Below are 72,089 nucleotides of genomic sequence, written 5' to 3'. Positions count from 1 at the left end.
CTCCTGTTTTTTGAGGAGTTTGATGCTGAGATTCAATTTGTTATATATTAAAAATTTCGAAACTCTGACTTTGAATTGGTTGAGCTATTTTTTCAATGTCACTTGGTCTAAAATGGGGCATTTTACTTTCGTTTGTAAGGTTGCGCAATTCTATAGGGACAGTGCCGTTTTTTAGTACCAAAAGGGATGAAACAATTTCTAAGGGATAGGGTATCAATATTTCGGTGTTGTCAGGGATATTAGTTTGATTGTTTTTTATAATAATAGACAAGGGTGAAATTTCTAGTTTTTGAATGTTAAAGTCGTCACGATAAGCAATTGGTATTTCTGTGTGGTCATTAAATAATTTTTTATTTAAAATAACTATTTTAAGGTTTAATTTCCGAAGGTCTCTAATACCTATAATACCATCGAAGTAGTCGTGGAAATTATATAAAATCAAGTCAAGTTTAGTATCAAGGTTAAATTCTGTTATTAGGGGTATATTGGCTTTAAATTGGGTTTTTGCGTCTCCAGTGCATGTGGTAAGGGTATGTTTTGAGGTGTATATATGATCGGGAAAGTATTTTTCGGCGAGAATGGGCTTATCAAGGATCTGTGACTGCCTGTGTCAACTAATAATTTTGCTGGTGGATTTTTGATTTGAATGTATGGTAAAGAGTTAATTTGAAAGGTATTAAGATTTAGGGCGGATTGTTTAGTATGCTGTTTTCTTGAAAATTTTCCTCCTGATTGATGGGATCGTGTGATTGTTCATCTTGATAGAATTCAATTGGATATCTTTCAGTGTACTCTGTACTTTCCTGATGATATAGGGACTCCGACACCCAGGAAGATGATCCTGGGTGTCGAAATAATAGTTTTGGTAATATTCGGGGGTTTCACTATTTATATTGGATAGGTCCATTGGACAAGGTGCTCTGTTTTGAAACTGTTGGGGTGTTTTGAATTGTTGAGATCTATAATTTCTTGATTGGAGCGAGGGCATTCGGCTCGTAGTGGACATGGGTATTGGAGGTCCAGTTGGCTTATTCGAATTTTCTTTTGAAAACACATTTTTTTGTTTTCCGAAAACCTGTTTTTTTGTGGGAAATTGATGCTGAGCTGGCCGACTTTAAATATTTACTGGGCGACTAGGAAAAGGTCATTATCGTTTCTTTGAGATTAAATTGGCGTTGGTTGATTGTATTTTTGGGGAGTTACAGCAAGGTTATTCGGGTATGTCATAGGTTGGTGGTAGTTAAAATTGTATTGGTAATCTGTTTGTAATTGCGGGGGGAAATTATTAGAGGTTAGAGTTGGTTGCCTTTATTGGGGCATTGATTTTTGTGGGTCCGGCTGTTGAAAAATGGGTCTGGGTGGGCATGAATTAACGAGCTTTGATTTTTTGTTCAAGTATAGAGTGGTTTGAAACGATTGAATTTGCATCTTCGAGGTTTTGTGGATTTCTAAACATTAAAATAGTTCTTAGGTCCATGGGCGAGTTAGACATTAAAACGCTTACGGATATGATTTCTGTTTGTTCGATAAGAGCATTCTTAGTTTCTTGACCAATTGTTTGGTCACTTGATATCTTAAGGCAAACACGGGTTTTTAAAATTTTAAGTATTTCTATAAAATCTATAATATTTTCGTTTCTGTTGCGTACTAGAAAATTGAGTTGTTGTGCAAGTATTTGTCTGTTTAGTCGATCTCTAAATTTTTGTCTTAGGGCAATTTTGATTTGAGGCCAGGTTGTTATATACGGTCTACAAAGCAAAAAGTATTGTTGAAATATCTATTATAGAACTTATCTACGCTAGTAATAGAGAACTCTAAATGTTCACTTTTTCCTGAAAAACATTTAATTGTACGTGCAATTTCTTTAGCTGCTGTGATAGTTGCCATATTATCTAATTCAGGCATTCGAGATAATGAGATATTTGCAATAGTATGAGCTAAATTATCGATATCAGTGTGTGACATCAAAACAACAATTAATATTAATTGTGAAATAATTTGGAAATATTAAAATAAAATGCTTAAATAGCAAAACTAAAATTAAAAAGGGGTCCTACACAATTTTACGAAAATGTAAGTAGGTAAATGGTAAAAATAAAGAATGAGATTCCTAAATTAAACGAAAATACTTTGTTATTTCACACAATTAAGAAAAATAAAAATTTTCACAATAATTATTAAAATAAGAAAGGAATGAAGGATCACTTACGATTATGCTGTGACAGTGACTTCTTCTAGGTTCTTTACTCAGTAAACTAACGATTTTTGGATTTTGTGGTTTCGGGAATCTCGCACACGGTTTCCAAACATACAGATGTCCAAAAGATCTTCTGAGTTACGACCGACTGAGCCAGTTATGTGTTTTGTATTGAAAATACACTTTTTAAAAAAAAACTAATTTTATTAAATATGACAACCAAAAAATAACTACGATCAAAACGAGAATTAATTATGGAGTGTTTTTCTATTTCTAATATCGATTAATCGTAAGCTAATTAGTATAACAAAATAATATAAACTAAGCATAACAATAATATAAAATAAGCACTTTCCTCAGAACCTTGAGGTCGATGTCCGGGTTGTACTGGAACTGGGTCACATAACTCGCGCGACCTGAAAATAAATTTATTTTAGTTCCATGGCTATCTTAGTTCTTAAATATTTATACTCTTTGCCGTTAACTTATACAGAGAATTTGTATATTCAACTATACTCTATTTCAGAAGTGTATAGAGCAATAAACTGGGGAATTCCGTTCTGTTTGGCTACATTTCGTGGTAGTTCATAGGCGCAGGTACTTATAATATTTATGAATTTAATTTTCACGGATTAAATGCCTTTATTTTAAAAGAGATTAAATACTAAATAAATACTTTTAATCCTTTTGTATAGGTACCTATCTTTTAACGCTTTGTAACATGCAAAAATGGGGTCAGGTAATATATACAGACTATAAATACTTTTAAATAATATTTTAAACGTTAGTAGTCACTGCTACGCTGTAGTGTAATCACAATATTATTATCCCAATATTAAAAAAATGGAGGTATTCAGTCCAACGAAAAGATGTACTAAAAATTCTCCACTATCGCTGAGTGAAAAAGTTATTATTTTAAATGTACATGATTGCATAAAACACGATTACCCTAGTTTTACTGTGCAAGAAATTGTTGAAAAATGTTCTCGAATGAGTGGAATTGGAATGTCCACCATTTTCAAATTGTTGCGGAAAAGAAAAGTAGCAGGTCAAGTGGAATCTCCCAAGCAAAAGCCAGGACGACCTACAAAAGTCCTTGATGAAAATGCTAAATGTATAATTCGAAGAAAAGTTCACTCTTTTTATTTTAAAAAGGAAATACCCACCCTAGACAAAATTTTAATGGGGTATTAAAGTACCTTCGGGAAAAGGAAAAAGACTTATAATCACACATATTGGAAGCGAAGAGGGATTTTTAAAAGAAGGTCTGCTAACCTTTGAGTCGACTCGCATAGGAGATTACCATGAAGACATGAACTCAGGCGTTTTCGAGGACTATTTTGGTGAAATGATAAAATTTCTTCCGGCTAATTCGGTGGTGGTTATGGATAACGCAAGCTATCATTCACGGCAAATAGAGAAGACGCCAACTTCAAGTTGGAGAAAGCAAATTATCGATTGGCTGACTGCAAAAGGTATTGCGTTTGAAGCAAATTTGATAAAAAAAGAACTGCTGGCAATAGCAAACTTACACAAAACTCGTTTCATGAAATACGCCGTGGAAGATATAGCCGAAAAATATAATATAACTGTACTGCGCTTACCGCCATATCATTGCGAACTAAATCCTATAGAACTGATATGGGCGCAGGTAAAAGGATTTGTAGCAAGACAAAACACGACTTTTAAAATGAAAGATGTTAAGCTACTGTTTGATCAAGCCATTACGGAAGCGACACCAGAGAATTGGCGAAAAGCAGTCCAGCATGTAATTAAGCAAGAGGACAAAATGTGGGATCTTGACAACCTCATCGATCAGACAGTCGATCCTTTAATTATAATGTCAAGAGGTAATGACAGTTCGTCAGATGACGAAGAAGACTACAATCTATTATAATTTAAAATTGTTATACACTGTTCAAAAAGTGCCAGATCCAAGAGTGACATTTTCAACTGTTTTACTCTACATATTATGTTCAATAAATTTGTGAAAAAAATATATTATTCCATTTAAACAAAAGTAACTTTCTAAAATAAAATAGCATTTAAGTACATTAATTATAAGGTAAAAAACAAGTCCCAGTTGCACGCTTGGCGAACCGTTTTCAATGTTTATCAGTGGGTAACAATAGGCAAAACTCATAAATTGACCCAAAACCGGGTGGCACTACCTGCAATCAACGAAAAGAAAGAATTTTACATTGAAACTAATACCCAACTAAGGTAGTGGCATAAAATATTGGTGGATCACCAGGTACCACTTTTGCATACCTAATGAGGCTTTATTGCTCTACACACTTCTGAAATAGAGTATAGATGGCTCCAATCCATAATGAAAACTTTTAAGATAAATGGATTGATCGCAAGAGTCCTTTTGTAGCATGGTCTCTCATGGGGTTGAATTAAAAATAAAGTTTAAAGCGTCCAAAAACATTAGAACTAAGAAAGAAAAACCTAAATCGATTATTATGTTGATCATTTGAGCAAGATAAATCAGGTGTTTATCCAGTGGCGTTGTAGGTCTGTATTTAAATAGATAATAATAATAATAATAATAAAAATATCTTATTTTAGTGTTACATCCTGAATCCATATTTATTAAAATTAGAAATTAAGTATCTGAAGTAAGGAGAATTCAATATAATTTAACAGATTTAAAATAAATATATTAATTATATATCCAGAAGAAATCTACTCTATCGAAACTTAAAAGGATATGATCAACACCTGATGCAAAGAGAGAATATTGGCATTACTCTGAATTAGGGGCAGATGATAAAATAGAATATAGCTGATAGAATTCGCCAATCAAGCAGAACTTTACCAGTGGGTTTACACATTTTTTTTTTTATTTTGCAATTTGAGCATGGAACAGTGTATTAACTGGGTAACTATAAAGCATGAACAGTTTAATAATTAAGTAGTAAATAAGTTATATTAATTAGGAAAAATACATTTTAAAGAAAATCAAGAAATATATAATATTTTATTATATATTTTTTATTTTATTATATAATAATATTTTACCTACATAATAATAACCTGGTTTCTTAAATGTTCCAGAAAACGAGGAAACTGGGAGTGATAAAATTACCTTATATCTTTAGTTGTATTAATAAAGGAAAAGTAAAGTAAAATAATGCAATAATGATAGCGTTTTACCAAATTTTTATTGAACATTTTCGTAAATATTTGTCTAGTTTACTTCTTATTCTTAGGTTACTGATTTGATTTTTCTCAGAAATGGTTATTTTATTTGATTTTATTGGAAATCTTTTCAATCGTGCGCAAAACCTTAATAGTAAATGGAGGGAAATGTTTTATTGGTTGAAAAATCATGAAGATATTAAATGCTAATCATGACAGTACCAAGAATTTGTCTTAACCAAGTGCGCCTTAACCAATAAAGCGGACCAGAGGGAATATGAAATACTATCTTACTGGTGCACCCTTGTAATGATTTGCTATCGATGAACCAGGTATTTTTCTTACTAGCAACTACGAAAATCGATATGTTCTTGTTGCACTAAAGCGAGTAATCTGATGAAAATGTTATTCCAAACCAAGAAGCAACCGTTAATTAAAGTTTACTGAAGCGCTTTTCTAAAACTGGACATATAGATTTAATGTCCTCAGAGAAATACATTTAAATCAATGCCGAAACTTTGAGTCACAAGTATACCAACAGTATTCCCAGTTACTGAGCTTAAATGTTTTTCACAACCTATCAAAACTCGATGGAATGTCGATAACGATTCGAATTGGTATATCGATCTTCTTACCAGGTCTACTGGAAAAAGCCTGGCGAAAATTGTCTTCGTGACAAAAGGTTTGGTGTGAAATAGTCATCTGTTAATAGACAAACAAATATTTATTTTAGAAAAACTAAAGATAGAATCCTGTGGATCTATACTGGACGTCGATAAACTTCCCGGCAATAATGCTTATTGATGTAATGCAGAGATCTTATGTAAAGATCTAATGAGGTAAATGATCTGTATTTGAGAAGGGAAGCTGTTCTTAGTACTTCAGCCTTTCATTGTACCCTGAGCCAGTCCTCAGTATTTATACATTTTGAAATAATTTCATTACAATATATATACTATAAATTATTACAATAATATTAACTAATTGCGATTTTTAACTCAATATTTGAGATAAGTTAAACTAAAGTTAAATTACAAATAGTATCTTCAAAATTAGATGTCTTAATTAATATTGCTATATCTTAATTTTTTCGATAATAGGTAGTCTTTCGACTGAACTATTGAAAGAAGAGTTTCTATGAATTAATATGGTAAAATTGTATACAAAATAGTTAGCAAAATTCTTTAAAGAGATTGTTATTGAATGCGTCATGATGATCTGAAACAAATTTCTGGGCAGTGTTGTAATGCATACATAGGGTGTCCCACATTCAACGTCACAGGCTGTCACTTTTTTATTTTTAAATAAAATATTTTTAAGAAAATGTGTTATAGGCCCACTACCCAAAATTACTTAAAAAAACTACCCCTGACAAATTCATCCTCTGAAAACTACCCCAACTTTTTTTTTTCAAATGGCACCGTCATTATTTTTTCTAATATTAGAAATGCTTGTAAAATTATTCATTCAATTTCATAAAAATATCATGTGTTACCATCAAGTTATCAAGTTTCTAAGTAAGTTAGTTAGTTAGTAAGTTTCTAAGTTATCAAGTATCAATGTTATCAAGTTTCTTTTGAAATTCAATTTATTCATTGATGAGGAAATGTATATTCAATATGAGGAAATCTATTGTCTAAATAATTTGTAATAATTTGGGCATTATGGGGTGGAGCGCCATTTCGTTGTCAAATCATTAAATTGCGCTCTAAAAGAGGAAAGTCTTCTAAGTTCACACAGTGAATTTTGAAGAAATTTTAAATACCGCTCTGAAATTAATGTATCTTTATAAAAGTACAGTCCAATAAAATGTCCATTAAATACACTGGCCCACACGTTTATGCCAATTATAGTTTGAAAACGAGTTTCCATTATTTTCCATTGGTATTGTCGAAGAACTTGCTCAATGGTACTTTTTGCAATATTACATTCTCTTGCGATAGTGCGATTGGAACCATGTGAATTTACTGCAACATAAGTCAACACAGATATCATATTTTCCTCATTTCTTGCTGATGATGGGAATGTTTTAAATTTGGAAATGATCCAGTGCGCATTTTTCCTCGACTTTTTAAAACGTTTTATATGAGGATGTAGGACGATTAGGAAAACATTCTTGAAAATCCATTTCTGCTTGAGGATAAGTTTTTTACCCTCTCCGTAAATAAGAAGCATATCGACATAAATCATTATACAAGGCAATGGCAAACCTAATAGCAGAAACTAAGACACTAAAATGTGTATGACCGATACAAAAAGCCAACAAAACTGGATATTAAAAATAACTAAAGTGCTGAATAATTGACTAATAAATGAGATAAAACTGTGGACTGTATAAAAAGAGAAATTTTGATATTATTCACCATTGAGCGGGGAAACAAAGGGGTCTTAACGACTTACCCGTAAGGATCTAGTTGCTGGATCTTCGTTCACTTTATAGTTCTCATGAATTTGAGGCGCCTCTGTTTACACTAATTTTGAGTTTGTAGAAATAAGGTTTTTGCAGTACCCGAAAAGATGGTGATACTTTCAACGAACAAAACGAGAGAAATATTGCCGCTTATTGAAATCCAAAATTCTTCGCGCATAGCGCATGTCGCATAGGCCATCTTTTTTTACTTCATTCATGTCAGCCAATGCATGCATTTAGCCATAAAAAACTTTTTTATAGCATAAAAATACTTATTACCTAAATATTTTATACTGAAGGCCAAGTTAAATTATTTCCTTACAGATTCAAAAATACGCTATGCCACTAGTAATTTTTAAGTAGTGTTTGAAGCATTATTGGCAAATACTCTTCTTCATCCTCAAACAAGTTTAAATTGTTTGAATTACTTAAATCAAATTCTAATAACCTAAAGACTTTATAAAGACCAAAATTTGTTAATAAAGGCATGAGTAAACTAATAAGAAAGTCAATAAAATATATTATTTGCCTTACGAAATAATAGTAGTGCCATTTGAAAAAAAATTGAGGTGGTAATTAGGGGATGAATTTGTCGGAGATAGTTTTTTAAAGTAATTTTGAGTAGTGGTCCTATAACTATTAAAAATATATTTTTTTAAATTTTTATTTAAAAATAAAAAAGCTACAGCCTGTGACGTTGATTGTGGGACATCCTATATAATATGCTTGAGTATACTTGGGTAACGAATCTATGATAAAGAGAGATTAGCAATTACAACATTAAAATATACCTAAATATAATACTTTAAAGGGGTTTTTACCTGAAAATATTTGTTGGAAAATTTGTGACTAAAGTTTATTTTTTGGTATGAATATATCTCTCTGGGAATGCCATATTGGCATATCTAGGTCTTAAAACCTATTTCAAAATTGTGGAAACTAGTCTACCGAAAAAAGCCCGGCAAAAGTTGTTTGCGGTGATAAACTTCGTTTACCTTTGGACATTATTACTGGGAGACCCAACAAGGCTAAAACCATTCAGGAGTACGTCGAGCATATACAAGAGCGTTTGCAAATGGTCTATGAACAAGCACGGGATAAGCTTTACCTAGAAAGTGAATGAAATGACATCATGACATCATAAAGGTGAATTTTACCGATTTTAATCCTGGGGACAGAGTCTGGTTATATAGTCCTTGGGGGATGAAGGGCAAATCAGCAAAGCTTCAGAAAAAATGAGAAGGTTCATTTTACGTGGTCACCAGAATCAACGAAGTGCTGTATCAGATTCAGCGACATATGACAACGAAATGAAATTTGAAAACATCGTCTGACCAGTTGGACGATGACGTCCCCAGTCTGATCCCTGGAAGTGTTGATTTAAATTGATTGAAACTTGAGAAGGAAAAGCAGTGATGTAAAAATGTAACAACCCTAATTATTCTCATATTTTTTGTACTGATTTGCTTTTATTTTGTAGTTAAAGATGATTGGTTTACTTTACTTAGGCTTCTTTTTCGTTTAGTTTTATATTTTCACCTATAGAACGGTCCAAATAGAACCTCAAATAAGATGAACTATTAAATAATAAGTAAATCGAATGTTTAATTAAGGGGATTCGATAGTACAAGAGAAAGTAAGATGGCATAGAAATTATCATCAGGATGCGGAAATTTTAAATCTTTTTCGGTTAAATACAATATCAAGTTTAAGAAGCTTCGAGATTAGGAGGAAGAGTATAGTTTTAAGATGTTTATGAAGAAATAGAATTAAGACGTTTAAACCTAAGATGTACACATTACAACGAGATGATGATCAGAGAAATATAAGGTACTGTTTGACCATGCAAGCGAAATTTTACGATTTAAAGACCACAGCCTTTGACAAAATAATATTAACCGATAAGGAGACATTTTCTACCAATGAGACAGTATCATCTCATAATATTAGATATTGGAGTAACGATAATCCTTACTAGGTAATTAGTTGCAAAAATCAATATTCTGAGAAAGTATATATGTGGCGTGGTATTTTAAAATCCCGTATTATTGATAATTTACTAATACTTTAAATGAGATTTTTGGTTTTATTGCAAACTGCTGCTGCACTTGTAAGAAGATTGCCCAATGAAAATTTTTAAGATAAATGGATTGGGTACAATAGTCCTTTTGTAGCATGACCCTCTAGGTCTTCACACTCCTGGATTTCTTTCTGTGGGATGCTATCAAAAATAAAGCTTATTAGACCCGTCCAAAAACATTAGAAGAATTAAAAACTCGAATATAATAAGCATGTGAACAAATGTCTAGACAAGAATTACGAAAAGTTTCTTAAGATATAGGAAATTTTATGAAAAGTTCATTAGAAATTATACTGGTTTGGTCAAAGAGGTTGACTTTTAGTTTTTTTTTATCCAGTGGTGTCGTAAGTATTTAGTTAAAAAAATATTAAGAATAAAAATGTGTTATTTTAATACAAATATTGCATTAATTAACATTTATCAAAATTAAGATTTATGTATCTTTGATAAGGAGGATTCGATATAAATTAACAGATTTGAAATAAAGACTAAAGGTTGTTTTTTCTTTAACTGAAAAATAACAAATCCCATTAAAACGTACCTACATATATGTGTCATCGTATTTCTTACCCCCAGCAAAATGCGCCTTATGTCCATACAGCCTCCTACCAAAAATGAAAAAGATCACTTGACTAACAAGCAAAATATTGGTTTGTACTTGTTAAGTGTTTGTGCTTGCTTGTACTTATTAGATGTTTGGCTTGTATATACTTTTATCTCTCGCCTTTTTGCTCACATACTTTTCTCGGTAGTACAAAGTTTTTTGCAAGACCCAACCAGCTTTGCGTATCGTAAAGTAAAATTTTCTCTTTGCCCAAGTCTGCAGTAAGCTTGGGATATGAGAGTTGAAGTGTGCACTTTTCTTTGTCACATGTCCAGCAGTGAAATAACTAATCTAATTAGCTCAAGCAAGCTTGTTGCTCAAGCCAATTAGCTCAAGCAACAGCATATCTTGTTACTCATACTCAAATTCCCGAACCAACGCTTCTAAAATATATTTTGTGTATCTGGATACTGAACCCTATCAATAAAGCAACTTACTAATTAGGCAACATTAATCTTAAACTGTTAAAAGTCTTCACCAGATAATTTCTTTTAGATTTCAACTGGGCTTGGATTTCTTGTTGCAATTAAACCTCCCCGTGTCGCAATTCTAAAGTACGCACCAGTATATTGTAGTTAAGTCGTTTTTTTTGATGACAACATTCCTAGCATTTCTGTAGCTTCTCCTCTAATGTATGTCTTAAAACTGGCTACCTTTTTTTATTATTCCAGCGGTTTCTGCACTTTCTCTAATCCTATCAGTTTTTTGTTTAGTTCTTCTTATCTCATATTCGGCTCCTCTAACTTATTCAACAGCAGTGCCGTTAATTTCTCGGTCCTTACTCCATCCTAACTTGACTTCATAGATGACTGATTAAGGGCATCTACTAAATTGATAGAGACCAATATTTTTAAAGCACACTGATAGTGAAACCAAACAAGTACATAAAATCTAAAATATATGTAATTCCTTTTAAATTTTGCAAATAATGCCATATAGTGGGGACCACAGATATCAATTTGACGTAGTAATTATGACTAAGTTTATAAAATTCTGTTGTACTAACCCCAAATAATTAATTGTCCTATAGCGGCTTGGGAAGGGCGGAAAGGCTTTTTTGCTCAACTCATCGAAACGCATAACTCTTGACAAAAAGATTGGCATTTTCATTTGTGGAGAAAAATTTTCCCCCCTTCCCAACCTGCTACGTAATAGCCATTCCACTTCAAGAATGAACTTCTACTTCCAAATTAATTATCCTGACCTAATTTGACATTTTAGTAAAATATATTAAAATACCTGTCTATGGCGACACCAAATTTACTTTTTCTTCAGAGCAGTATGAGAAGAAGATTACATTGATGGTTGACTAAAAATATCTTTAGAATCTATTGTGGCTCATGAGTATGAACTTTTTCGCAGTTGTCTATTATTTACAATATTTAAGTAATTACTTAACTATGGAATGAATTTATCGCTTAAATATAATATTTCTTAAATTAGAAATGTTAGTAAAGAGAATTTTTGAAAAATACTATTTATAAAACTTTTTCAATAGCCTTCAACTTTACTGTTTACTCCCTCAGATCTTGCCTTTACAAAATCCCGGACTACAGAAAATTACGGTTTAAAAGTTCCGTTATGACGCCTAGTCACATCCCATCATGTACCTGTAAACGTCCAATTGCAGTTCAATGTTAACCCGGAGGTAGTCTATGGCGTTTGTCGAAGAAGTTGGTCTACCAATGGGGATTGGCTTATTGGAAAAAGGACTTGTTTGAGAAAAACGTATCTTATGGGTATTTCTACTATGACTGGGATGCTGAAATTATAGTTTGTGTTATAAAACAAAATTTGGTATTTCTGTGCGTATTTTGGAAAAAAAATCCAAATTTATTATTTTTTAACGAAAAATTTCGAAAAACTAAAAATGCCAGAACTCGTAAGAAAATAAAAAAAAGGTCTAAGTATATCATTTCTCTTATAAAACTAAGCATTTTCACAGAAACATTTTTTATTCAAATTGTGGTTTAGCCTCTAAAGCAGTTTAATTTTTTACTTACTTTTATTTGCTTATAATGACACGGATCTAGTCCAAAAAGTATACAGGTCTTATAAAAACCCACAGATGTAAATAGCTCCGCACTTGAGGCTAAACCACAATTTGAATAAAAAATGTTTCTGCGAAAATGCTTAGTTTTATAAGAGAAATGATATATTTGGACCTTTTTTTAATTTTCTTACGAGTTCTGGCATTTTTTGTTTTTCAGAATTCTTCGTTAAAAAATAATAAATTTGGATTTTTTTTTCCAAAATACGCACAGAAGTACCAAATTTTGTTTTTGACATTCCCCCACTATTTTACTGTACCCACAGTAGCTTTTATCCCCAGTCAATCCAGTAAAGATTAATGACGTCCCTAACGCATTTATGACGTCATTCAGTACTGAATCAGTAAACTGAAACAAATATCGGAACGACGTCCAGTAAATTCAGTACTGACAGTTGATAACGGTACATACCCAGGGTGTCAAAGTAAAAGTTTATTTTTAATTATTTTTGAATAGAATTTATAGTTTTAAAATATTTACGTATATATAATGTAAGTTGTCTGACTGACCACGAACAAATCCCTGCTCCATTGTAATTAGTCAACAAGCAAAAAACGTCAATAATAAAAGTTAAAAGTCAAAATGTCAACAAACAAAACCACCCTGTCAAAATAACGCCCGGGCACTAGGCTGTTGCTGGCTGGCTAGCGAGCGCTCTATAATACACCGTCGCGTCGCGTCGGCGTCTGTGACGTAGCGCGTAATTGGGACGGAATCTCGGGAGGTATAAAAAACCCCAGACTAGCAGCCTTATAACTTTGCAAATACTTACCCTAACAACTTGAAATAAACGTCATTGTTCTTATAAACTTCTGTTGTATTTATTTTTGGGAAAATATATATATATTTTTTTTAAATTTTCCAAGCCCATTGGTTTACGCAACCTGAATGGTCTATTTTTTCCTTAGTGTGTTATTATAAAAAAATATTTTCGCAGTTGTGTCTTGTTCGGCTACACTTTAAAGTCTTAAATTAAAAATGGATAAAATAAGTGCTAAAAAACATCCATGTGGAAATAAATGTAAATATTTTAATTGTGGTAATTCACGCAGAAATTCTACCGTTAGGATGTTTAGGTTTCCAGTGAAACTTAAGGACATTTGCAATCAATGGATATTAAATTCGGGTAAATAAAAGTACAAGTTCGCTTCTTGTGCTATTAATATTTAAACAAATATCTTTTCTAATTCCTAAAAAACAATTGTTTACTTCTATTCTAAAATATCAAAAAATATCCTTAAATAAAACTTCTGTAAAATATCTTTCAATGTGCGCGTGCCCTTTTTTAAAAAATCAAAAACTTTAAAGGAAAAATTTACCTATTTGTTGCTATATTTATGACCAATACTGCAATCAATTTGCAGTTTACTTTTTATATTTTGTAAAAAAGCAGAAGCCCAAATCAAGGCTGAAAATTTAGAATTATTTAAATTCTTTCTTGATTTTTATCACAGCTAAACTCATTGTAAAAACGTATTTAAATAGTTTTCACTATTGTTTTATTTGCCCGTCTATGCTTTATTAACTATTTAGATTTTTTAAAATATTTTAGGAAACGCTAAGTTGGCTGGAGTTCCAGTTGAAAGCTTACGTGGTAAATACATTTGTAGAAACCATTCCAACAATGAGGACTTCCGGACAGAAAACCAAAAATATCTTAAATGTAATGCAGTTCCTCAAAACTATACTCCTTTCTTTAACAGCCCTTTTGCTTCAGATAGCGAGAAAACTTTAAAGGTGCAGACTCCAAAAAGAAAATATACTGCAGGTGAAAACAATTCAGCTTTTAAGACTAGCCCACTTATCTCTTCTCAACAAGAAAGATCTCAAATTTAAACATGACAATACATCCGATAAATTTATTAAGAACTTAGTAGAACTACCGGATACTATTACGACACCAAGAAAATTAAAACTAAAAAAAAAGTAAAATTTTTAACAAATAAAAATAAAACTTAAAAAAAAATATCTAGATTGCACAAAAAAATTCAAAAATCTAAACTAGCTACCTTTACACCTTTGCCGTTTTTGTCTTTTATGTCCGGTAGCAAAAATATTAGTTAATATGCAATTAAGGGGTAAAAGACCTGTAGTTTGGAGTCAAAAGGAAAAAGAATTCTCCATTTCTTTTTATTATAAGTCTCCATCAGCTTATTATTTTTTAAGGAAAAAAGGCGTTGTGCTTCCGGCTGTATCTACAATTCGTAAATGGATTGCACAAAATAACTTTAAAACTGGAATTGACGATAAAATTTTAAATTTTTTAAAGCATAAATCTGCTGCGATGACAAAAAATTTAAAAAAATGTTTAGTCGCATTCGATGAAATAAGCCTTAAAGAAAACTTGGAATTTAATAGAAAAGTCGACTTAATAGAAGGATTTCAAGACTTGGGACCTCTCGGCCGAACTGGCAAAAAAGCCAACCATGCCCTTGTCTTCTCCGTTAAAAGTATATATTCATCTTGGAAATTCCCATTGGCCTACTTTTTTTCACATAATTACGTTTCGAAAGAAGATTTAAAAATTATAATAGAATACACCTTTTAAACACCCTTTATTCAGTTGAGTTTTCACCTCTTGCTATAGTTTGCGATCAGGGCATCAATAATAGGGGCGCTATGAAATTATTAGGCGTTACTAAAGATACACCTTACTTTTATTGTGAAGGCAGAAAAATATTTTCAATTTACGATGTACCTCATCTTTTTAAGAGTATTCGGAATAATATGCTATCAGGAACATTTGAATTATTTAATAAAAAAATTAGTTTTGATATAATTAAGAAAACTTATGAAATTGATAGAGAGTCTTAATCCGCTAGAGTTCTGCCAAAACTGACTGACAAGCATATTAATCCAAATAAATTTGAAAAGATGTCCTGCAAATTAGCGTTACAAATTTTTTTAAACACAATGGCTGCAGCCGTTAAAACGTGTGTGGAAAAAGGTTTTGTTGAACGGCAAGTAGGCACTAATACTGCAGAATTCATAGAAAATATGAATAATTTGTTTGATGCTTTAAATAGGAAACAATTATATTCTAAAAATCCTTTTAACTGCGGTATTAGTTCTGAAAACGGATCAGTGATAAATGCCTTAGAGAAAGGGAAAAATATTTTCAGGTTTTTAATAAAAGAAAGTGATGTTTTTAATGAGAAAAAAGGTATTAGCAAAGTAGTTAGAAAAAGGCCACCTTGTTTTAATGGAATGATTCAATCTATTAGTGCATTTAAATCTTTATATGAGGATCAACAGAAAGAAAATAATCAATTTTTACTGACTAATAGATTAAATCATGATTTTTTAGAAAACTTTTTTTATATGGCGCGACAGCGTGGTGGTTGGAATCTCAATCCCACAGCTAGATCTTTTCGGCTGTTTTTTAGAATTAAAAGTACAACAGACTTACTTATGCCGTCGAACATTTCAAATTCAAAATAAATACAGATAAGCAGTTTATATTGCCCGATCCGGCTAAACAAACCATAACAACAATATCCACTAATAGTCTAGGTGACAACAATGAAAATTCCGAAAATGACGTTAAAATTAAAACTTCAGGATATTTGCCGGATATTTAGTTAGAAAAGTTCTAGAAAATTTTAATTGCCCCGATTGTGCCACTTTACTGAAGTGAAATGAATGTTTAACCGAATCCTCTCAGATATTTTTATTAAATAAAAATTACGATGGACACAAAATAACATATTTAGTTACCCAAAGCAAAGATGTCACTCTGGTTGTCGAAAAATCTATGCGGATTTTTCGAAATGAATTTAATAAAATACAACACCACGAGTTTGTAGGTACTAAAATAAAGAACAAAATTATATCGAAAAATTTAGGATGGTTATGACCTAATCAGCATAAATGCTACGCGCACAAAATTTTTTTGTTAACAAAACTTGTTTATACTAACTTGTATAAATTTTGTAAGTGGTCTCGGAAAAATGTGAAAAATGTTCAGCAAAAAATTAAAAATTTAAAACATAACTAAATTATATGCTTGATAACAATGACAACTATTTTCAAATTATTAAATAATACTAGTATGTATCTTCTAATTTACTAATAATTTATGGTTTTAGCGGTTCTATATGAATATACGTGTTACAGGTTAAAACTGGTTAATAGGTGACACCAAATTACATGCCTTTGCTGGGGAAATTTAATATAGGTAATAATTTTTCTATGGCAACAAATATATCTATCCTATAGTATTTAGTTTTATTCTTTATTTTAAATATATATATTGTTATAAAAATATAAATACGTAAATTATTTTTATAGTTTTTGTATTGTTTTGATTGTTATTTTCTAGTTAAGATTCACCATGTTATGTTTATTATTTAGAATCAAATTATACCTAATAAGTCTTTGATTTCAAAAACTTTCCGCAAAATAGTACTATTTAAGTTATAACTAAATTGGAACTGGTTAATATTTCTAGTGAAACTTTTAAACTCGCATTTTTTTATAGATATTGAGACATTATCTATATATAGATATTATTTAGTTTTTAAGTTATTTAAGCTCATAATATACACTGTACCTACAACAAAAGCATTTTTGTCTGTTTTAATGACCAGAAAATTGAAATATATATTATACTTATCTATATACCCCTGTGTATTATTTAAATAAAAGAATCTAGACAGTTTTTACTTTTTTATATTTATTATACTATGGTGAGTAAATCTACATAAGCCCGATAATTTTATTAAGTAGATGTACCTAACTAAATCACTTTTTTCTATGGAAAAGCCGCGATAAGACTACTTTTTTCCTAGAAATAGAAATTCTATTGGAAATTAAAAGGTGCACGTGTTAAAAGTTTAGCATATTATAAAAATATTTTACTGTTTCTTCTACTTGAACAATATAACTTGCATGTCCATTAAACTTATTCCCTTTAATTAGGAAATTGTGTTTATTTTTTGAGCATTTGAAACTACTTAAAAAAAACTTACTATATATCTATTTTATTTCGAATTTAAAAGGATTCGCACTGTATCTACAGTTATCATATTCTATATTTGTAATCAAAAAGCTTACACAATTGATTTTTTTAGAATTTGCATATTAATACAAGCGCTTTATATATATTAAAGATTTAGTTTTAAGTTTGGCAACATAGCGATGTCTTTACAGCAAAAATAAGCAAAATATTAAGCGTTTCGACTGGTGCGCCCGCCGCCTGGCGCAGAAATTATTGAAGGGCCGAATTCGGCTATGCGAATATTTATCTGGTGTGGAGCTATTTACATCTGTAAGTTGGTCTACCGATGGGGATTAGCTTATTGGAAAAAGGACTTGTTTGAGAAAGTTATGTTTCCTATCACGTTAATAACGTTTTAAAAAACTTTTATTTTGACAAGCCGCGATACAGTGTACTCTAAGCAAGAACGAAGATTACCTTAACTTAATAATTACAAGTGATTATATAGACTAAATAAAGCAAATAAAGCATGAAATACAATATAACTGACTAAGCATATACATAAGCAAAATATTATATATAGGGTGGCATAATTGTGTACATAATTAGAAAAACGAATCTTATGGGTATTTCTACTATAACTGGGATGCTGAAATTATAGTTTGTGTTATAAAACAAAATTTTGTACTTCTGTGCGTATTTTGGAAAAAAAAAATCCAAATTTATTATTTTTTAACGAAAAATTCCGAAAAATTAAAAATGCCAGAACTCGTAAGAAAATTAAAAAAAGGTCCAAATATATCATTTCTCGTATAAAACTAAGTATTTTCGCAGAAACATTTTTTATTCAAATTGTGGTTTAGCCTCTAAAGCAGTTTAATTTTTTACTTACTTTTATTTGCTTATAATGACACGGATCTAGCCCAAACAGTATACAGGTCTTATAAAAACCATTATATCTTAAATATTTCAAGTCAGTTAAAGATTTAAAATTGAGTTCTTGTCAGCGACAGGAAATTGATCAATTTTTTTACTAATTTTTGACTTTGAGACAGTACCGCTTCCTTCGGTGAGGCCAAAAAAAAAACTGATTTATCATTCTCAATCTATTGAGAAATGACATGCCAAATTTCATCGTTTCGCTAACCACACGATATGATTTTTTATATAATCGCGTTGTATTCAACATAGTCTGTTATGTCAAAATTTATTAATTATATCTTAAATAAACCCTAAATATATTTCAAATCAAAGTAAATTTTGAATGATTTTTATATCTAAAAATATCTGCTCGCTGATACCAAAATTCCTCATTCCCCTCCTAAAAATTAACGAGGAACTATTTCGTGTATTTGTCTCGCATTTTTGTGTATACTTCACTAGTACTCAAACTCAGTAACTAGTCCCGTAACGGTATTTTCGATAGCCTTGCCAAAGTTATCGAAAATACCGGCCGGAAACGGGAGTGACGGGCAGTTCAAGTGTATATAGAAGAAGGGAATCAAAAGTCTGGTATGTTCATTTTTATTATCCTTTTCTCTCATAAATTTATTGCTCTCATACCTACATGTTGGTCCTTCAATATTCTTTCTAACAATACTGAGCTACCCACATATCACTAATCTCATATTTTCAAAATTGAATAAAAAAAAATTAAAATCTCGTACTCATTCATTTCCAGACACTCTTATAATCGCCATATCAGTTCCCTTATAGTTTCACCTGCTCATCATCGGTAATATTAGTTTATTTATATGCAATATTAACTCGTCGCCGATTTGACCAAAAATAGGTTTTCCGTTGTATCCAAATTTATTTTGTTTATGTATATTTTTTTTACATACATAGCAAAGTTGTATTTTTTACTGCAGAAATAAATTCTTGGCGCATTCTCACGTTATTTTTTCTAGAATTCTTTAATCTTTTGCTTTTAAGAGTCCGAATCTTATATGTAAATGGTTACTTAAATATTAAAATTCTCATTATTACACACAAGCATATTTACCTACATTCTTATACGCATACATGCACACATTTTCTATTTCTCTTAAAAATGGGTGATCAAAAGAAGTTAATATTATAATACATTGCTCAGCGCGATATTGAAATAACAAAATTACAGAATTGCATAAAGTAGCGCAAGCAGCTCTAAGAGATCCTTCTCAGCACTCCATTTTTAAGTGTAGGTACAGGCTGATTAATGTTATAAATGAAAATTCACATTAACATAAATGTATTAATTTCCGGACAGGAAAATTCTGAATTGGATAATCAAAAAGAAATTTAAGTGAATTTTGATAAAACTAATTTTGAAATTCAAGCTAAATTTTCTGCACATTTTTTAGAAAATAATGGTACTTAAATTCAAATTTAATCAAAATCTAATAACGCCAAACTTTCTAAAATTTCTGTACCTGTATTTGATAGAGATTTGAAAACATGGCAGACCCTTATTGATATGTACGACTCTTTGATTTACAATAATGACTCGATAGAGTCATTATTGTACATTATTGTTAGTGATAACTAATATTGAAAAATGTAATTATTTGGTTAGTTATTTAAAAGACGCTTCTCTCTCTCGTTAAATGTATACCATTAACAAGCCAAAATTATATAGTTGCCTATAATGCATTAAAAGCTAGGTATAATAATAAGCCTTTGATTCCTCATACTCACTGGCTCTTTATTCAATCAACTGTTCGAATTTCTCAGCTAGATACCTCGGCTCCTTCACCATTATTATTGGATACTTTTTAAAAAAATATAGTGTGGAATTAGTCAAAAATTAAAACTTACATCACAACCTTTAAATACTTCTCAGTTTTTTAAATAAACAATCTTCAGCATTAGACACTGATTTTTACTCTAATAGCTCTATTGAAAAGTCGGAGTATGAGAAATCAGTATAAAACAAAACCTACTTCTAGTTTTGTCGTTAATTCTCAACAAAATCATGGGAATAGTGTAATAAATAAGGAAATGTCCTGTCAGTTATGTCTTGAGGATCATCTCATATATAAGTGTCTCGTATATAAAAAGATGTTGCACTATTTTTTTGGGCCCGAAACACACGTCCTGGCACTGCAGTTCGCTTGCAGTGTGTCAAATTTGCTCTAAGAAACATCACACACTCTTACATATGGATACTCCTCCAGTTATTAATAGTAACTTTGGATCTCAAACAAATGTTCCTTTTCCCTCAAGTAATACGTCAAATATCAATTGTAAGTTAGCCACTACAGCCTCACTAGTCTCAAATATTTCTAGCACAGTAATATTAGCCACTGCTATTATAGAAGTCCGCGCTGTAATGGGTACATATAAACTTGTTCGAGCTCTTCTAGATAGTGTCTCTCAAAGTAATTTTATAACCTTGAAATGTTTAAAAAAATTAGGACTATTAAGGCATTCTCTTTCTCTAGATATAAACGGTATCGGCCAAACTCACTCACGGGCTACAGATGACGTCTCATGTACTTTTAGTCCAGTAGGAAAACTCACCCCCTCTTATACACTCGATTTTGTTATTTTGCCAAAATATGTAATACTCATCCTACTGTCTATCTCCCTCAAGATTATTCTACCAATTTTGCTCATTTTTCTCTCGTTGACTCAAGATTCTATGAATCGCGATCTATACAAGCTCTTAGGTGCTGATATTTTTGGATATTTATTAAGCGGAAATTCTCTTTCTATGTCACTCGATAAAAATGTAGCACTAAATATATTTTGATTGGATTGTTATGAGTAAAGTTTTAACCCTCCCCCCCCCTGCGCTCAAAATATCGCTCCCTTTAGAAATAATTATTTAACCTCTGTCAATAATCATATGTATCCCACTGATTTCGAAAAATATTGTTAACTTCTATCTATCTATTACATATTAACTCTTAGGTCTTCTGGTTTAACCATCCCGATCTTCTCTCGCATTTACCTTCCTGTTCCAGGCTATTCGATCCTCTTTCATTTAACTCAAGTGATGAATCTACTCTAAAATTCTTAGGACACATAGAATTTTAACTTTGATTGTTTTACATTCATAATTGCTCAAAGGGATACAGCTTGCACTAAGAGACACTTACTATCAGAACTTGCAAGAATATTTGATCCTCTGGGATGTTTGTCTCCAGCGACAATATCTCTAAAGATTTTAATTCAAAGGCTTTGGAGTAGCGGGTCGTAAATAGAGTTGCTCATATCCAAGAATTAATTTTTTCCCCTAAATGGCATCATGTTATTTTAGAGAATGGATAGCCCTGCTGACCGAACTTGTACGGGTCTTTTTCCTTTGGATTTACTTACTAATAACTTATGGCGGGCCTTTTAACTTACTCAACCTCATTCTAATGGGCCAACAAGCAATTTTGAACTTTTCGAACCCTCCGAAGTATGTCGCATTCAATGTTTATCGGCATTTGAGACTAATTTCTTCTAAACTTCTTTCTTCTTTGCAAGAAAAAAGAAGATTTCTTATTTTTCTTATGATTAATAAATGTTTTTCTCTGACAAAGATTCAAAACACTGTTTGTTACTTAAAGAGGTTTATTGATAAGTGTACAATGTTTTCAATTTTTGAATTGAAAGAAACCTTGCTCGTCCTGATAAAGTTTATTCGAACATGAATGTTTTTGAGTTGAAATACACGCTCTTAAATCTATTACATTTTTATCAAAGGTATTTCGCAAGCTCACCCCATTCCTCGATAAAAGAGATATTTTTCATGTTGGCGGCCGTATTAAAAATAGCCAAATTAATGTTGATAAGAAACAGCCAATTCTTTTGCCTTCCAATAATCGTTTAACGGATTTAGTTATAGAATATATACTCTCTTTAACTCTAGAATAAAATTATGTTACACTCTGGCTTACAAACTTATAAACAATATATTCTCTTCCAAAAAAATGCCAGAAAAAATTTAATGGCATTTTAATCCACCCTATGCTCCAAAACGCAAGAGCGATACTTAGAGGTGTCAGGTGTCAGGTATGGAATATGGAATGGATTTGGTTTTCATTTTTTACTTTCCGGTGTGTGCCTCTCGTCAAAGATGCACTCATTCAACATCCAATACCCCCCTAATGTTCTTCTATTTATCATTGTTCTATGCTTGCATCGAACGGCCAAGGCTGGGTGGCGTTTAAATTTCGCTATTTATGGAAATGCGGGAATGCGAGGAATCACCCAATGCCAATGTGGTCAATCATAATATAATTGTATCAATCGTGCGTTTGCTCTTGTCTTTATTTACGAATTTTTTAAGTAATTTGCGTTTTTTAGTTAGTAATTTCCAATTTGAATATTATCTAATTAGTTTTTGTTGTAATTGTTGTGTTTTTGGTGTTACTTTGTTGATTGTTGTGTTTATTGTTTTTTAAAAACTAAGAATTAATTGACTTTGTTACATACCTACCCAGTGCAAACTATCACTTAATTTAGCACCATCGGCGGTTAATACAGGTAAGAAACGAATTTGTTATTATTTTTTTGTTAATTTATATCCGTTTTACACAAGTTACAGAACATAAATTAAAGTAACCTTTTTGTCTATCCATTATAGTAAAATGTAAAAGGTTGTCACAAAATAATATATAATTTAAGACGTATCCACATATTGATTTATTATTTATTGAGAAAAAAACAGGTTTCTGTTTATTTGTTTGAAATTTTGACTAATAGCAGTTTTTCTACCGTAAAAAAGTGTGTGCTAAATCATTTCAATATGCATTATATAGAGAGTGAGCATTGTGAATTTTTATTTTTTTGCGTTTTTTGTGCATTTAAATAATTACTTTGTTTTTTAAACAGTTTTTTCCAATAATAAAAAATTTCAAATAAAATTAAAAAGTTTATTCATTGCATATGTATGTATTAAAAAATATATAAAAAAAACATTTTAACATGACTCTTATATTTGCTATTATGCATTTACAACCATTTTTTGGTTACAGCGCAACAAAATGAATGAACGTCCTAGTCAAAAAACATTAGACATTTTTGGAAAAAAAAAGCAAGAGTTTCTGAAACTAATGATGATGCACAGTCCACGCCTATGAATCCTGAACCAAGCTTTGCCAGTTCCAGTCGTAGTGATAATGTGCAGGCGCCCAGTAATCCTCAAAGTCACGCACATGAAAGTGAAACAACAGTGTTGAACGTTAATACCGAACGTGAATCTGAAACTTCAGGAACTGTTGATATAGGAAAATACATTAATAAAACTGACATATCAGAATTTGAGAAACATAACGCTTTAACAAATGCTTTTGTGTCTGGAAAAAAATTTAAGTATCCCTTTTCAGTTCACAAAAAATACAATAAGAAAGTAAAATGTTATCTTTCTCACAATCATTTTCTCTCCCACGCATAGTTAAGTTTTTCCATTAGTTTAAATGGTATTCTATGCAAATACTGCATTCTATTTGCCAAATTTGATGGAGTCCATAAGGCAACTCCTCTCCAAAAATTTGTCACAGTTTCTTTGCAAAAATATTCGAAGCTTTTTGGAAAAGATGGTCATGGTGATTTGCTAAATCACAAAAATTTAAAATATCACGCAGAAGGTGTTATTTTGGCAGATAATTTCAATCAAACGTACAATAATCCAGCACAACAAGTAATAAATATCTTAGATCATAAACGTATTGAGCAGATCAACGAGAATAGACAAAAACTAAGAGTGATATTAGGTACCATTGAACTATTAGGAAGACAAAATATACCTTTCAGAGGACATGCCATAAAGTCAGACATAACAGATGTGTCAGAGATAAATGAGGGCAATTTTAGGGAAATTTTGCGCTATCGAATAAATTCATGTGGTGACGATTTAATACTTAAGAATCATTTTGAGTCAGCATCTGCTAGAAAAAAATATATAAGCAATACCACTCAAAACGAACTCATAAAATGCTATGGAGATGAAATTGTAAGTTCCATCGTGGAAAAATTTAACAAATCCAATTTTTATAGTATAATGTTTGATGAAACAACGGATTTATCCAAAATATCTCAGATGTCACTGATAGTAAGGTATTTGGATGAAGACCAACGCCCTAGAGAAGATTTTCTTGGTTTTTTGGATTGTCATGAAGAAAATTATGACAATTACACTAAGGAACCTCTTCTCACGGGATAAATTTTGGGACAAACGGTTTTATCCTTTATAAAAAAAATTGGACTAATTCTGGATAATTGTGTCGGTATTAGCACAGACACTTGTAGTCTTGTGCTGTCTGAGCAAAAGGGGGCAGTATCAGAACTATAAAAGTCTTTAAAAAACTCGTTTAAGTGTCCTTGTTATAGCCACAGTTTAAATTTATCGATTTCAAAATCAAGTAATGTACAAGATATAAGAAATTGTGTAGGCATTATAAAAGAAGTTATTAACTTTTTTAAAGCGTCTCCAAAAAGACATGAAGTTCTTGAATTTGTTAACAATAACGAGTTAATAAATCTTTGAGGAACTAGATGGGCTGAACGCCATGAATCAGTTTTAAGATTTCAACTGTTTTGAAAAAGTAGTTAATTCATTAGATCTTATTTCAGAGTGGAATGATAAAGAAATTTCATCCAAAGCCGGTACTTTGCTTGATTCCCTGTTAACAAGTAGATTTATAATATCATTACATTGTTTATCATATTTTGTTAGGTTTAACAATCGGATTAAGTAAACTGTTACAAAGCAAAGTCATTGATAAAAGTCGGGCAAAGGCTTTAGTAAATAATGTAATCGCGATTTTAGGTGGAAGAAGAGAAAACGCAGAGTTGTGTTTTTCAAGTATCTACAAACAAGTAGAAATATTGCATGAAAAGTTGCAATTATCTATAACGTTGCCCAGACTTAATTCCAGGCAAACTAATCGTTCGAATATTCCCTTTTCAAATCCCCAAGATGATTTTAAACGGAGTATATTTATACCCTTATTAGACATTGTAATAAATAATTTACAATTTCGATTTGGTAAAATGTTATTTAATGTACTTAAATTTAATTATTTAATTCCGGCCACGTTTTTATCTAGTTTAGAAAACGAAAATAATGTTCTTGGACCTTTTAAAATAAATTTAGCAGATTATTTGTGTAAATTTCAGAGCGACAGTAAAGAATTAATATATTTACTCATAAATTCAGAACTAGACTTACGGATTAAAAAATTGAAAAATAAAGAAAACTTACCCGACTCTGCATTTTCAGCATTAGATGCATGTGATAAAAACGTGTTTCCAAATATTTATAATGCGTTATATTTAAAATGTGTTTTACCAGTATCAGTTGCAACAGCAGAGCGCAGTTTTTCAACCCTTAAAATGCTTAAGACTTGGCTTCGTGCTTCAATGGGTCAAGAAAGACTAGTTGGCTTGGCGTTAATGCACATACATAGAGATTTAAAAAAAAAAAAAAACGAAAAAAATTTTAATCGCTTCATTAAAATGAAAAAGAGACACTTAGATTTTATTATTTAATGTTATATTATGTTATTAGTTTTGTTCTTTCTTCTGTCGTTCTTGTTTTTTGTTTGTTAGTTAATTTTTTTTATGCTGTTCGTTTGTACCATTTCAGGAATAGATTATGTTTAAAAATAAATATTAACAGATTCTTTAAGAGTTTTAATATTTGTAATTATTAATTTATACACTATTCATAAACTGGTAAGTAAAAATTGCACAATGGCAATCTATTTTTTATTTTTTATATTTTATGTATTTTTTTAGGTTATTTAAGGCTAAATTTTGGGCGTGGTCCCCAAAAATTTCGCCGAGCTTTCTCTCGCCGAACTCTCTCTTTCGACGAGCTCTTTCTTGTTCCCAATATTTATTTTTTAATCCCCCCTCCCTCCCAGCAAAAAAAAATTATCAACGCCCTTGGTCAAAGTTAACTGATTTGAAGGAAACCACAACTTAGCCTGATCCAATATTGTCCCAAGCAATCCAGCTGGGTCCTGCGTTCCCCTAAAAGATACTCCAAATGTAGCATCTTCAAACTCCATGTTTGAGTGAAAGTCGAGCGACGCGTTATTTAGCGTATTAAATTTATTGGCGAGGATTGGCCAAGTTGTTTCTGAAATAACGCTGTCGACTACACAGTTCCATTTAGATTTTAGAGTATTTATGATTATATTTTAGTACCACATAATATCTCAAGATCTTAAGGTAGTTAAAGAATGGTTTAATTCCAACCGACTTATACGACATAGGCGCACGGACTATTTAGTGCCGCATCTGCGAGACATCAAAAATTCTAATAGATCTCTGAACTGAATTAATTTTTTTAATTTTAATCACAACCAAAATATTTTCACACTTTTTTATCTCCCGTTTAAATTGGTTACAAACGCCATAAGAAAAGTATAAGTAGTAGGTTATTTCATTCTCATTACATCATAAAATCCCTTTTGATCCATACCAAGATTCCTTATTCTCGTTAAGAATATCTAGAATGGATAAGTTTTAACTCATGGAGTGTGGTGTTTATGAGGAATTAGGGCTTCTCTCCCCTATCTATGAATATTTAACAGAAAATACAAATCCATAGCGTGTAATTTACCTGTATTTTGGTATAATATAGTATGGGCGACCCTTGGCCATATTATCCTAGGCAAGATATTATTGATATTATCGGATAAAACAAAATTAAAGTTGGAATTATGTTGCGATGATTATTGCAAATATTTTAATTAAACATAAAAAATTCATTATTGATATTGACTTATATGACCAAATTTCATGTAGAAATATGATTATATAATGGTAGAGATTAAGGAAGAATATCCAAATGATACGTCTGTTTATATACTCGCACCGTTGGGAATTAAAAAAATTAAAAAATAATTTTCGTTTCCAAGACAATCTTATTTCTGTATCGTTTATTGGCACTGTTTAACCACAGTTAGTGAATATAAATTTACGTGTTTCTCACGTAAAACCATTTGTACATAAAGTTATCCGATGCTACAAATGCTTTCGTGGAGGTCGTGTAAGAAGCAGTTGTAAGATAAAACAAAAATATAAGAAATATAGCTCTATTCATCAAAAACATAAGGTGCCAAAAGTTTAGGCATTTTAACCTCGTCCGCCTCTGGTAAAATAAACTAGGTAAATTTTTAGAAACTTTTTAAGAACTCCGTTCTAAGAGGCCTTAGTAGTGTTGATCACTTAAAATGTTTAATAAATTATACCAAGTACTTCGAGAGTCATTCAAGAAAAACCTATTTCCAGCGGCGTCTTTAAGGTACCGTATCTCTCTAGGGAGGGCTTATAGGAAATTTTTTTATACAAAAAAATACGATTTTATTTTCTTATTTACTATCTGAATCCGAGAGATTTTCCACATTTTCCGGGACACTCTATATAACAACAAGTCTCAAGGTGAAAATAAAACATTTTGAGTAAAATAAACATCGCATATCGATTTGTCCGACATAGATAATGGTTATAGCTTAATGATTATTTTTGTTAGAATTAAAGCAGGTCAAACAGGATTATAAAACTATCAGGTTTGATTAATTTATTATTTATAGATATCGCGGTGCGTTTGTATGTTATGAACTTTTAAAATTTGTTTGTGTTATTTGTTCTCGGTATTTATCCTGAACCTTAATATAAGTATGAATAAACAGTTTAGAGTTGTTTATTACTTCAATATAAATGAATGTTTCTCTAGAAAGCTACCCTTATTGACAAGTTACTTGAGAATTGGTATTTTTGGAAGTAAAAATGTTTCCATCAAAAAAATCTCGCATAATTCCTATAAAGCCCTCACGAGAACTAAAACCGAAATCAATCTCCGAAAAGACTATTTTCAATTCTTTAAAATATTTTATGACTACGTTGCAATTTTTAGGAATTTTACCACAATCAAATACCAACAAAAGCATCACCGAAATGCATTTTGAATGGATAAGTTGGAGGATTTTGTACACATTAATTTTGATTACATGTTTAATCTTTGCTGTTGGTTGCTGTTTTATGCATTGGGTAATGCATGGAAGTACTATATTACAAATAGGTAAAAATAATATATTTATATAGAGATTGTGACAATGTAGATAGTTTTTAACAATTTATCCTGACCTTAAAGTACAATAAATTCGTTAAACGAAACCTCTTGTTTTTTCAGTAAAAAATGAAACTATGAAATGTAAAACATAAAATACCTAATTGACAGGTAATTTTAGTGTCTCTTAAATGATGTTAGCATATTGATACAAGATTAACTTAAATATAATAATTAAAACGTACGCGTTATATGACTGAAAAACTATCTAAATGTTATACGCACCACAAATTAGTTTAATGTATAAAAATCATAAAAATAACTGTCAAAAAATTAATCTATTAAAGTGCGAAAATAAGGGATGATCTGTGTTGAAGGTTTTAGTTGGTAATGAAGTTAGTTTGTAGAATTGTAAATTATAGTTTTTTCTCTGAATAAAGTGTATGAAGTTTTTTTTTGTTAGTCAACGTAAAGCTTTTTTAATATTATCTGGCTAAAATAATCTGACAACTAAGCAAATTTGGGGAGGCTAAGTTACTAATAAATATTTTTAGAGCAAATTTTTCATTATAGAAAATTTTATTTTTATTTTTTACTTTTATTAGCACCAGAAGCGTTTAATTTTGAAAATAGACTCTATTACATGCCAAATGGTAAATGACCCTCACTCTTGTGAATGAAAAAACTGATGAGTAATTTTAAGACAAAAAAATCAATTAAACACTTATCGATTACAGTAATAAATAGTCACGATACAGGGTGGTTAATAAAAAATATGCTTTTTCTGAAATATCTTAGGTATACTTTAGCCACTTTTGTTGTAGGTTGTAATTCTTGTTTAATTAGATTTTTTAAGTCCAGTGGCGTTTTTATAGTAGTATGGTAGAAAAATGCACTTTTATGGAATTTTTAAATGCTTTTTAGATAAGCCAGTTAAAAATAGAACTTTTTTTTACCTCTGTAAAGTGAATTGAACATAAACATATTATTAAATTCCTCGACGTATATCACGTGGACATTTCATTCTTCAGAACTAGAATCGTCAATGGTAGGTCGAATTATTATTTTCGGGTGAGGTTGGTAGAATCGTATAGTTCTTTTTTGTTTTAATTACGCGTTCTACCCAATTTTTCCTTATATTACTTTCGAATTCTGCAACAGCTTGGCGTATGTTTTCAATAGCTGCCGCGCTCAATGTTACTGCAGTGTTGTACTTTCGAAGCTGTTATTTTAAATTTATCCTAAACTAATTCAATCGGATTAAAAATGCAATAATATGGAGGCAATCTTAAACCAGTATGTTTATTACTTTTGTCAATAATATGAATAAGATAATCATTTTTTTAAGTTATAATCTCTAATTTTATTTAACAACTCCTTTTTTAATAAAATGTTGTCGGGTACAGGCATGTTCTTAATTTTTATAAAAGTTATGAGATCTTGTCTTTTAAAACTAGTATTTGATATTCTATTTAAAATTCTTAGTCAAATATCCTAGATGCATTATCCATAATATTTGACTGAGTTTGGAAGAAGAGCTGATTAGAGAACCATTTTTCAAATAATGTAGCTGTTATAACTTCATTGTCACCGGCCGAAAATTAAAAAATATTTTTAGCAGACAAAAGTAACGCATTTTTAACAAATCCTTCGTACTGCTGACATGAAGTATAATAACTTGTTTGCCTCTTGAGTATGGCGCATTCAATTCGTGGAATTATTAATTCAGCATTATTTATCTACGTCATGCATATCAAACCACGCTTCAGTTAAATATATTATATGTCTATTTAAGTTACGATATAACTTAATACTACGCCACGGTTTTAAAATATTCTAAATATTAAAGGCGGTTTTTTCGCGGCGGCATAAGCACTACTATCGACGACCGATGCCGACGCACACTTGCATCTTTGTAAATCCCCCGCCGCATAGTCTGCTCCCGGTGTACCGCGATCTGAAAACAATTCTGAAAAAAACAGTAAATTTTAAACTGGTCCCGGTCTATCAGTTTTTTCGTCGGCACGCTTTCATCGTTTTCATAGTCATTCAAGTGAGAATAAAACGACTATACCATTAGGCATAGATCTAATGTTTCTAGTGGGATGTTAAGCCATTTTTCTTCTACTGCAATAATAAAAAGCAAGAAGAAAATTTGTAATATCACCTCTCAATGCATTGAGAGTTATGGATCCATAAACAATTTTTTCTTCGGCTCTCCCAAAGGAAAAAATTCGTAAAACATGGCTAAAATTCCTTTCGTCTTCCAGAACTCAAATTTTGAACGACTTTGGCGCTCTTTTTTTAATTTTTTTTAACAAGGTCTGGCATATATATATATCTATAGATATATACATATACATACACACACATATATATATATATATATATATATATATATATATAAACAATAAAGAATATGTGAGAAATCTCTCGGATTCGGGTAGAAAAGAAAAAAATAATATGGAACTTTCCTATAACACCCTAATAAAATATTTTTATTTCAATAAACTCGTTTAATAGTTTTATATAAGATTATAAAATCGATTCCAGTCCATAATAGAGCATTTACAAAATTATTTTATTAATTTTATATTATTGTAAGGCGGTGTCAATACCATTATAAAATATATCACATATATTTCAACCAACACAATTTGTATTCAGCTGAGATCACACTTATAGAGATTAATAAAATTAACAAAGTTTATAAGCTCCATACCTTTTGTAAAAAGAAAAGATAAATGGCGAAATTGAAAACAACATCACGCCTACCATAGCGGCTTAGCTGTAATAATTATTATAAAGGAAAACATTTTTTCAGGGCGAATATTTTCTTACGCAATGAATTTTACTGACATTATAAGTGCATATTCGCATCTCATTTTTGATTCTTCTTCGGGATATTAAAGATTTTGAATAGGTAAAAAGAATTTCCTAAAATTAAGATTAAAAAAATATCGATTTGTTCGCACAATTTTGTCTAATATTTATATTATGTACATAAATAAATTATAAATATCAAAAACTAAATCGTAATTCAAGTATGTTTGTCTTAAAATTGAATATGAATTTAATTTAATTTGTAAAAACCAATATGGCGAAAATAAACCTAAATAAACATCATTCAAAAATGGCGTCACTAGATAAATCTATTTAATTTTATAAGAAACACTAATATTAAATAATTACTGTACATACTCTGTAATAAACATACTTTACATAATCTGTAATAAAAGCGATATATATTTTAATGTTATAAAGAATCCGCTTAAAATATAATTGTTTTATTCGCGAACGTTATCAACATTTAACAGGCGCTTTTATAGATGTAAAATTCAAGAGCAAAGGTTTGATTTTGTATTCTGATTTAAGAGATCTGAAGGAATAATATTTGGTATTTCCCTTTTAAAATGACCCAATTTTTAATAATTTTCCAAGAAGAAATTCTAAACATTTTGAAAAAAAATATACTATAAATAAGTTTTGGCAAGAAAAAACAAAACATATTCGATTCTACGAAATATTATAAATTAATTTAAAGCCAAAGTCTTCAAAAAGTTATATAATATTCTTAAACAACAATTGTGAATAAAAAACACATATTTATTTTACAAAACTTTTATAAATACTATATAAATAAAATTTTAGATAGTGTAATAAAATATTTTTATAAACATAATCCTTATAACTATAAAATCACTGAAAGTAATTTGTTTTATAATAAAATGATTTTATATATGTTTTCTAGATATGTTTTAAAACAATTATAAAGCAACTAAATAACATAACAATAACAACTTTATTATATAAATATATTTATTTAGAATTGGTTATTTTAGTTTAATTGTCCCAAATCATTTTTGTTTTGCTTATAGGAAACGGTGTATTTTATGGAGGCTCCCTCGTAACAATGATTTTGTACTTGCGTCTTGCAATGCAATGGTCGAAATTAATGAAATCCTGGTGCAATATCGACAAACTAATGCACATAAATTATGGATATCCAAAATGTTTGGATAAAAGAATAAATATTTTTACTTGTATATTTTTATCACTCGGTTTAGGTAAGAGCCCATATTCAATCCATAACGGTTTTTTTTAATATTAATTAAATAACTTTCTTAGCCGACTATATATTGAGTGTATGCAGCAGACTTGAGACTTTATATGCTCTATATGGTAAGAACACCACAGCTAAAATTTACTATAACGACACTTTTCCACAGTTTTTTGTATATATTCCATATACTATACCCTCAGGCATATTTTGTACGGTAATTTAATAACATCTTGTAAAATTAATTAGGTATCTAATTATAAAATTTGATAGATAATGACCTTACATTCAAGTTTAAGCTGGGCACTTAACGATTTATTTATAATTATTACAAGTTGTGCCATAGCCTTAAGATTTCAACAAATTTATTGCAGAATATCTCTGAAAATGCAAAAACATAAAGTAAGTCATATTAAAAATTCTAATTGGTCAGTAATCCTAATAGTTCATAAAATATTTTAGGGTAATTGTGTATTATTTTGGAAAGAGATTCGAGAAGACTATGACAGACTAGCCAGTTTTTGTAAAGAATTGGATGAGCATTTATCGCCCATTATATTGCTGTCATTTTTTCTTAATATATTTTTCTTACTGATACAGCTTTATCATAGTTTAGAGTAAGAATTAATTTATTTTTCTATCTGAATTTGTAACTTATTCATATTTTAGGAAAATTGCTTTGATTGTACGAAAAGTCTATTTTATTTTTTCTTTTGTCTATTTAATTTTTAAAACATCCATTGTCTCTCTGTATGCCGCTTGGATAAACGACGAAAGTAAATCTCCGACTACTATTCTTAACTCAGTTGATTCATCGTATTACAATGTTGAAGTAAGGCCCTCATAATTTATTTTAATGATAATTAAATAATTTATATATATACAGGGTGTTTCACGACGAATAGACGCGATCGATAGCTCAGAAACTAATTTTTCAAAAATGTTGAAAATTTGGCAATATGGCACAGTCGATGGGGGCCACACAAACATAGTTTTTCACATGAAATTAAAAATATGTCAAAAATGGTTACACTTAGGTATAGGACATTATACAAAAAATATACCTAGAATTTTATGTGGAAGCCAAAAACGTAAAAATATACAAGATGTTCCATTTAAAATAAGTTGACATCTACTTCCGGTATAACTGGAAACGTCACAACTATCAAAATATTTTAGTTGTGTGGCCCCCATCGACTGTGTCATGTTGCCAAATTTTCAAAATTTTTGAATAATTAGTTTCCGAAATATTGATCGCGTCTATTCGTCCTGAGACACCCTGTATATATATTTAACTATATACAGGTTGGCGAATAAAAGAATACACATATAAGGCATTATTTAGTTCAGTTCTGCGATCTATTAGAATCTTTGATGTGCCGCGAATAGTCCGTGTGCCGGTGTTGCTTGTATTGTCACATGACATGTTTAAATCGCAAAATTTTATGTGAAAACAGTTATAAAGTAATATTCCAAGCGATATTTAATCATTCCATTAAATAAATAAATGCTTTAAGCATTTTTTAAAAAATTTATACATTTCATTAGTAAAATTTGACTACATGCGCCCACGTACTATTTTGTTAGACGTCTGACCTCAGTCACAACCACTCAAGCGTAAAAAGTTGCACAGGTCCGGCCTTAAAATTTATTTGTATTTAAAACTTTATTATTCGGGATTTTTGGGTTTAGTTTTATTAAGTTAGAAATTCAGAATAGTTGATAGCAAGATAATATTTAATTTAAATATAAGATTTAAGTACGTAAAATGAGTTTAACCAAAAATTTTAACTTAATAAGTTTAGTTTTTAGCGCCATCAGTAGGGTGATGAGAGAATAGGTGGTATGAATTACTTAGGCCTATTTATTCTGTGGATTAAGGCATTAAATATTTACTTTTTGACACAAAAGGGTAAAATGCTTTGGTTTGTCGTCAAATTTTATATATTTTCTTTTTTACTTGGTGGTGATTATTAATGGGGAATTTGGCTGCCATATTCAATGTCCTTTATGATTGTTTTTTATTAATACATATTATGAAATATTATTATAATAACATACTCATAAAAACCCCCATCTCTATATTTAGTATCAACTTCTTTTGATAAAAAGTAATTATGTAGTCAGAAAAGTGAAAGTATATTTTTTTTAAATAAAGTTTTACATTAAAAATCATCTTGCTGTCTATATCTTATGCGTGTAAAAGACACAAGTTTTGCTTATAAAAAAACACACTTTACATCCTGAATGTAATATTTATTAATTTGTTTGCCTCATATTTAGTTATTGTGCAATTATGCATATTAGGAGAGATTTGATGAAAATTAACAAAAATAAATGCTTAAACTAAAAACTAAAAATCTTATACAAAACACTACATTTTAAGTATACTGCATCCTAAAACTACAGTGAGGATACTAAATACTTTTATGAATTTAACCACTCCTTTGAATCTGGCCCAAAGAGTTAATACAATTTTCTTAATTCTGTTTTTTTGCCTTTGTTATTTAGCAGTTTCTTCCATTAAGGAAGGAAACAGTTTCTCTGTTGTCAATCATAAATATATCATACCATGTTTCGGCTAAATAATACATGGCTCTTTCTTCCTCCCAAATTTTTATTAATTTTCTTCAAATATTCTATACACCACCTGACAATTCCATTACAGCAGCTCTTTTGTTAACCATCTTAAGCCTAAATCCAAGTTTTATCAGGTATCTCCGCAAGGTTGAGACTGAGAAATGTTTGTCCCTTGTCGATAAGATGTCTCTATGGTCAGAACCTTATTCTTTTTGTATTTAGAATACACACCTTTCCTTAGCAATTTGGCAATATCCGTGTCAAGTCCCTTTGATTGTCCTGCATCTTTCCTTTTTATTCTGCCTTTAATCCCCTTTTTTACAGGTATATTGTACTCTAGGGAACCGAGTACATTTTCCCGTACATACCGTCGAAGCATTTTAAGGTCTTTAGGTAAAAACTCACAGTAAAAACTGCAAAAAATTTAGACGAATACAGGCCAAATTCTAAATTCTCCACTTTCATAAACGTGTAAAAACCAAAACCGGCAAAACCCATCAAATAATAATAACCTTACAAGACCCCCTCCCAACTATTAAAGGTAATAGACCCATCCAACAACTATTTTAAAGGCGATAGACCCAGCCTTAAAGATCTCTTTAAAAACACGTCAAAAGTAATACAAAAACAGCCCAAAAATTTATTTGGGTACGGCCCCGTAATTCTCAAAATCAGTGGGATAGAGAGAGATACACAATCACTTGCACAGCCAAAAGTAGGAATCGCCAGAACGCAGGTGTTTTATCTTTGTTTAATAGACTGGCTAAAAAGAGGTGACAGGTCTGTGTGCTGGAAGTGTTTAAAATATGTTGTAAGATGCTTGGATTTTAGTCCGCGGTCAATTTTTTGATATTATTTTCTTGTGATATTATTTTCTTTCTAAAAATGGACATTTTCGAAAGAAAAATAAAAAATTGTATAAAACATGCGGTTGTACGTATATTTAAAATGATTTCATAGATAAACAATACAAAATTTTGCCATTTAAACATGTCTATCATACGACAATAAATACGACATAGGCACACGGACTAGTTAGTGCGGCATCTGCGACACATCAAACATTCTAATAGATCTCTGAACTGGACTTTAACACCACTTCTCGCTTACTCTCTATTTTCGGCACGCTACAATTAGCAGTCTCATTTTGCTGTGTGATTGAGCAGTATGCAATGGCTTCTTCTTAAAAGGCTATTTTAATTTTTTTTAATATTTATTATTACGGCTGTTTAAACTCCTCCCGAAAAAGTTCATTAAAAGGTTTTATGGTGGAAATTCGGCAGCACAAGATGCAAAGATTTATTACTCAGTTAATTTTGAAGATAGACGGATTCCTTGTGCTTAAATTATTATAAATATAGTGTCAAATTGTGAGACATCTTTTTGCCTTCAATGAAAGGGTCCAGGAGATAGAACGGCGCGAAGAAATGGTTTGTAGTGCTTTAGTTTTGGATATAACATGATCGAGCAGAAGTATTAGAGAGGAACTGGGTCTGTGCCATAATGTGACGAGTATTTGGAAAAAACCTGGATACAAATGCTTTAACTATTCCAAAAGTCAAAAGGTGTTTCCTGGAGATCAGTGGCGAAGAATGGCATTTTGTGAAACTAGGATGGAAAAGTCAAATGAAAATTTCTTAAAAATATTTTGTTTTCAGATTAATCCTCTTTTCCATTGCTTGGTACACACAATCCTTCCATTATTCGTTACCGGAAAAACAAGTACAGAAGTTTTCAGTTTCGTACTCAGTACCCTCAAAAGTTAAATGTTTGGGCTGGTATTTTGGGCGACCATAATATTGGACCATTTTTCATTGATGGTACTTTGAATGCCAAAAAATACCTTGAGTTGCTATAGAACCAAGTTTTTCCTCACACTCAATCAGTCTATTTTTAACAAAATGGCTGTCCTGCTCATAATGCAATTAATGTAAAGAATTTTAAAAAAATACTTCTGCTAACCGCCCTATTAGTGGGATTGGCAATATTAAATGGCCTCCACGATCTCCCGATTTGTCACTAAATGACTTTTGTTTATGGGGTTATCTCAAGGAGACTATTTATAGGCATCATAGTAGGCAACCGAACCCTGAAGACCAGTTCAGAAACAAATTTGTTGAACCCGCCAATTCCATTTTATCTCAAACTCTTTTGGAAGTAAGAAACAGCTTTTACGATAGGCAAACCTTTTGCAGAGATTAATTTGATTTTAATAAGAACAATGCATTAATTTTCAATATGCAATACAGAGTATAAAAAAATTGTAAAATTGCTTTTACACAAAAATGTTTTAAATTTTGCCGCAAGGGATACAGACTTATTAAAATGATAAAAAAATAATAAATTTAATTGAGCTCGAACCTCGAACACTAGCCATTTACTAGCCATTTCGCTGTCGCGGCGGTGCAACATCTCGGCTATTCGGAACTTTATATGTGTACTGATCCATTCACCAATCGGTATATATGTATACATATATATATATAGACATATACCGAGTGGTGCGTCGCCGAGCGGAACATTGGAAATCCCATGTAAATTCGAGTCCAAAGATATTGCAATAAATAATTGTAAATGTTTAACTCATAAGATCGAAAATAGATAAAGTGTAGAAAAATAAAATATAATAAAATACAATAACTTTTTTAAAAATATTAGAGAATTACATAAAAATATCAATTAATCAAATGTTCAAACAACACCCCATTAACAGCTAAACTATTGTTTAGTTGTTAATGGGGTTATTTAATATCATTTGGGTTAGGATATTTCCCATTTTTAACGTTACTTACTTTTAAGTTGATATTGGATTGATTTTATTACATTCTTACGAAATAGCGTTTTTTAACTGGTTTAGATTCTCAAATTTTACACTTTTATAAATGACAATTTTTAAATGACCCCACAAAAAGAAGTCATTCGGTGAAAGATCAGGTGACCTGGGTGTCCAAAGTATCCGGTATCTTGGACCAATAATATTGCCGTTAAAAGCATTTTCCAAGCACTCCCTAACCATATGGGTATTATGGGCCGGGCAACCATCCATTTGGTACCAGATCATTTGATCTTCCTGAACAACTTCTTCCAAGGCGGGTCCAATTTGATTTTGAAATAGGAAATAGGATAGAATATTAATTGAAATTTGAAATAGGTTTTAGCTGTTAGGTTATAGTCCATAAAAAAGGTTCCAATGATATGATGTCCGATAGTTCCCACGAATACATTTGTTTTTTGGGGATATTGTGTCCGAGTATAAACAAAGCGATGTTCATTTTCTTGGCTCCAATACCGGCAATTCTGAATATTTGGTTCATTGTTGAGGGTAAATGTACATTCATCGGTAAAACAAATATTTCTTAAAAAATTCCTATCATTATTTGCTCTTTCCATCATTTCAAAACAAAATGCCATTCTTCGCTCTTCATCTCCTTCCTGCAGGTCTTGATGTTTTTGAATTTATACGAAAATTTGTGTTTTTTCAAAGTGCGCAATACCGTTGTATGATGTTTATTTACCTCTTGCCTAAGAACCCTTGTACCTTAGAACATTGAAAGGCTAGAAGTAGCATGCCGTGTAAGCTTTGCTTGCAGCATCTCTGATGCTATGATGCCAAATGCTTATATAGAAAATGCAAAAATCACTTTATAATATCATGCAAAATTCAGTCGTTTCCGAAGGCACAAAACAATACTACTGCTCCCCTTTAATAAAATATCAAGCATTTTTTTTTAATAAAATATGATAAGATACTCTATATCGAAGTCAATATACAACGTTAAATAAATGTAAATAAAGTATCTTAGAGAAAACGGTAATGGCATCGCAACGCCGCTTGATCACATTGTTGATGCCACCGATACAAGCACTCTCTACCAGTGACGTCGTCAACAAATATTTTCATGATAAATATTTATTAATTATTATAGAGTTTGAGTATAAGTAATATTACCATTTATGTGTTTTTTTTTTAACGGACTTCATTAGAGGAAGGTCCTAATAAAAAACGTTTTTATGGAAATAAAATATTTTATTATTATAATATTATAGATTTCTTAATACATCATGTTTTAATACACACATTTTTAACATTTTTCAAAATTTAATTGCTATTGTTATATTGAACAAAACGTAGTTTTACATCACTTACTTTATATTACATAATATATACTTCTATGGTGTTGACTTTTTCAAAGGGACAGTATTGCTACAGCGGAAACAGTTAAACTACAAGGATGTTCAAATTGTGAAGGAGTTGCAGGTTTTTTAAAGGTTGTAAGACTTTTATTATGGGTATTTAGCCTTTACAATTTGTTTTGGGACATTTAACACTTACTAATATAATACCTAATACCAATTATATCATATTAATTTATACTAAAAAACAAAGCTTATTTAAGAATCACGACTATGTACAACAGATTAGATTAGATAATTTATTAGTAGTAATATACAAACTAGTATGTTGGACTTTTTCGGAAATCATGTTATTTCTTTCTTGTGTTATTTTTTAAGTATTTTAATAAGAAAGTGAATTTAAAAGAAAAAATAAAAAAAAGTGTTATATGATATTCCAATTGATCAATAAAATGTATGTTTTTATCAAGAATCTTTATAATATTATACATTTTAATGATTAATTGCATTTAATTAAACAAATATAACACAATAAAATACTATATCACTTTTAATTAAGATATATAGGTTAAGATGATACATGGCATAAAACTCTTATTTGTACTTAGAGAAAGAATTGAACAATAATTTTTAAATGTGCTATATTGATGTCTATTTTGAGTGTATTTTTACCTTTTCCTTGGCAGAATTAAGGAATGTGTAGCAATTAAACTAAACCGGCTTGGATGAGAAATAGTAATTGTTGACCTATACCCCACGGTTACTGTAAAACTATTAATCTCAGATGCAGTTATTGTTGATGATGAATGATCAGATCTGTAATTATACAAAATTTGGTGTATCAAGAATATTAATCTATTTTTATAAATACTTGTCTATATTAGCTTCATTGTTTATACTATATACTGTTTTGGAAGCCTAAGAAGATTTTGCACTCTTCAGGAAAGCTATCCCTGCAGCTTTTATATATATATTATAGTAAAAGCTGCAGGGGTATAGTAAAAGTTAAATTTTAGGGAAAGACAAAATTAACTTTAGATATAGATATCAATATTTAAATAAATTTCAAAATTTGTTAAAGGTAATAAAAAATTAGTAATTTCATCTATCTAGCTAATGTCTATATTAAAAAAACATACCTATATATAAATAGGTACATAGGTATTATACCCTTTTTCTGCCAAAACAACAAAAAAAAAACATAAAATTCTGTAATAAAACCATGGACAAAATTCTAGTTTTACATTTTTTGTAGCCTATTAATAGATCAATATGTTCAAAAAAATATTTAGATTTACAAATATAAATATTTTGGTATTTTACCTACACTTTCACATTCAAGTTCTTATTAGGTTTATATCTATAAGATTCCCTATTCTACAATTTATTGATGATGGTGCCCCATGATGTGATGTTATGAAAGTATCGGTACTTACTTATTAAAAAATCGGTTTGAATCACCTTTTTATCATGATGCGGCACAAACGACACAAGTTTGCCATCCTAGCAATTTATAAAAACACTAAAATGTGGCCTTTTTCCTTCTTAAACCAAAAATGACCGAAAATACACGGATTCCGAATATAGCCGTTTGACAGATGACACTACGCATATGGCTCAGACACTTAAGCTCCGGTGTTGTCGCTTCAAACTTTTTAGAAGCAGTCTTAGGGATAAGAGTGTTAATAATTTTGTTTTTTTTTTTCTTAAGGATATTAGATTTATTCTTAAAATAGATTAATTGTAGTATTTATACTTTTTATTTTAAATTTTCCTATAAAATACAACACAAATAAGTTAAATAACATTATAATGGTTGTTAAAATGTAGCTAAAAATTTCCTCCATTGGAAATTTGTGTCGACTTGACAACAGAGAATCGGCAAATATGTATGTAAACAAAACACCCCTCTTGCCCCTGTGCACATGTTGGACTCAAACAAAGTTGTTGCTTACTAATTCTAGCCTTTCAATGTTCTAAGACTTGTACTAACCATCTTGTTTTCCTCCACACTCAGTAGAATATTAAGATCTCTGTTCTCTCTTTCTTCGGCTCTATTTTCGATATCCTAAGTTGAACATTTACAATTATTTATTACAGTACCTTTGGACTCGAACTTATTGACAATACGTTTAATAGTTGAAATGGACGGAATGAGCTTAGTGAGGAAATAAACTGAAAACATAGATACTGCTCTAAAACTGTTTCCCGCATAATACCACTTAATTATGGTGATCTTTTTCATCTTTAGTAGGAGGCTGCATGGCTGTAAGTCCCATATTTTGCCCAAAATAAGAATTGTGATACCTTATAGACCTACGTTTCAAAGGGGTTTGATATTTTTTTGTTTGAAGAATAAACTACCGTTAAGACATTATTTATTTCAAATCTGTTAAATTATATTAAACCTTTTTTGTAATAAACTTTGTTATATCAACATAGTAATCGATTTAAGTTCTCAGATAGCTTTCTTTTAATATTTCATTCTTCTAATGTTCATGGACGGGTTAAACTTTATTTTTTTATAGAACTGCACAGAAAATAATCCAGACGTAGGAAACATGTTACAAAAGAGCAATTGCGACGAATCCATTTATCTCAAAAATGTTCATTAAATCATCTTTTCACATAAGCATTGGGGATCAGAGCGCCATCTAGCTAAATATACAAAATCTCTCTATAAGTTAACGGCAAATACTGAACAGCTTTCGAAAATTCATTTTGCAGGAAAATCAAAAATCTCACACTCTTTAAAGTTGTATTGAAAAATAACGGTTCAATAATGTAGTGTTTTAAAATATAACACCACACATTTACTTGCTCAGAATATTGATTTTTGCAATTAAATACCCAGTGGAGTAATAATTCTCACTACTCCAATATGAGAGTAATTAATAAATTATTACTGTTTTTTTTTTTAATTTAATGACATCTTATAAAATTAATTAGGTATCTAATTATAAAATTACAGATAATGACCTTGCATTCAAGCTTAAGCTATAGACTAAACTAATATTAACTTTTAATGAATATTTTTAAGATAAATAAATTGCTCGCAATAGTCCTTTTGTAACATGGCTACCTAGATCTCTAGACCTTAACACCTCCGTATTACCTTCTGCGGGTGCTATCAAAAAAAAAAATTATAAAACCTGTCCGTGAACATTAGAAGAGCTGAAAACTCGAATAAGACAAGCATATGAACTAATTTCTATTTAAGAATAATGAAAAGTTTGCTTTAGAAACAGGCAAATTTATAAAACACCCGTTAGAATTTATGGTGATTAGGCCGAAGATGGTGAGTTTTAATTTCTTTTTATTCATTCGCTTTGTATGTATGTACTTACAAAATTGTAATAAAAATTAAAATGTCTGATTTTAGTGACACACCCTTTATTAATATTTATCAAAATTAGAACTTAAGTATCTTATGTAAAGAGAATTCAATATAATTTAACAGATTTGAAATAAATTGTGTCCTAAAGATAGTTTATTATTGAATCAAAAAGTATCATCAGGAAAAAAATCGCTTAACAAACAACCAACATATTGGCTTATATCCATCTTAAGTAGGACAGCCATTATATATATACGTATATATAGTTATATATATCGGGTGACACAGAAAAGAGAGAACACTTAATAACTTTTTTACTTTTTAAAATAAAAAAATGAAATTTGGTATATCTATATTTGACCTATTCTATTGTTTTCCATCACTTCCGGTTTAACAGGAAATGACACTTTTTATTTTAGAAGGGACACTTGGTATAATATTACGTATATCGATAGAAAATAATATTCTGAAAACAATAATACTCTATTTGCTACTGTTTGTTTTATACTCATAGAAAAAAAAATTTTATAAATTTTAAAATAGGAGGCCATGATGCGTTGAAAGTTTTCATTTTCCTTAAGTTAAGTTACCTTTAAGTCTTTTCAAGTAATCAGGGAAAAATAGTTTTCATTACATTTTATGACTTAACTCTTCTACACGTCCATTCAAAATGTCGAAATCTTTAATTAAGGCTTTTACATTATTTTTTAAATAGCACATTATTGGGAACAACCACTTTTAAAATGCGGTTTCTTTCTCCCAATAATTTGATATAATATTTTTTTAAATCGGTTGATAAATAAGCCAATAAGAAGATAAAAAAAGGTGTAAATAAAAATTAAAATGTGAATAGTGACAGTGATATAATAACAAAGGTAATTAAGCAAAATGATTTAAATAATAGTTAAATTTTAATATGAGGGTAATACGGCGAACACATATTGTTGGAAATAGATTTAATTTAATATCTGAGGTAGATGAAAATACATACAGTTTGATTATAGAAAGAGAAAGAATGAATATAGGATGGAATCGCTATCCTGGGTTCGATGAATATGGCATAATTATGTGTTACAAGTGTTGTCAATATAGTCATGTTAGTAAAGACCGCACACCAAACAAAGTATGTCCAAAATGTAGTGAAAATCATCATAGTAAAGAATGTAATAGTACTCTTATTAAATCTTCGAATTGTATGTCGAATAAAAAATATGGCTTGCTTCTTAATATTAATCATGTGGTTTGGGATAGAACTAATTGTGAAACTCTTAAAAGAATCGAATATATTTAAAAGGGTAAATTTATTAAATAGCAAATAGATTCTGAAATCTTATGTTCAAGTTTTATATATTTTAATTGCCAGCCACAGCTTTTGCTTTTATCCAAAACTCATGTTTGTGCAGATATTGATTTGTGTGCGTTGAATGTTGATGGTTACCATATTGAACAATGCTTCACAGATAATAAAAGAACTGGAGGAGTCGTAGCATTAATAAGAAGTGATCTCAAATATAAATTAAAATGTGTTCAAAGTTATATATGGTGTCTATCGCTGCAATTTTCAATATCAAGAGTCAAATATCTTTGTACTGTTTTATATCATCCACCTCAAACTGAAAATGCAAAGTTTGTGGACTTTTTTAATGATTATCTTGATCAGGCTAGTGCGTTTGAGGGTGTCAACATTATTGTAGGAGACTTTAATATTGATTTACTTAAACCTTCATTTTATGGTAAAAAAATTCTATCTTCCATATACTCAAATGGTTTTTCTCAAATTGTTGACTCCTTCACTCGTATTACAGATAGAAGTCAGACATTAATTGATTATATTGTGACCAATAATGCAAATTTGTCATTTAAGGTTCATTTAACACCCAAGATAAGTGATCATTGTATTCTGGCTGTACATCCTGCTCTGAAAATAAATGAAAACCGTGATATGATTATTAATCGAAGGTGTATAAAGAGCTACAATGTAAACCAATTCCATGATTATCTTTATGATGCTGAATGGACAAATAATAGTGCGGATGTGAATATTTTGGCAAATATTTTTGTTGATCGTATCACAAATATATTAAATTCTATGTGCCCAAATAAAACCATTGTTCTAAAACAGAAATATTTGCAAAAAGATTGGATTACGTTTGATATCCGTGAAAGAATGAATGTAAGAGATAATTTATATGTTAGGGCTGTTGTAGAAAGATATGATAAGATATGGAGGGAATACAAAAGAGTACGAAACTTAATTGTTAATCAAATTAAAAAGATAAATATTTTAGAGAAGTTATTAATGAAAATAAAAAAAATCCGCGTGAAATGTGGAAAAACCTAAAAAAGTTACTTTCTGGAGAAAATATTTTATTACCAAACGAAATTAAATTTGATGAATTACAAATTGCAACAAAGTCGAATCAATATTTTAAAAATAGTATTATTGATATTATCAATAATATTCCAAACTATTCTCTCTTTTATGACACCTTTGTCAATCCCCCTAATATTCAATATCCGGAGTTCTCAAATTTCAGAGAAATATCCCTAGCTGATTTAAAGATAATTCTGAAAAAGATGAAGAATGTCGGATGCGGAGAAAATGGAGTTTTAAAAAAGGTTTTGTGTAACGGTTGTAGCGTGGCTGGAAATTGACATTTAAATATAGTAAATACATCACTGTCAAGCGGAGTATTTCCAGAGGCTTGGAAAGTGTCAACAATAATCCCTGTACCAAAAGTACAAAATACTGTTTCTCACAATGAGTTTAGACCTATAAAAACCACGGAGGTTTATAAGAATGTGTTAGAACTTGCTGTGAAATAACAATTACAAAAATTCTGTGATTCTATCCTTATTTTCGTAATAAATTAATCAGGTTTTCGTAAGCGTCACTCATGTGAATCTGCTGTAATTAATATATTCGATACCTTTTTAAAAAAACTGGATAAGGACAACTTTGTTCTAGCTGTGTTTCTCGATTTTAAAAAAATTGGAAAAGATTGGGTATTAAAGTAATTGTAAAATAGAGCTTTTTGCTGACGACACTATGATTTATTTAATCGAGAGGGATCCAAATGAAATGCAAATAATTCTTAATAATGATTTAAATTTAATCTAATTTATTTAAATGACTTTGCAGTAATAGTCTTTGTCTAAATACATCAAAATCGAAATGTTGTTTATTTGGGAAATAGAGCAAATTAATGCACATCAATGTGAAATATATTAACATTGTGGTAAATAATGAAAAGATACAATATGAGAGTCAAATTAAATATTTAGGAGTAATATTTGATTGTAACTTAAATTTTTATGCACACGCTGATTATATAACTAAAAAATTTTTCAAAAAAATTGGTTTCATTGCAAGAGTCGGAAAACAACTATCAATGGTACAAAACCATTATTGTATAATAGTATTGCAGCTCCACATCTTGAATTTTACTCAACAATTTTATACAATTTACCAAACTTTAAAATTGAACAGTTGCAACTTGTACAGAACAGAGCAATGAGCAAGACTTTGAAATGCAATAGATATACACCAATCGTAATGATGCATAACGGCCTGAATATATTGTCTGTTAAGCAAAAATTATGTTTAGCATCTATGCTTTTTCGTATAAAGTTAAAAATAATATGTTACCATCATATATTTGTAAGAAGGTGAAGTTTTTTAGAGATGTTTATCATTATCAAACTCGAAACTGTAACAATTTTATACTGATCGATAGGTGTAACTTTAACCAGATGTTAAATTCTGTCCTACAGAGAGGCTTACAGGATTTTAATAGATTACCAACAAGCATAAGAGACGGTAATTATAAATATTTTTAAAAGGCTGGTTAGGACACATATATTGTTCTAGGATTTTTGTTGCCTTTGCCTAATTGTTTTTTATTGTTTTCATTTTGTTTATTTCCATAGTATGTTGTTTAGGATCACTATTTTAGCTTAACACTTATTTTAAGTTTAATTTTAGTATGTGGCTTGAATTATTATAGTAAATATATGTGCAGATATATTTACTTATATATATATTATTATATTTTATTTAACATTTACCTGACATAACATAAGTACACAAACGGTAAACAAACAGAAAAAATTTGAGGTTTATAAATTATTTTAATACAAAACTTTTTACTTTACATGTATTGTTCGAAGCGACCACCTTCTTATCGATTGAAAGTACGTATGCGCAGGAATATAGCGTTCGACATATTAACTTTTTCTTCATACATATGCTAAACATTTCAAATATTAGCAAATTTATTTAAATAACCTATAATAATTGCGCTTAACAAGATGTCATGTATTATGTCAATTGTAAAATAAATTAAGAACGCGTCAAAACGCAGCCTATTTAAAAATCAAAAGCCTTCTATGCTATTTTTAATAAATAAAAGCGTTTATTTATGTGACTTAGTTTTTTTCTTCTTATGAGCTTATTTATCAATCGATTTAAGAAATAATTATATGAAATTATTGAGAAAAAAAAACCGCATTTCAAAAGTGGTTGTTCCCAATAATGTGCTGTTTAAAAAATAAAGTAAATGCCAAAATTAATGGTTTGGACAGTTTAAATAGGCGTGTAAAAGATTTGTCATAAAATGCAATAAAAACTACTATTCCGTGATTACTTGATTAAAAATTAAAACATTAAACGCATTCATGGCATCCTATTTTAAAATTTAAAAGAATTAATTTTTCTATGAGTATAAAACAAAAAGTAGAAAATACAGTATCATTGTTTTCAGAATATTATTGTTATCGAAATACGTAATAATATACTAAGTGTCCTATTTAAAATAAAAAAGTTAGTGTCACTTCCTGTTAAACCGGAACTGCTGGAAAATAATAAAATATGTCAAAAAATGCTCTTATAACTATTCTAGGGCTATACCAAATTTCATTTGTTTATTTTAAAAAGTAACAAAGTTATTTAGTGTTCCCTTGTTTATGTGTCTTTGTTCTGTATATATATATATATGTATGTAAATATTAAGAGGGTCAATTATTGGCTTCCCTGTACATTTTATAGAAAAAATCTAAGAAAACTTTTTGAAAAGATCAATCTGGCAAACCCTCGTGCAAAGTTTCAAAAAATTTTAATAAGCAAATCTTGAATTATTTGTTTAAATGTATTTGCAAAATTAGCAAATTTTCGGTTCAGGTAAAACCAAAACGGACACCAGTAAAATGAATATTGTCACTGACGTGAAGAAAAGTGTCAATAAATCAGTGACAGTCGATATTTGAAAACAAGTATGAATTAATCAATCGACAAAAAAATAGCCATAATTAAGTGGCATTATGCGGGAAACAGTTTTAGAGCAGTATCTGAAATATTTTCAATTTATTTCCTCACTAAGCCAATTCCGTCCATTTCAACTATTAAACGTATTATCAATAAGTTCGAGTCCAAAGGTACCGTAATAAATAATTGTAAATGTTTAACTCAGGATATCGAAAATAGAGCCGAAGAAAGAGAGAACAGAGATCTTAATATTCTACTGAGTGTAGAGGAAAACAAGATGGTTAGTACGAGGGTTCTTGGGCAAGAGGTAAATAAACATCATACAACGGTATTGCGCACTTTAAAAAAACACAAATATTATTCGTATAAATTCGAAAAATATCAAGAGCTGCAGGAAGGAGATAAAGAGCGAAGAATGGCATTTTGTTTTGAAATGATGGAAAGAGCAAATAATGATAGGAATTTCTTAAGAAATATTAGTTTTACCAATGAATGTACATTTATCCTCAACAATGAACCAAATGTTTAGAATTGCCGGTATTGGAGCCAAGAAAATGAGCATTGCTTTGTTCATACTCGGATACAATATCCCCAAAAAACAAATGTATTCGTGGGAATTATCGGACACCATATCATTGTACCCTTTTTTATGGACTATAACCTATAAGCTGAAACCTAGTTGGACTTATTTCAAAAGCAAAATGGACCCGCCTTGGAAGAAGTTGTTTAGGAAGATCAAATGATCTGGTACCAAATGGATGGTTGCCCGGCTCATAATGCCCGTATGGTTAGAGAGTGCTTGGAAAATGCTTTTAACGGCAATATTACTGGTCCACGACACCGGATACTTTGGCCAGCCAGGTCAATCTGATCTTTGACCGAATGACTTATTTTTGTGGGGTCATTTAAAAAGTGTTATTTATAAAAGTGTAAAATTTGAGAATCTAAGGCAGTTACAAAACGCTATTTCGTTAGAATGTAATAAAATTTCCCAATATCAACTTAGTAACGTTAGAAATGAATTTTATGATCGGTTAGGATATTGTTTAGCTGTTAATGGGGGGTTGTTTGAACATTTGATTAATTGATCTTTTTATGTAATTCTCTATTATTTTTAAAAAAGTTATTGTATTTTATTTTATTTTTCTACACTTAGTAAAATATTAAGAGTTCTGTTCTCTCTTTTTTTGGATTTATTTTCGATCTTCTGAGTTAAACATTTACAATTATTTATTGCAATGTCTTTGGACTCGAATTTACTAACGATAGGTTTAATGGTTGAAATGGATCAGTTTTTTGATGGATCAGATTTCTTGTATTCGGCTGTACTTTAGATTTGACAAAGCCTCATAACAAATTGTTTGCTGGTGGCTGGTGTCTGGTTTTACCTGAACCGAAAATTTGGTAATTTTGGAATTATATTTAATTGAATAATTCAAGATTCGCTTATTAAAATTTTTTGAAACTTTGCACAAGGGCTTGTCAGATTGATCTCTTCAAAAAGTTATGTTATATTTTTTCTGTAAAATGTACAAGAAAGCCAATAATTGACCCCCTTAAAACTTACATGGGATTTCCTATGTTCCGCTTGGCGACGCACTACCCGGTATATACACATACACATCATATACATTATATAATATAATAACGATATTTTTTTGACAGATTAGTCGCCTATTGGTTCAAATAAGTTTTGACAAAACTACATTAACCGGTTGTAAAATGTTTTCAGTAAAAAGAGGCATTATTTTAAGTGTAAGTTTTTATGTAAAATATTTTTAAAATTTTTATACAGCAATTTTTTAGGTTGCAAGTGCTATCGTCACATATGAACTAGTTCTCATTCAATTTAGCCAGGCCAATTTATATGATATTGATTCATAATGCCTTAATACTTGCTTGTCTAGAAACAAATCGGTTAAGGGGATCCTATAATATACATAAAAAAAGTGTTTGGTGTTTTTATTTCAGTAATACGTTCTTCGAATTTTTAAATAAGATGTTTTGTTATCTTGCTGCTTATAAAATTAATAATAAAAACTTTCATTTATTAATGAGCTTTATTAGGTGAACTACATGCCTAAACTTACAACAGGTTAAAGGCTCAGATCTATCAAGATTTGAAGTAAAGAACCAGTAATAAACTTATAGTCCAGAACTTAAAATGCAAAAAACATTAAATTGTTTTTGCTATGAAGATCTTTTATTATAATAGGTAATTTTTTACATGATTATTTGATTGGTCGCTCCTGTTTATGATCTTTCGAATCTATATAAAGTCACCAAGATTGGACACTAGTCAAGATTGATTTTATTAACTTAACTAAAAATACTACTAAGAATATTGCAAGGAAATTATAAAACGCCGCATAACACCTTTGTTGATAATGATCCGTCACATACCTAACTAAGCTGCAATATTTTAACAATACTGTGTTTTGTTTAACTTTTTTTGATCATCACAGCGTACGTCTCATATTATAGGAGGCATGAACATATAGTACATATCTCATATTCTTTAAGTTTAATCTGTCGAGAGCTAGATATAATAGGTTTATCTTTCAAATCATTTGAGTGTAAACCCAACCTTAATGTACTGCCATGCCGAAAAGATTTAAGTTTTTAAAACGCCTAGTCATTTGCAGTATTAATGCAAATATTATAGTCACATAGTCATTTGCAGAAGTCAATTTTTTTTTTAAAAACATCGTTATTTTTTCAACATATTTTTTATATAAAAAACACAAATAATTTAATTAGTGCGAATACCCCAATTTGCTCTTTTAATTTTTATAACAATTAAATAGCAAACTAAACGATTATGCTTTGCTACTATAATAATAATAAGTCGTTCAATTCTTTCCAAGGTAAAAACAATTAAAACTGCATAAAATGTCACGAAGAGCGTCCTTTTTAAAGCCTGATGGAGCAATTTCGAAGTATTTAGAATTCTCTTCATTGTTTTTGCCGAAAGAAACCAATAATTTTAGGAGAATACTGACAGTCAAAGCAAGCAAGTATACAAATTCTAGAAAATTTAAAATACAGGGATTAACAATAATATAACCTAAATAAGGACCAAATTGGGGCCCTCAAGCAAGATGAACTACTTTAAAACTAAATAAACCCCACGAATCAACTTTAACAACAGAATACAAATAAAATAGTACAAAAACTAGGAGAATAATTGAAGAGTCGAAATGAAAAAGGGCCTAAGTGCCTTTTTTCCGCAATTCAGTTTTTTTACATAGAAACGTTCTATGTGCCATGCTTTATGTCCTATGAAAGGTTCTAAGTCCCATATATTTATGTCTAGACATTTGCACATGTACACTGTGTGTGATAATTTCTTGATTTGAAATACATTATAATGGAAGAAACCCAAAGAAAAAGGAGAAGTAAAGGCAGTGGTTCATTTAGAAGTGAACAGAGTCGTTTAAAAACAAGTGGAAAGTCATACAAAACTTATAAAAAGAAGATAGTACCTGAAAAAAAAACTATGCAGAACAGCAGGTATGGAATATAAACTTATTAGCTATTTTCGCGGAGATTATTCCGAACCGGTTCTCAACGCTAAGGTAGGAATTACACTAAGAAAATGGTATGTGTATTGACGTTGGCTTGTGAATGTATTTGTAGGGTAAGTCTTAGTGTTCAGAACCGGTTCGGGGTGATCTCCGCGAAAATAGCTACGGTTTTCTTTTCCGGTTCTAACTTTGTTTATTTTTTTGTAGATTACATGCAAATGTAAGTTCAGCTGCAAAGGTGTTACCAACGAAAGAAGACGTTCTCTTTTTGAAAAGTAACATGCACAAAATATGAAAACACAAAGCACTTTTCTAATGGGGCTTATAAGTGTTTGTGATGTTCAAAGAAGGCGACACGGTTCGTATGAGGATGAGCAAAATAGCAGACGTCCAAGCAACAATATATTACTCCCTTCCTAATGGCCAAGGAAAATTTGAACGGGTATGTAAGAAAACATTTCAGAATACATTCGGAGTTGACGATAAAAAAAGTACGGGTCCTTATTGAAAAAAAGAAAATGGGTGAGACCTGTTGTGTAAGCGAGTTATGCGGGTCTTTTTGATTCCCAACAAATGGCACACTTGAATATTTGTGACTTAAAGGTCCTTCCTTTGTCTAAATGTATCTCTTTGCGGACACGAAATCGACAAATCCAGTTCTGGAACAGCACTTGATTTGTCGATTTCGTCAGCTGCTGTCGTTACCTCTTGGTTTGGAATCAGATAAACCTCGGGGCACTTACTAAAGTAATTAATAGCAACAAGAGCATATCAGTTTTCGGAGCTACTTATAGGAATAGGTCCGGCTACGTATATGACAATTCCTTTAAAGGGTGCACCAACAAAATACTGCATCATTTTTCCTCTAGTCCGACCTTCTTTTTAGGCCCTTGCTTAACGAACATTACTCACACTGTCGGCACCAGCGTTTAACATCTTTATGAGTGTTCAGCCAGTAAAACTGTTCTCTCACTTTTGCCGAGACCTTACTAACTCCTGCCTTTGAGAACTTCTCGAGATTTCAGTTAATAAGATCAAGTTTCGTAAATAAGACCAAATACTGGGTCGTCACACTGATCCTGGATTTAACTAGCTATATCCCACTCTTCAAAACTGTTAAGGCTAATACGATTCGTAGTAAATATTTCTGGATGCTATTTTGATTCCCTTTTGATACTCTTGTAATCGTTAAAGCCACCTTGCTATTTGTCCTTCGGGGTTTCTGTACTGGAACAACCATTTCAGAGATACATATATTCATACATATATTTATGGAAATGTTCAATAGCTTTTATACCAGCTTTCGTCTGGTGACATAATAGCTTCTCTCTGGTTTTGATAGCGTTTTACTGAAATTAGCTATTACCTACTCACCATCTTCATATTTTTGTGATAGGACGACTCCAAATTCAACATTGCTTGCATTGGTATCCAAAATAAAAGTTTTTTCAGAAATCGGATACGTTAAAATTGAAGATGTACAGAGTGCTCTTTTTAGCCGTTTAAATTCTTTTTCACAATCTGCTAAGCAACTAAATACCGTTTTGTCCACCATGAGCTTATGTAGAGGCTTTGCAAGGTTAGCGAAGTTTCTTACAAATCTTCTGTAATAGGTACAAAGGCCTAGAAAGCTTCCTAACTAGTGTTTGTCAGTGGGTCATGGCCAATTTTCGATTGCTTCTACTTTATCTGGATCAGTCTTGACAACTTTTTCTGATATTAAATGTCCAAGGTATCGAATTTCTTTTTGAAATAGGCAATATTTTTTTGGGACTTAGCTTTAGGTTGGCTTTTGGAGCTTAAGAAATATCTTTTGAATATTCTTTAAATGATCTTCAAATGTTTTTTTCCCAGTATGATGACGTCATCCAGATAAACTAAACACATCATTACATTACATTACATTACGTTACACAGTTTGGATAAGTCCCTCAAAAGTGGCTAGAGCATTGCAGCATCCAAAGGTCATGACCGTAAACTACTAAAGTCCTGTTCCAGTCGAGAATATGGAATTTTCCTTATCTTTGGAGTGCATCTTTATCTGCCAGTATTGACCCTTTAGTTGAGAACCCCCCGTTGAGAACCTGATAGCGTACCCTGGATAAGTCAACTCTTGGAAGGGCATGCCTGTCTCTTGTCTCTTCTTGATAATGTTATTCAATTGCCGATAGTCTACACAAAATCTGATAGATTTACCCTTTTATTTTCGCTGGCACAACTGGAGATATCCAAGGACTTTGGGAAGATTCTATCAATCCTTGTGTCGTCGCAATTTACTACACTGGTCCATGGTTTAATTTGCAGAAGATTCTTCAAATAGGTTTTGTAAACATACAGGAAAAGGTCTGCTTACATAACGACTTTTATCAGCATTTGTCATACTTCAGACCATAAGCCAATATTCTCTTCTTGTTTGAGGTGTATCATGTGCTTCTAAATTTACCATTCGAACTAAAATAGTAGATTTCTTCTGCGTAGATAACGTCTTTGCTGAAAAAGTTTCTTGACCATATACTTTGCAGCTTTTGATGGGCTCAATCAAAACAGTTTCTCTTTTTTTTCCTCCAGTTGTACCAATAACTTAATCACCACCTCTGAATTTGCTAGCATGGTAATATTTTTATATAACTTAACAATTCTGGTTTTTCCTTTATCTTCATATAGGTGGTGCATAAAACTCTTCTCATTTTTTTATCGTCAATATCCGGTTTTATACATCCATTGTAAACTACTGAGCATTCATAACATCAAATCCTAATATGACATCCATGATTTCTGCCAGTTGGAATGTTAGTACTGACTGTTGGAATGTCTGAATGGCTTAACAAGCCAATGGCGATTGTAGCTTCATGTAATTATAAGAATCGGGATCCTTTTTTCATCCACGGTCTCTAGAATTAAATTTGGGGGTTTTGAAATACTACAGACACTACAGTGAGCTACGATGTTCGGCTTCACGATAGTATGACTTAATCCTGTATACACCACCATCTTACATTTACGGCAACATATCTTTCCCAGAACGACCAAGCTCTCTCCAGGACGTGACCGCCAGTTTAATCTTATACGTTGGGCTTGGTAGCGTCCAGCCAGCTTGCGTCCTATAAAGCAGACTAGTTTTCCTGGTTGCTTGGGTCTTTCAAAAGCTTGAGGCATTGATGTTTAAGATGCCCTTCCTCATTGCAATGCTGCCTCATATGTCCATTGGCCAAAAAATACTTTTAAGATAAGCCATCCTTAGAGCATGGTTAGTATCTGGATTTCGAACCCCGTCAATAAAACAATTTATAGAAATTTGTTCTCGGAACTCTGTTGGGGCCAAAGATATGCTAGATTTACTACTCGAGCAACATCGGCCTCAAACTGTTGAAGTCCTTCATTGGGTTGTTGTCTCCTAGATTTTAATTGAGTGGGGTATACTTGCTGCAGATGGGCTTCACCGTATCTCATCTCTAAGGTACGCATCAATACATCGAAAGTGATCTGATCCTCACATAGCACCATTCTTAATATTTCTGTAGCTTCTCCTCTAAGGCATAGCTTAAAATTAATTGCCTTTTCTTCATTATCTCAGCGATTTCTCCGAGCAGCAGCCTCAAACTGATTCAAGTAGGTACTCCATGCTTCTTTGCTGTCAAATTTTGGTGACGTCACTTTCATCACTGCTTGCATTCCAAGATCGGGATGAAGACGAGCCCGCTTTACTTGCATCTCTAGTTCTTGGATACTTTTTTATACTTGCCCTACTTCTTCTTCCTCTGTTGCTTCGAAGTTAGTCATTAATTGTTTCTGATTCATCTCTAGATCTGCTCTTAGTTGTAAATTTCGTTCCTCTTATTTTCTGTCCCGTTCGTTCTGCTCCTTTTTAAGATTATCTTTTGAATGCAGTAAATCTTCTTTCATAGTCTTTATAAGGTGTTCTTGTTTTCTGTCTCGTTCTTCATTTTCTTTCTTCAGGTCGTCTTTCATGGTTATAATGAGGTCTTCATTTTCTTTCTTTAGGTCGGATTTAATTGTCTTTAATGAATCTTCGTCTTTTTTCTCTCGTTCTTCTTGTTTATGGTCTCGTTCTTCTTGTTCTTCCCTCTATTTACGTTCTCGTTCTTTTTGTTTTCGGTTTCATTCTTCTTGTTCTTTCTTCTGTTTATGGTCTCGCTCTTCTTGTTTACGGTCATGTTCTTCTTGTTTCACTTTCTGCTCATCAAACCGCCTAAATAGCAACTCCATCAATTTCTTGGTCTTCATATTAGTCTGATTTCTTGTTAAAGGCGTTCACTAAAATAGTCTTTTCAATATTCTTTACTTCTGACACCAATTGTAACGAAATTCAGGAACACACTTTTATTGTCAACGTCAAAAACTCCAACCTAACTCACGTTGACGTTCGTTTAATTGTTTCCAAGGTAAAAACTGACCAAACAATTAAAACTGAATAAAATGCCACGAAGTGCGTCCTTTTTAAAGCCTGTTATTGTCAACCTGATAGAGTCTCGAGGGTGTCGTCAATTCTTGGTAGGGAATAACTTAACTGGGGTCTTTCTTGGTAATGTCATTCAGTCGCCAATAGTCTACACAAAATCTGGTGGAGCCATCTTTTTTCTTCACTAGCACAACTCGAGATATCCAAGGACTCTGTGAAGGTTCTATCAATCCTTGTGTCGTCGCAATTTACTACACTGGTTTATTACTACCTGGTTTAATTTGCAGAAGATTCTTCAAATAGGTTTTTTAAACATACAGAAAAAGCTCTGTTTGAATAACGGCTTCTATCTGCGTTTTTCATGACTGCAACTACTTCAGACTATACGCTAATGTCCTCTCCTTATTTCAGGTATTGATCATATCCTTTTATTTAAAAATGATATGATCAACGTTCGAATGGTAAATTTTTACCATTGGTCATATCCTTTTTAAACCAAAACAGTAGATTTCTTCTGCGTAGATAACCCAAAACTCGGGATCCTTTTTTTATCTACAGACTCCAGAATTAAATTGGGTGGTGCAGAAAGCTTACAGTGAGCTACGATGTTCGGCTTCACGATAGTATGACTTGATCCTGTATCCACCACCATCTCACATTCACGGCCGATTATTTTACTCGGTACTACCAAGCTCTTTCCAGGATGTGGTAGCTGGTTTAGTCTTATACGTGGGGTTTGGTACGTGGTAATGACTCAATCTTCTTTAGGCTTCGAGATCACTTTCTGAAGTTCTGATTTGGCTTTTTCGTGTCTGCGTTCTAATTGCTTAAAAAGCCGCCTCATACTCAAGTCCATGAGCCAAAGCTTCCGAAATACTTTTATGATTATCATCCTTAGAGCGTGGTTAGTATTTGGATCTTGAACTCCGTCAATAAAACTATTTATAGAAATTTGTTCTCGGAACTCTGTTGAGGCTGAGGGGCAGATTTACTAATTGAGCAACATCGGCCTCAAACTGTTGGAGTCCTTCCTCGGGTTGTTGCCTTCTAGATTTTAATTAAACCTGGTTCACTTGTTGTAGCTGGGCTTCACCGTATCTTATCTCTAAGGTACGCACCAGTACGTTGTTGAGCTGATCCTCAAAAGACACCATTCTCAATATTTCTGTAGCTTCTCCTCTAAGGCATAGCTTAAGATTAATTGCTTTTTCTTCGTTATCCCAGCGATTTTCCCTAGCAGTAGCCTCAAATTGATTCAAGTAGGTACTCCATGCTTCTTTGCCGTCGAATTTCGGTGGCTTCACTTTCACCATTGTTTGCATTCCAGGATCGGGATGAAGAGGAGCGTGTTTTCTTCTTCTACTGTTGCTTCAAAGTTAGTCATTAATTTCCAGATCTTCTCTAAGTTGTAAAACTCGTTCCTCTTGTTTTCTGTCTCGTTCGACCTGCTCCTTTTTAAGATTATCTCTTAAATTCATTAAGTCATCTTTCATGGTTTGATTCAATTGTTTGACTTTAGATGAGATTTAATTGTCTTTACTAAATCTTGCTGTTTCTTGTCTCGTTCTTCTTGTTTACAGTCTCGTTCTTCTTGTTCCTCCCTCTGTTAACGGTCTCGTTCTTCTTGTTCGTCCCTCTGTTTACGGTCTCGTTCTTTTTGTTCTATTTTTTGCTCGTCAAACTTCCTTAATAGTCGCTCCATCAATTTCTCGGTCTCCATCTTGGCCTGACTTCTTGTTAAAGGCATCCACTAAAATGAGCTTCCAATTATCCTTTACTTGTGACACCAATTGTAACGAAATTCGGGAACACACTTTTATTGTCAACGTGAAAAACACTAACCTAACTCGCCTTGACTGTCGTTTAATTGTTTCCAAGGTAAAAACTGACTAAACAACTAAAACTGAATGAAATGCACCGAAGCGCGTCCTTTTTAAAGCCCGGTTTTGGAACAGTTTCGAAATATTTAGAATTCTCTTCATTCTCACAATAATAATAATAATAATAATAATAATAATAATAATAATAATAATAATAATAATAATAATAATAATAATAATAATAATAATAATAATAATAATAATAATAATAATAATAGTAATAATAATAAGAAAAAGAACTAGTACTAGAACGAATTACTCTACCTCATCATATGAGAGGAAGAGGAGTGGCCGACATAGGAAACCAACTCAGTCAGCAAATTAGTAACTTGCGATCCTTTTTCTTAGGAAAGGCGGCTGAAACCTCAGACATTCATCGTGCCGTATGCAAGAAAAAATGTAAGCTTGGATGGGAAAACCACTACATGGAAAGCATGTTCACGAGGTTCAACAAGAGTGTGTCAACATAGCGGCGCCGAACTACTGGTTCACTTTGGGAAACTTTTCCCCAAAACTGAAGGGTTTCTTGTAACTATCCAAAATTAACTAATATCAACAAGAAATTATTTAAAGTTTGTCGTAGGTGACCCGACGGTACAAAGTGACAGATGTAGGTATGAATGTGAGACAATGGAGTTTATTCAGCATATCACCGGTGGATGTCAAACTTTTGCACCAACGAAATATAAAGAACGATATGATTTAGTTGCAAAGATGCTGCATCAAGAGCTTGCAGAAAAATTAAACCTCTTATCAGCAGCCAAGGTACCATATTATAACTATAAGCCGGAACCAGTTCTTGAAAATGATAAACACAAATTGTATTGGGATCGCACTGTACTTATAGACTAGCGTAGTAATAATAGGCCTGGCCTAATACTAATCGCTAAAATTTGTAGAAAGACAACCCTTATTGATGTATCTGTTTAATATTTAATTATAATAACGCAAAAGCGAAATATATTTTAAAAGAAAGAATTAAAAGATTAAGTACAGGGATCTAGAACACCAGATACGAAGACAATGGGAAATGACAGAAGTGCGGACAGTTCCAATTATTGTGTCAAAAACCGGAGTAATACCAAAAAGCCTGATTTAAAACATAAAACTGCTCAACCTTAAGAAAAATATCTATAAGCTAATGCAGAAGTCGACGCTATTATCCACATCACCAATTGTCAGAAAGTTCATTGGAAACGCAGATAACGTCAACTAGTTTAAGAAACATATCATGTTATTTTAAGTTTAAGTGAATTATGTATAAATAAAGGTAAAGAACAAAAGAACAGAGTCCGATAAGAAGGAAAGGACTCCATCAGAGATTCATCTTTCTGATATCTGGTATAAGTAAATGTTCCTCCCTCATCAGGAGAGAGTGCTATTGCCGTTTGGCATGAAATCTGATAATACTAATAATAATACACTTAAATGTTTTATTATGAAGTTCTATTGAGTCGTAGAATTTAATTTGACCATTATAGTGTGGACCACTAATATAACAACTCCTCAACTTTTTTAGTTAAAAACTTATTGTGGCGAAATAGCTTTTATATGACTTTTATTAGAATTTAACTGAAATCCTTCTTCTATAGGTTCTCGAACACGGATACTAACTCTTTGTTTTGGTAGAAAGCACTTAAAATTCTTAAGAAGTAGAGTACGATGCTGATCTCTTGTGGGGTTGGGAGAAAAAGGAAATTCCGAATTTGAAAACATGCCAATCTTAAAATTTCTTCTTCGGCTGCATTTATTATTAATAATGGATATGCTTAGTGATGAATGCTTGCTAGATTATTTCATCCAATTTTTCTGCATATTGATTCGATTTATATTATGCTATGTTAAGATCATTGGTATTCAGTTTACTTCTTTTTAATGGTTTCAGATCTGACATATAAAATTTATTTTGGAAAATTTTCACTGTTTATTTCAGTGATGTCTTTTGAATAAACTCTTGTTGTACCAATAAGTGCGTTAAACTTAGATTGTATCTTGAGGAATACTCAACTGTTAATAGTAATAACTCTGAGATTGTTATTACCTATTGACTGAGTCCGATTTAATGAACATGATAGTGTGATCATAGAGATATTTAACATTTTCAAGCATGCAAAGGTAATTGCAATTGAGAACATTATCAAGTACATTTTTAATAAAAGTATTCTTTTATTGAAAATGTAAATATAAAAGCTTTTCATTAAAGATTTACAAAGGTTTAAAAGAGAAATTTCAACTGCATAATAATGCATATCATTTGCTAAATCATAAATTAAGGTTTTAAATGCTATTATATCTCTATTGAGGTTTTTTTCATCCACTTGCAATTTTTGATTTGTTTCATTAGAACTTTGATTCACAGAAGTAGTTACAAATATCTGGCTTCTTGATAAATCTTTAAATATATATTGATCTATTGAGATTTTATTAATAGAATCCTTAAAATATTCACTATTGAAAACATCAAATTGCCTGTTATGGACTTTCAAAAATTCCAATACCATTAAAAATACCACATTTTCCACGATGAGTCAAGTTATTTGCTGGTGTGTGGTAGGCTATTCGCTATTGTATGGCTATTGTATGGTGGACAAATCTAAGATAAAGTTAAAAAACTTTAAAATTTTTAACCTCACCCTGTAGAAAGCAAAGAATATCTTGGAATCGCTGGTCTTGTTAGTCGAATGATATAAAAATAATAATTTAATAATAAAGAATCACGTTATGGCTTTATTTGATTTACCTACAATTTCTAAAGATAAATATCTTCTTAGAAATTTGTTGAACGGTTTGCAGAAACGTTATAACACTTGATAAACTAGTTAAATCTTGGTTTCCTTGAATTAATAAATTTATTTATTAACAGCAAAATTATATTTTAGAATAATATCGCTTTGGAACGAATTTGTAATCGCGCAAAAAATTGTTCGAAAATTGAATGACTTAATTAATTTTATTTCTAATTGTTGTAAATTTATCAAAACTGCTTATTTCTATCTTATAAAAGAGCATAAACCGCTCTGGCATAAGCAGTCACACTATTTCGGTGAAAATATAAAACATTGACATGTTCTTTATAATGAAAAATATTTATTTGTTCCTTTGCAAACGCAAACATACTCGTATTTGTCGCTGCGAAAAAATTTTAGAATTTCCTATAGAACCGCATATCGAAATAATTAAAAAATTAAACTAATTATAAACTGAATGTAATACTCGAGGTTTCACTGTAACGAAATAATATTGGAATAAACCGAAAAATTAAAGTAATAGTGGTTCAGTTAATTACGCAATCAATGATTTATAATTTAGAAGTTTTATTATCAGCAGCAATGGTAAGCATCAAAAATCGAGATGTCAGAACTCAGAAGGCAACAGTATCGGGAAGTGTTAGAGACACTGGCTCTCAGTCTAATTTCATGACGCATAATTTAGCCGAAAAGTTAAGATTGCATTTATAAAGAATATATATTTGTTCTCCTTAACAGAACAAGGCACAAGGTGTATCGTGACCCTCATAATACCAAAAATTAAAATTTATAATTTTTTTTACTTAGAAATGGAAAGTAAATATCAAACTAATCAAATCGGGGGTATTCGAATTAAGCCTAATCGAATATTTGATGTGATAAGTTAAACACCGTTTATGTTAACCTAAATAAAACTTGAAAAGCTAGCTTACAGCAAATCAGAAAAAAATAGGATTTCTGTTTACTCGATCTTAAAGGTCGGCATGAAAAAAAAATAATAAAGAATAATTATTTTGTGTTAAATGCAATATAAATATTAAACTTGCAGAAATTTAAAATTATGAAAATAGACTGTAATTGTAACGCGATCTTAATATTTATTATTACAAAAATTTTTTTTATTTTTAATTTTTTGTTTTCACTTAAGTGTTTGTGGTGTTAACTTTTTAACTTAAATGTATGTAAATATTTACGACTAATTTAAAACGACGCTTTATGGTTAGTAGTTTTACCGGTAAGTCTTATTTTAAAGAAATTGAAATAAATCGTATTGTAAATCATTTAAATAATTCATGTCTATGCATTGTTGTTTTTTATACTGAGGTTGCTTTCTAATTGTAGATTTGATGATGCCTTAGGGCGAAACACATGTCATATTTTATAAAATAAACACACTGAGACCGTTGATTTTGTGTCCCTTTACCCTTTAAAAAAAATGAAGTTATTGATTTTCGTACTTATGGTACAAATCTTGGTACCGTCCTGCTGCTACTCTCGCCGAGTTTCTCACGGTCAGAAAACCGCAAGTGGTATTGTGGTAATGTACCCAAGAGCCAATTACAGCTGTGTATTTTTGAGATCAGCAAAAGAAGCAAAAAACTTTGAAATAAGAAAGAATTTAGAAAAAGAATTTTAGTTATTAATAGCTATGCAGCTAATGCATCATATAATCTGTAATTCATTGTAAATAGCTATTTTAATTTATACCAATACATGACAAATACCATAATATTTAATGAATTAATTAAACTCTTGTCGCCTTACGTTATTATTGTCTTATTACGTTTTACCTATCTTAAGCAGTTCTAATTAATAAGATTGAGCTTTTTTGTAATTTTCTACTAAGCATTAGCCATAATAGCTTTCCTAAATCTACCCTTGAAGTCTAGGTTCTGCCTAAAAATTACGTTGATTTGCATTTTTGTTTTGAATAAAAAATTATGTTTCGAAGGAAAGAACTTAATCAAAAAATTACGTGCAAAGAGCTACTATTACTACTCGGTTTAAAAATAGTGTTCAGAGATAATTAATAAAATAGTTAAATATTAGAGTGCTGATAAAAAAAATATTTACCAGAAGTTTGATATACAAAATTATTGTTTTTTAATAATTTAACTTGATGTCTTTAGAAAAAAGTCGAAGAAGTAAACATATATCTATCAAATTCTGTACAGATGTTTTAAATTCATATAGTAATATCAAGTTATGTTTCTTAATTTGGAAATGACATTCTTGACTGACAAACTGTGTGGGTGATTTTGTTAGATAAATATTACAGATCTTATAACTCATTTACCTCATTTAAATATAAATTTTCTAGAATGTTGTTTTGTATAACCAGGAGGCAGTAATTAGACTTGTTCTCTAGTACAGTGATGATACTTATCAAAATAAAGTTAGACAAGACAGACTTTATACTATTGCAAATCTCTCCAAATTTTCTTTAGTTTGCCAACATTCAAATTTGATATTCGAATGGTATTTTTGCTTCTTATTCTTCTTCTTCTTCCTCAAATATAATAGACTCGCGTCGTATTTCGACTACCACCCAATATTGTTGTTTATGAACCTACAGTTTAACGTGGGTTCCGAACCACAATGTTTTGTTTTTATAAGACAAACATAAACAACTAGCCCATGCCGAGATTCGAACCCGAGACCACACGATTGCATCGTGAACGCTTTGCCCACGGTGCTACCGGAGTCGGCTTAATTATTGCTTCTATCACATATAACTAGCTAGTTATATCTGTGCTTCTATTAATCACTTCTGCAATAAAAAAAAACGAACTTGAAACCCCGGGTACACCATAGACCTACTGCAGGCTAACGTCTGCTAAAATATGCATTCTCTTCATTACATAAGGAAATATTTATTGACATTCTTTGAATATAATAATAAGTACTAGAAAACTTATAGCAACTCGTTGGAAAGTATATAAAACTTTTAGATTAGAAAAAATAGTATAACCTTTTCATTAAATCAAGAGAATCATAGAAAATTTTAAACAATCTAAATATTAAATAAAATATTTCCTTAACGTAATTTGGATTCTCAACACTCTAATATTGCTATAACACTAGTCGCCAAGTATCAGAAAAAAACGATCTCAGGTGATATTTAAACTTTTTAGCTGTGGCTGAACTTTTTCTAATTGAAATTTTAAGTTGTATTACTCAAAATATATATTGAATAATGATTCAAACTTTAACAAGTACCTGGGTTTGTCAATAGACAAATTCACATTTCATATACCGGGTGACACAGAAAAAAAGGGAACACTTAATAACTTGTTTACTTTTTAAGATAAAAAAAAAGATAAAAACTTTGGTATATCGATAGAATAGTTATAAAAGCATCTTTTGACATATTATATTGTTATTCATTACTACCGGTTTAACAAGTACTTTGGTCCGTGGGGACCAGTAGAAATTTTTAAAATTTTTGTCAGTACTACAAAAAAAAAATCTCCAAAATTATCCAAGGAGTGTCCTAAAAACGCAGTGGGGACGAGACCTGCCGTATCCTCATAAGGCTCTGAGTTCAAACCTTAGTCTTGGCATGTGGCTCTACCCAACTTTTTCTTTTTTTAGTACTTCGAAAAAATTAACATCTATAGTAAATACAGAGAGAAAAGTTATTATAGTCAGAAATAAATTTCATTGAAATATTACTTACTTATTTCTGGATATCATGCTTCAGAGAACCATGATGTGTTACAATACGCTCCGCTCTCAAGTAACTCGTATAAATATAACCAATATTCAATGATACCTTCTTATTTTATTATAATACGCCATCTAGGGTAAATACGCTAAAACAGATTTCTCAATTATAATACCGTTGATTGGATATTTGGGAATATAACCAAATATTCAATCAACGATAATACACTATTGTACTGCCGAACGTTATGGCGTATTCACCATAGTATGCAGATAATTTCATTTACGTTTTTAAATTATGCTCCAAATTCAAAATTTATTTTTTTACCTTAAAAGCCATTCAAAATTAAGTAAAAAAGTTTAATAAATAAATTTTCCAAGAATTATACGTACCACAAGATAAAGGAAAAAGAGACATTTACGACAACCGTGTTTTTATGTCAATTTTTTTTATTTTTCAAATTTATTTTTGAAAGTTTATAGTAGGAGAATTTAGAAAGAAGAATTTATTAAGAATTTACTAAGGGGAGAATAAGGAATAAAAGAAACCAAAAACGAAATGAATCGAAACTATAGAAGCCGAGATATAAGTAAAAATGTGGGAAAAAACAAAAGAAAACTGGTTTTTTCCCACCGTACCATTTTTTTCCTAAAATGATTATTGGCAAATTTTAAAGTAAGCCCTAAACTAATAATTTTCAGTAAAAAAAGTCAATCAAAAAAGAATTTTTTTTTTGGTCGAAAGTCGAAAGGACTCTATCCACGAAAAATTTCGAAAAATGGTTTTTATTTTTTTATAAATAAACTAATACTCTGACAACTTTTTGTATCAAATACAGAAGTTCTTGGGAGTATTGAGAGGTATTCGCCTGTTAAAACGAATCGGTTCTATCTATTATAGAATCGGAGAAAACTGGAAAAAACTATTAAACTAAAATATCGAATTATCAAGAGCCCTATGGAAAAATTTTAATTTTTTATTTTTCAATCCTGTACTACTTTAGAGTACCTTTAAAAAAGATTATTATCGATTTGACTCTAAAACGAACGGAAACCCTATTTCTTACAAAAACCGGGTCGAAATGAGGATTTTTTCAAAATATGCTCCGAATTCAAAATTTATTTTTTCTGCTTAAGGCGACTTAAAAAGTAGTAAAAAAGCTTTATGACAAATTTTTCCACGATTCATACGAGTGCCACAATAGAAATAGAAAGATTAGGTCCCATAAGAATTGATGTTTGGGGATAAGAAAACCGGGTTTTTTCATGGATTTTTTTGATTTTTCAGTTTTATTTTTGAGAGCCAATAGTAATAAGATATAAAAAGAATTGATAGGAGAAGGGGAATAAAAAAAACCATAAACGAAATGAATCGAAGCTATAGAAGCCGAGATATAAGTAAAAATGTGGGAAAAACAAAAGAAAACTGGTTTTTTTCGACCGTACAATTTTTTTTCCCAAAATGATTATTGGCAAATTTTAAAGTAAGCCCTAAACTAACAATTTCCAGTAAAAAAAGTCAATAAAAATTTTTTTTTTTTTTGATCGAAAATCGAAGGGGTGGGGGAGGGGGGGGGAGGGTGTACAATCCACGAAAAATATCGAAAAAGTGATTTTTATTTTTTTCTAAATTAACTATAAGTCTGATAACTTTTTGTTTTAAACAAAAGTTCTCAGGAATATTTTGAGGTATCTGTAGGTCAAAACGAATCGGCTCTAGCTATCATAGAATCGGAGAAAATAAAAAAAAATATAAAACATAAATATCAAATTATCACGAGCCCTATGGAAAAATTTCAATTTTTTATTTTTTAATCCCTACTTCAGAATACCTTTAAAAAAGGTTATTACAAATTTGACTCTAAAATGAACAGAAAACCTATTTCTTTGCATTTTTCGATTTTTGAAGAAAATCCGGGTCAAAATGACCATTCTTTCAAAATATGCTCCGAATTCAAAATTTCTTTTTTCTGGTTAAAGACCATGGAAAAACTAGTAAAAAAGCTTTATGACAAATTTTTCCACGACTCATACGAGTCACAATCTAAAGAGAACGATCAGGTCCCATAAGAAGCAATGTGTTAGGATAGGAAAAAGTGGTTTGTTTTTTTTTTTTTTTTATTTTAAAAGGCAATTATAATAAAATAAAAAAAAATAAAGGAAAAAAAACGAATAAAAAAAATTATCAACTTATTGAATTAAAGCTATAAAAGCCGTGATATCAGTAATATAGTAAAATAATACAAAAAATACACCTTTTTTTGACACCGCATCAATGTCTTTTTTTTTCTAGATTGATAAACTATTAATATAAATGTATTACCAATTTAGCAACTCCCACTAAAAGAACCTTAACTAAAATAAAACTAATATTACTATTATTTTTTTCCAGGTATTTATACCTTGTCCTAACCTTGCTGCTTTTACTAGTAGGTATTATAAATATTATCTTTCTTTTTATGTTCTTAAATCTTAAAACACCCTGTAGATTAATATTACTATTATTATAAATAATATTTTCCTTATTTATGCCCTCAACCTTAAAACCCCCCGTATAATTCTATTTCTATAGTATTATTATCCTCATAAATGTTCCGTAATATCATTAGCCTCTGTATATTTCAAATATATATTTATTAATATTTATATTCATTTTATTTATCCTAGTAATTTATCAAAAAACCGTTCAAAATTGTCCCCTATAATATTAATAAATCATTAATAAAATAACTCATGACGTCACGAGACGAACACGACGCGTTTATAATTGTTGCCAGATATCCTCCATCCTTCTCTACCGCTTTTCCTACTCTAACTCGTAACGCAAATGGGCCGAATTTGCCGCCGCGATACCGAAAACCCCGCGATTACGTCATCTGGCCATGTGCGACTCGATAGTGACGTCGTCCTAATGCTTATACTTTGGTTGCTGGACCGCCAACTTTATTGTACCATGAGCTGGCTCCTTGTGTCTCCAGGGTATGACTGGTTGATTGGAACGGCTTTTTTTTGGGGGGTTTTTCCTAAATAACAGCGCGTTGCGGAAAAACGGAAACATTTAAAGAAAAACGGTTTTTAGTGGATTATAGCCAGATAGTGTCCGGTGATTTCAGAAAAAAAATTGTTGTCGTAGGTATCATAGGTATGCCGGTATAAAGCGCAAAGTTAAAAAAAGGTGTAGAGCAAAAATTGCTCTACGTAGAAGGTTGTAGACTATGTCGAAAAATAGGATTTAAGAAGTTCTTAAAATTCTGAAAGTTTGAAATTTCTAATTGCTGTCAATAAAGGCTCAAAAAGGAGTTTATATTTGTTAACACAGCTCACCCTGTATAATACGTAGCGTCATGATTAATACCTCTATTTAATCCTAAAGGATTAAGCTTTCAAACGGTGTTAACAAAAAAAATAAAAAAAATTTTTTAGAAGTAAAAAAAATTGCGCTCATTTATCTCGGAAGGAGTTTCTTTTGGAAAAAAAAGTTTTAATAAAAAAGAAAGCTACATTTACGTAGAAAAGGGCTGTTTTGTTCGCATTATCGGGAACATTACCGTTTAGGCCCCACAAGGGCGAGGTACCGCGCAAAAAGTTCAAAATTCATTCACAGAAAAATCCGACTTTTAAAGGGTTTATCTTAAAAAGCGCCCTTTGAGAGCAGGTTTCGGTGGAGGTCTTTGATGTCAATGAGTTTCATGAAATTCGGCTCAGTCAGTTTTCCACAAACTACTGCACCGACTGTTTTTGCGAAAAAAGCTGTTTTTTGCCACGCCCGCCCCTTCGGGGCGGCGTGGCCAAAAAAAATTTACATCATCACGTAGTCTCAACCTTCCCACATAAAACGGTGAAAACCAGAAAAACAATTCGCCATAGAAGCAAAGTTATTAACGTTTATGTGACGCGAGTCCGAAAATCTGTCAATTCTTCACGAGCACATATAAGAGCTTCGCTCTTAACAAGAAATGACACTAACTTTCTTATTTTAAAATGGGACACTTGATATATTTTTACGTATTTCGATAGAAAATAATATTCTGAAAACAATGGTACTCTATTTGCTACTTTTTGTTTTTTATGATATTCTATGACTTAAATCTTTTACACGCCTATTTAAAATATCCAAATCATTAATTTTGGCACTTACATTATTTTTTTTAAATAGCACATTAATGGGAATAACCACTTTTGAAATGCGGTTTGTTTCTCCCAATAATTTGATATGATTATTTTTTAAATAAGAAGGAAAAAATTAACGAACAGGAAATATTATAATGACACCTGCATATGTTTTTCAAGTGACATAACACTATTTGAGAATAAAAGAATACATTTTTCAATATAATATTTTTTTCAATACTTTAAAACTACATATTTCATTTAACATTTACCTAACATAACATAGGTTAACATATAAACGGTAAAACAAACAAAAAAAATATGAGGTTTATAAATGATTTTAATACAAAACTGTTTACATGTATTGCTCGAAAGGACCACCTTCTTGTCGGATGAAAGTACTTATGCGCGGGAATATAGCGTACGGCATATCAACTATTTCTTAATTGAAACATTTTAAATATAAGTAAATTTATTTACATAACAAATAATAATGACGCTAGTTATGTGAACATCTTACATGGTCACTTCCAGCGAACCCATGGAATTGCCGATGTCAGCATTGTCCCACGACCATGAATATCAAAGTTTATGAATATATATACTTTTGTGTTTTACCTCATCCTTACTTGTTCTGTCAATAGTTTAACGTAAATCCGTATCTGTAATTTTTCTTGAATAAAATTTGTTTTTTAAAAAGAAGATGTGCTGATCCCTTTATCTAACTGGCGCAGTCGGTAGGATAGTGCGGTGGTGATTCGTTCCATTTAAGGTTTCAACCCTTCAGCGCTATCCAGAACCTTGGATCGACCCAGATATCTGGAGACGACTATAAGAGCAGTAAGAGTCGGGGAAGAAGAAGACTACGGTAAGTGCCAAGTATTTTCCTTTCCGCCCCTTTTGAACCCTTTGTTTGAGGATTTCTAGTAATATTTTTAGGGCTGGGGGTATTGCACACACAATTTTAGTTTTAATCTGTGTATCGTTCATACGAATTTTTAATTTTAGGGCCGTGTATTGATTATACCTTAGTTTAGTTTAAATTGCGTATGTAAAACGCATACTTTTCTTTTTTAAGGTTTGTTGAAGAAATATTTTAAAATAATGTTTTGATATATTTAATTTTTGGTAACTATAATTACATATTTTATTTTTAATTATTTGAATTTTTATGGTGGAATTAAAAGTAAGCACCGATCAACTTTTAAGTAGCCTACTCAGTATTACTAATTCTGAGCAAAATTCATCAACTACTGTAAAAATGCCTGAAGAATTCAAATTCGATCTTTTTAGATCTCGTCTTGCAAACATTAAATATTATGACGGCAATGTCGATACACTTTCTAAATTTATTTTAAGAAGTGAAGACTTAATTAATAAGTATAAACCCTTAAATAATACTGAAATGAACCAGCAAATATTCGAGTATATTCAAGAAAAGCTTATCGATAAAGCTGAAATACTGGTAGGTAGAAGAGTAGAATTAGATAATTGGGATACATTAAAAACTGCCTTAATTCAATGTTTTTCTGACAGAAGAGATATTTATTGCCTTGTTCAAGAATTAACTAGAGTTCGACCTTATAAAAATGAAAATTTAATTAATTTTGAAAAAGGTTACAAATACTACTTAGCAATATAATTCAACGCGTGAGCAATGACACTTCACTATTACCCATGCAAAAAGTATGTCAAACTGAGCATTATAATAAAACAGCATTACATTTATTGCTGGGTGCAGTGGCAGCCTAAGAAATAATATGTATTTAAAGAAGCTTAATAGTCTTGAAGATGCCATAGCTTACGTCAGTGAATTCGAGAATTTTGAGAAATTGACCAAATTAGACCAAAGTTGCATCAACCCCAACAGAAAAGTTACCAACAAAACTATAACCCTAACCGTAAGCTCCATCCAAATAATGCCTACCCTCAGCCGCATCAAGTACAACAAAATGTACCACAAAATGTTATGCCCAAATATCAATGGCCTTCACAACCTGTGAACATTCAACCCCAACAAATGCCACCTCAAAGATTCCCAGCAAATCAAAAAGTACTCGGCACGCCCAAGAATGTGTTCCGGCCGCACCAAATTCCAGATCATCAACTTCCAAAGCCCACTCCAATGTCGACAACTTCTAGAAATTATTCTCAAAATTCTAGGCAATATAATAATTCCAACAACTTTAAAAATTATAATCGACAACCATATAACTCTGTATCACAAGAGTTAGTTATGAATGTTAACTATGTTATATATATATGTTAACTATAAATCCCCAGACACCCCTGAGGAAATAGAGTCTTCTCAACCCTATGAGTCTAATTACCCCTACTATGAAGAACAATCGACCGAATGACCGATGTGATCAAGAGACCCCTAATTTTTATCAGGATTCTCGAATGCACCCACATAACTCTTTTTCAGAAAATCAAAATTTTTGGGAAAACAGTCCCGAAAAGATAAAAACATAATAGAAATAAATTATTCCTTTTGTAACTCACTACCCTATGTGTAAGTTTAAAACCCCAAAATAAAACTATTAATAGATACCGGTAGCTCAAGATCAATTTTAGACCCTGCTATTGCAGAAAAGTTTTATTCACACTGTATATACCATACAAATAACGTAATTAAAACTACTGTCGGCAGTCAAAAAACTAAATTCCAAGCATCTATTCCATTATTTGTTGAATTTGGTATACAAAATAATATTGATTTCGTATTATTTGACTTCCACGATTCATTCGATGAAGTTTTAGGGATTAATGACCTGAAAAGGTTAGGTTTAAATATCGATCTAACAAACCAAAAACTTATCGGGAAAACCTTGTGATGTAAAATTTTCTTTTTCAGTCAACTCCTATGAGAAAATTGTAAAGCGAATACCAGTAAATATATTTTACGGAGAAATTCTAACAAGACCTTGTACTTGTAATAATTTGTATTTTCCACAAATTTTTTTGCAGAAAACGGTTTCGCCCCTGTAGAAATTCAAAATCATATAGACTAAACTGTTTCTATAACAGTGTCTCAACCTTTACTGGCAGATTTATTCGACGAAAATCAATTCGAAATTTTCTCAATCAAACATTTCCAAAATTCATTTTCCAATTTTGAAAACCCTGAAAAAATAAATTCTTTGTTACGAACTTCCAATTTAAATAAAGAAGAAAAACACCTTTTATTTAATTTGTGTAATGAATCCTCAGACTTATTCCTGAAACTAGCATATCAGCTTTCATTTACATCGAAAGTGCGACATGAGATAAAAACCACCGATGACATACCTGTTCACACGAAATCTTATCGCTATCCTTACGTGCACAAAGCGGAGGTGCAACGTCAAATAAATGAAATGTAAAAAAAGGAAATTATTAGGTCATCGTGTAGTCCGTGGTCAAGTCCTATATAGATTATTCCCAAAAAAGAAAACGCATCGGGAAAAACTAAGTGGCGTATTGTTGTGATTATAGGAATTTAAGTTCTAAAACAATCAGTGATAAACATCAATGACATCTTAAATCGTTTAGGTAGGGCTCAATATTTTTCCACCTTAGATCTCGCCAGCGGATTTCATCAAATCCAAATAAAAAAAGATTCGATTGAAAAAACTCCTTTTTCTGTGAACAATTGGCATTATGACTATTTGAGGATGCCATTTGGGCTGAAAAATGCCCCTGCCACGTTTCAAAGGGTCATGAACGAGGTATTAAAGGATTTGCAAAATAAAATCTGCATGGTATAAATGGATGACATTATAATTTTCAGTTCTGGGTTCCAGGAACATATTCAAAATCTAAAACTTGTTTTTTCAAAATTGAGGGAAAATAATTTTAAAATACAAATAGATAAGTGTGAGTTCTTGTGTAAGGAGGTAGAGTTTCTGGGGCATGTAGTCACTCGAGATGGTATCAAACCCAACGATAAAAAGATTGCT

The 72,089-nt window shown here is 31.0% G+C and overlaps 1 protein-coding gene across 1 annotated transcript; it reads left to right on the top strand.

Annotated features, from left to right (window-relative positions):
* Positions 1 to 28,022: 28,022 nt before the first annotated feature.
* On the top strand, positions 28,023 to 49,852 carry LOC126745768 (gustatory receptor for sugar taste 64f-like). Its single transcript, XM_050453757.1, has 8 exons — positions 28,023 to 28,436; positions 32,303 to 32,491; positions 32,553 to 32,701; positions 32,758 to 32,886; positions 32,947 to 33,101; positions 33,154 to 33,316; positions 49,464 to 49,553; positions 49,605 to 49,852. Exons 1-8 carry the CDS (start codon positions 28,145 to 28,147, stop codon positions 49,680 to 49,682), a joined length of 1,245 nt encoding a protein of 414 aa, XP_050309714.1. The 5' UTR covers positions 28,023 to 28,144; the 3' UTR covers positions 49,683 to 49,852.
* Positions 49,853 to 72,089: the final 22,237 nt, after the last annotated feature.

The sequence above is a fragment of the Anthonomus grandis genome, chromosome 16, assembly GCF_022605725.1.
Source record: "Anthonomus grandis grandis chromosome 16, icAntGran1.3, whole genome shotgun sequence".
NCBI classification, from domain to species: domain Eukaryota; kingdom Metazoa; phylum Arthropoda; class Insecta; order Coleoptera; family Curculionidae; genus Anthonomus; species Anthonomus grandis.
Note: the sequence above shows the minus strand (reverse complement) of the source record. Positions and strands in the feature narration are given on the sequence as shown.

Excerpts from the sequence above, each read along its gene's own strand:
- LOC126745768 (XM_050453757.1), top strand. The coding sequence starts at position 28,145 with ATGTTTCCATCAAAAAAATCTCGCATAATTCCTATAAAGCCCTCACGA. Across the intron at positions 33,102-33,153 it reads CAGCTTTATCATAGTTTAGA|GAAAATTGCTTTGATTGTAC; the intron begins GTAAGAATTAAT and ends TTCATATTTTAG. Across the intron at positions 49,554-49,604 it reads AAAGAGGCATTATTTTAAGT|GTTGCAAGTGCTATCGTCAC; the intron begins GTAAGTTTTTAT and ends GCAATTTTTTAG.